We start from the raw sequence: 60,948 nt of genomic DNA on the forward strand, positions 1-60,948 counted from the left end.
CCCTGGAAGCCCCCTTTTAGTCGCCTCCCACGACAGGCAGGGGAAACCGTAACCCTATTCTAGTCCCGGAACTACAGGGACAAAGGTATCCTATGTTCTTTTTAAAACCGCTGACATGTGTACAATTTTTTCATGACAATCGATTATGTAGTTAATGTGAAAGTGTGGTATACAAATAAACTGTCATTCACATTCATAAGATTAGTTAGGATACTATTATGACGACCTTTTTAATTTTTTATGCAGTGGAACACCAATCTCGGCGTCCCACGGCGGGGGCCCGGGGTTCAAATGCTTGTTTTAACAAAATGACGTGCGTTTTAAAATTACATATCACATGCTTTCAGAAAAAGAAAACATTGCAAAGAAACCTACATAACTCAGGGATCCCATAACATAAGTTACAAGACATACTTACAACGCACTTTAATGGAGTAGATGCAGGATTGTTAATTAAAAGTTTAATATGATTCCTTGGAAATTCAATTCTAGTGACCGTAAAGGACAAATAATAATAGGCCAAGTGCAAGTCGAACTTGGCACCGAAATTTTAGTTATTTTTCATTTTTAGTAGTACTGGCTATTATACCAGCTATTGAAGGAAAAATGCATGGTGCAAATTTGGACTGTCAACCTATTAGGGTTTAATAGATAAAACGAAAAACGTCGAAAAAAGCGGTTTCTTATATGTCGACACCCATTCTTTTCATGCCATCCTAATATCATTACAGTTTCGAACTAACTTTGTATGAACGTTTAACACGTAAATGGAAAATTAAATACTTATAAACGTATATTAAGTAAATAATTTATATACATGCATAATTAGTAAAATTTATAAATAGTATTGCACATTTTAATCATACAATGAAAAAAATACGGTATGTCAAAAAAATATTTCAAAAATCTAAAATCAAGGGCGACTGAATAGTACCTACCATCACGAAAATAAGCCTAAATTATATGACCAAATGTTTGCAATTTCTGTGAACGGCGATAATCGCTTCTGTGCGACCGGGACGGCAAATATTTTCGTATGAGTGACAGAGATGGGTAATAAAGGTCATTGTACGAGATTCTGTCTGCTCGGCGCCCGGGTAAAATTAAAAGTTACGAAAAAAAGTTACAACGTAAACAAAAAAGGAAAATATCAAAATATTACGAAGAACAAATTCAGAAAACAAAAATTAAATAAAAATGGAAAAAAAAATTGGTTACATCCGTCGTGGACGCTCTCGGGTGGGATCGAACCACCGACCTCTCAGCTTAAGGACCGAGCGCGCTAACCACTGCGCCACGAGAGCAATGTGAATTAAGGCGAAAAAATCCTACAGTTAACTCTTTAACTTTAACTGTTTATAATGCAAAATGTTGATCATGTATGTTTATTTTAGCTATAAGACCTCAATTTATATGCACTAGCGCACACCTGCGACTTTATCCCCAAAAATTTTAAAGACGAGAGTTTTGATACGTTTGTAGAACTGTTCGGGTTTGACGGTGCCGATACCATCAATATTTTGTATATATTGATGTTTTGACAACCTGCGTCACTGATAAGATCGATATCAACTTATTTTTCTAAAGCTTGGAACCTATCCAACCCTATATTATCATAAAAAACTTAGTCGTATTATCACACGCTAAATTATAAAATTCGTCGCTGGCGTAAATATTTTTTTGTCATAAAATGTGTATTTGAAAACCATAGTAATTAAATTTGGGGATAGATGGTGTAGCATATTTGTAATAAGGGGATCAAAATACGTGTCAAATTCTATTTTATCCTACAAATATTATACAGGCGAAAGTTTGTGAGGATGGATAAATGTGTGTACCTTATTTAAGTTATACTTGTGAAGGGTGTGGTAAGGGAGACAGACTTTTCCGAGGCGTTCCAGCTTAGTCCTCAGGGGTAGCGGCGCATCTGTGGCCGACCTCAGATAGGAATATCTAATTCTATCTGGGGTTGATTACACATGTCCATGGGCGGCAGGAGCCACTTATCATCTGGTGCACTGCATGCTCGTCTGCTACTCCTATATTATAAAAAAAAATATATAGCTTATAGGTACATCAGAATAACTTGAACCTACACTACAATTTATATATATGATTTAGCTCTAATATAATGATAAATATCGAGTAAGTCGCGAAGCTTCTTGTCTTCCGTGAGCTATCTTGACGCAGTATTTCTGAATGCGAAAACACAATATAACGTTACGCACCACGGCACGCGGTGGACGTTGTCCTTTGTACGTTCCAGTTAGCGGTGCTGAAGACTTTCCCCGCCACAGTTTTATGCTCACCAGGGTAAATGCTTAGAGGACTCCGGTTGCATTCCTTTGGAGATCCCGGAGTTCTCAACGCAGCGTCGAGGACGGTCACCGGGAGGGGTTTTAGTGCGGTAAGAATCCCACATAACCCTGCGTTGCTCCCAAGGCACCATTTGGAGGTTCCCCCCTCGTAAATAAAAGAAAACTTCCCCGCCACGTCTATAGGTTGTCTAGAGGTTTGCACCAAAAAAGTCAAAAGCAACACAGTTTTATATAAACGAACATTGATTCATTCATAATTTAAATTATTTTAGTGTTCAGTATTTAGGAATAAATAAAAATCTGATTTCCACATGATCAATATTTCAATTTAGAAATGTTGATTGTGATTAGTAGATATGTCTTGAGTAAGCTAATTAATTTTACATTTGGAAGCCCAGAAGGCGCTCGGCCCCGGCCTCGCGTGCTCTCAGGGTAAATACAGAATATCGTGCTTAACACCGCAGCTTGGGAAGATAGTAACAGTTCCACAATAGTATTATTATATTTTATTATATTATTATATTAAAAAAAAATTAAAGACCATACTGGAATCGGACAAGAAAAATCGTTAATCCCTGACAATTGTGTATTGTCAACTGTTCTTGATAATTGTACAATATCTATATTAATTTGTCCGTCCAGTGGGTAAAAATTGAGTTAAAAGATTGCATTACTTTGCAAGCTCATTGACACATTTGGAACGAAATTGAAATGCGATCGTATTTTATTTATTTATTTATTTATATTAATTCATTTATTTCAGACAACAAAGTCCTACCTACCTTTAAGGCCTTAAGGGCTTAAAGGCCAAAATGGGTGGTCTAATAAGGCCTTTAAGGCCTTAAGGGCTTATTAGACCACCCAATTTTGAGGGACCCTAACCCTAACTAAGAGTGGTGTACTAAGACTTAGGGAGTTAGTGTCCCTATTTAGGGCGATCGGATCATCCCGATCTGCCTAGCTCCCTAACTAGGGTACACGCCCACCCTGGATGCAGGGCCCTTCATATCGGGTTGTGTAATAAGCGTTTTATACCTTACAGACTAAGATACATACTAATATATACTTATAACTAAATCACGTATTTGCGGCAACGTGAGACGCGAGTCTGGTGACTTCCGGGGGTTCACTCCGTCCTCAGAACTTTCGGAACACAACTCCCTTCGGCCACAGGTCCTCCTTCAGGAAGGTCGACAATTGCTCAGTTGGGACGCGTACAACAAATGAACTAAAGTTCACCGCGTTACGCGCCTCCAACTTTTCGACCAACAATCGGTACTTGGTTTTTACCGCCAAATACTCCACTATGTCCGACGGTTTCGTGCTGTAGTGGAGCCGTGAGACATACACGTGCGACACAGGAACGGCAGGACGCAGGAGATGGTTAGATCCCGTCGGTGCTGTGCCACATTGGTTACGACAAGGAGGCATTTTCTTCTTCTCACCACCTTAATAAAGCCATCCTTGTCTGTCACGTGGTTGGACACCGCACTGCGAGGGGGTTCGTTGCGGGAGTTCCCACTTTCCCTCTCTGGCCTCGTTGTCTTCCTGACCGCTTCCCGGGTAGCTGGCGGGTGGCAGCTGCAGCGTAGTCACGTAGTGGACACAACGACGCACGGCGACACCTCGGCGGGGGGAGGTGCGGGGCGGGGGACGCACGTGTCACCACATGCGGGCGCGGCGGTCGGGGTCGTGTCGTTTCGCAGACGCGAAACTTGCTGACGAGGTGTTACATGCCCCAAGACGCGTGTTAACGTTATTAACCTCTAGCGACCTACTCACTGCTACCGTATTGCGTAATGTAGCAATTTCAGCCCGTAGGTCGCTGATGGTGTCTTGCGAGGCTTCTAACTTGAGCACTACTTCTGCCAGGCTTGTCTTTAATGTTGTGATGTCCTTCAATAGCCTGGTTACATCCACATGGTCGAACGTAACGGGCGGCAGCTTGTGGATGTTCTTCACCACGAATGCTGGTATGTCATCAGGATCAGTCACCTTAAGAAGATTGATGATGTCCTGGAGTCCTTTCTCTCCCTTCTCGTCCTTCCTGCGGGAAGGCATACGGTCGCTCATCCCGAGCGACTCAAACAGGAGGATCTTGGCACTGCCGATCTCCTCACGTGTGAAGTTGGTCTTGCATATCTGGATGATACTGACCTCATCCATGGTGTCGATGGCGTGCTGTAGAAACGCCAACACCTCATTGGCTATGAGTAGTTCAGATCTCATAGCCATTTCAGCCGTGCAGTGGTGATGGCCGCGCAAACCGCGAATATAAAATAGAGTATATTCGTAAGCGCTATGTTTGCGTCCGTCACCGAGCGCATACGACACCAGAATGATAATTGCTGGTAATAAATTGTATGGTATAAAGAAACATAATCGTATTTAGGAAATCTTCGTAAGCAAAAGATATTTTACTCCTATTTACCTACATGCACAAGGATCTGTACATAACTCATTTACTTTAAAAACTGTAATCATAATCATATTTAAACTTACGAGTAGGTGTAATTAAACAAATGTGAATTTATTTTGTGACACACTTTAATCACTTTAATTATATGATTCATATGACTAATATTCATTCTTTATGACTTATACAACAAACAAGATCATGTTGATACAACAGAATTCACTATCAATAATTTCCTTCCCCATACCAGTAAGCTAACATACAAGCGACAGCCTGGCAATCGACTAACGACGGTTATTGGCGTCCGGCGACGACAGTCTGCGACGCGGACTGTCGTTTGTTTATTATAACCCTTAACGCCTGACCACAGCCAATAGCGGCGCGGCGAGCGGGGCGACGAGCGGCGCGGTGAGCGTTGAGCGGCGCAAACAAATCGACGGATCCTACGTAAACTGGTGCAAGTGCGTTTTCGCAACTTTACAGTAGAGCGATTTGAATGTTCTAATGCGTGTAACTTTAACATTATTCAACGTACATAGTTAAAATTTTAAAATGGTATAATTTAATCCTTTTGGAAAAAACTGCATTATACGTGAATAATGTTAAAATTACACGCATTAGAACATTCAAATCGCTCTACTGTAAGGTTGTGAAAACGCACTTGCACCAGTTTAAGTATGACCCGTGGAAATGAATGACAACGTATGTAGCTGGCCACAGCCACGAGCGGTGCGGCGGGCGGTGCGGCGAGTGGCGCAGCATGAATGGAGTGGTAAGCGGTGGCGAGAGGCGACGTGGCGAGCGGTTGAAACAAATTTATTAGCGAGTATCGAAGCGGCCACAACTCAGAGCGGCGCGCCCGGCGGCATCGGCGGACGTACGTATGAAGCCTTGATTTACTCCGGAACGACACCGATATCGCCTGCAACTCGTCCACATATCTTCATTTCTATACTTATTCTTTAAACTACCCGCTCTTAGCCTTGTCTCCGCGAGTCCGTGAGCATTCTAAACCTTCAATATTTACGATGACCGAACTCCTCAAGCATCTTACTACGTATAGTCGAAAACCTATTTTTTTCAGGTTCCTTCATCCAATTCCCCGTACGAACTTTCTCAACGTTTACTGCGTAATTGCTCTTCGGCTTCACTTTGGGCTTGCGAGTGAACGTGTCGTATGCCAGCCTGAACGTGAAGAAGAGGAGGAAATCGAACCCGGAGATCAGCGTAAACCCCAGCATCAGGCTGAGAAGACCGCCGAATGCAGCTGTGAAATGAGATATGCAAAAATCAAAAGATAATATAGGAATTTCAAATATCAATATAATCCGTATGCAAGTTCGAGTCGCATATGGCCAAATATTTAATTGAAATGCACCACAAATTTATAAATTAACATAAGCTATTCAATCCAAACACCCTTTTGCATAATAGCGTAGCAATAATACCTTTTTTATAATATAAAATAAGCAGAAAAACATGTATTCCAACCTCATGGTAAGTGGGTAGCCACTAGGTACACGGGTGGACATCTGTAATCAACCCCAGATAAGATTAGTTTCCAACCTGATGTCGGCCACAGATGCGCCGCTACTCCTGAGAACTAAGCTGGAATGCCTCGGTAAAGTATGTCTACCTTACCTGATCATACCCATCAAACCAGAACACAACAGCGCTTATCAATGCTGAAGGAAATATGGCTGATGGTGCGGCCGGCGATCATTCTGAGTTCTACCACGTTACATGCGATATTAAACCATCTATGATTTTAACGACGAATCACTTGACGCCAGTGCGCAAAAACAAAAATGGATAAAGGAATTATCTGATAGACGATAATTAATTTTATAATTCGATAACACCACAATTAAGTTCAAACACATAATATTAACGTGCGTCAATGTATTTATCAAGATTTACTTTCAGTTTTCTTACGTCAATGAAGAATAAAGATCAGCCCAATGAATAGATAGAAAGTAATTTTATCACTTTAGTAACAAAATGGAAAAGATATTTTTATTTCACTATTTACATACATATAAGGTGCACCGGGGTTTTTGCAACTACTGGGCAGCTAATTCAAAAGTATATACCTAACATTTGCATATTCTATAGGGTTCATATTTTCGATTGGTAGGTGATTTGTTCATAAATCAGACCAATGAAATGTTTAAGAAAAACAGGCCAAATTTTGTAATCTGAATCTGAGCAGTAGATTATAATACTGCCAGTGAATTATGACATCCTATTTGAAGGTGCTCGACGTTTGAGGTATTATCACTGCCACACATGCCTTATATCACTTTCTTGTCAAAATGTTAAACGTGCCAATTACCTGCTTGCTAGAGAGTAGTATGGAAGAAACACTTGCACTAGACAAGCCATTCTATTTGTTGTTGATTATAAATGTTCATAAACACAAGGGAAAATGCATAATTTATTTTGTACATTACATCTCTGCGTCTACCGATATCCTGGTTGCTTCTGCCAGCTAATTATAAGAGATATTTCAGCAATAATAATTCTTCTACGGGTTTCTTCTTGTAGTATGAGAAGTTAAAATAACTTGAAATTAATTGCCCCTTAGATTTAAGGAGTAACAATGCATCTGTGATCGGCTTCAAATAGAACTTTTGTTCTATATAAACTGTGTTAAAATGGTCTAAGGTTCAAATCCCAGGCACGCTCTGATTTTTCAAAATTATGAGCGTATTAGAAATAGAATATTACTTGGGGTGAAAGAAAACATCGGGAGTAAAAATTTGGACACCTGAGATTTATAAAAATCTCATATGATATACTTGGCTTGATATACATCTACCAATATACACTTGGCCAGCGCAGAAGACTATGGCCTAATCCTCCTCATTATGAGAGGAGACTCGTGCTCTGTTGTAGGACAGTATTGAGTTAACGACGAAATGGTTTGACTTACAGATCTCCATGAACGGTAGGCGACGTATCATAAAGTAGAATGAACGCACATTTGCCACTTGCATCATATAAAAAATCTGAATTAAAATTCACATCCCCACAATTGAGAAAGGTTTAAATATTGCATTAGGGCATTCTCTAACGCATAGTACCTGTAGTAACGCTAAAAATATTCATATTGTGAATTAAAAGGAATGTACCCAAAATGTTCTGCCAGTTCAAGTAAACGTCTCGCCTATACCTTGTGGAGACTAAGTCGTTGTAAAACACATTCAGAACTGAACGATTCTCCAGGTCGATGTGGTCACTGAAACAATAACGATTGAAGAAATTATTAAGTAAAAACCAGTTTTATACTTTGCTGCCATTGAAACAGAGTGTTTCCTTTTTTCTAAATTAAAACACTTTTATTACACAATATGCTAAAATATAATAGAAAATTAAAACGAAAGATAAACTAAATTTATAAAGTTAAAATGCAATGTATTTATTATAGACCGAGGATTACTAACTAACTTTTAAGTCGGTTAAGAAGTTTTCAAAAGTGTGTAAAATTTACCAACCCCACTTGGCCTGATGGCCACTACTAAGACCACCTATTTTCACCTGATAACAGCAGTAATTAGCGCTACTGTGTGCGCTGTGTGCGCGAGACACTACTTTTCCATTCCAGTTTAGTCCTCAGGGGTAGCGATTCACCTATGTCCGACCTCGGGTTGCAATCTAATCTTATCTAGGATTCATTACAAATATCCATATGCGTGGCTACTGCATATGGATGGATTACGCTCAGGTGGACTACATGGTCGTCTGCTACTCCTACATTGTATAAAAAATTGTATTAGTTAAAAGATCGACTAAGAGCTCGTACACAAAACTGCGATGCGACGCGATGCGAATTCGCAACGCAGAAAATTGCGACACGAATTGCTGCGATGCGATATCGTGCGGCATAGCGTCTCCCAGGGTGACCATACTTTCGACAACCGTCAACCGTACGGAACGTATTTTGAAAATTAGGACGTGACATGGGTCGTAAAAAGAAGTGTGCACTTTTGTTATTGCTTAAGAGATACAGGAAAGACTAACAAAGAAAATTTTGGGTTCATCCATTTATCGAATTCATATATAATTTATATATAATTTATTTTATATTTAGTTTCCCAAAGAACAGGGCGCTCCTCAATCAGTAATAAAAAAAAGTCAACGACGTACTTTGTCATTATTTTACATTAAAGTATACGTCTTCCCCACACGCTGTCCCAGAACGAACTAAAAATGGCGTCAACAAGTGTGACGAAACATCGCAGGAATGTGTCTTGCGAATTAATTCGCAAGTTCTTGCGATGCGTCGAGGGAGCTCGCAGATTTTTACGATGCGACGTCGCATCGCAGTTTTGTGTACGAGCACAATCTTGTGCATTACGATGGAAGGACTTACAAAAATGGCAACCCATCGAGCGGCACATTCCTGGCCAGTTTACCGAGAGCCACCTCTAACGGATAATCGTAGTGCTCGCACTCAGGCAGACATTGAAAGACGTTATCCAACTGTTTCTTATGACTCCCTTCTTCCATGGGTTCTGAAAAATACAATCCAATTAATAATAATAAAGGGCGACGTCCACGAGTGTTTGTGTACACAGGCTGGTGCACCCTGGGCAGTTAGCAATTACGTCTGCTACTGGCGAATGGCTCGACACGCAATCCAATGTGTGAGGCACGGTGCCAGGGATGCGTGGTCATGTGGGCCACCGTCCCCGACTGCCGCAGTCACCAGCCACTTTACCCCTTAACCTTCCTTATGTTCATCACCTGGATCGGTGGAGTCTCTTACTTGGTGACCTAGATTATCACTATAATTGTCGAGTTTTTTTTATAATATAGAACGAACAAACGACCATGCAGTCCACCTGATAGTAAGTGACTACTGCCGTCATCGACCCTATAAGATTTGGGTCCTACCTACGGTCGGCCACAAATGCATTGCTGCCTCAGAGGACTAAGTCAGAAGGCCTCGGTGAGTATGTATCCCTTATCACACCCTTCAAACCAGTAGCGGCGCATCTGAGGCCGACCTCAGGTAGGATATTTAATCTTATCTGCGGTTGATGTCCATCCATCTACTATCAGGTAGACTGCATGCTCGTCTACTTCTCTTATATTATTAAAAAAAAAACTATACAAATTAGGAGACGAGACGAGGTCATAAGAGTAACCACAGACACCGTGAGGTCTGTTGTTGTAACTCCCACCGAAATCGAACCAGTCATTTTCAAGATAACCTCGTAAATTAAAAACAAATTATCGCTTAATTAAGAACTCGAAGAAGGAAATTATTTTTAAGAATTTACGACATGACTGGTTTGTTTATTTTGAAAAATCTTTAAATAATTTAATTTGTATTAAAACATTATACACCTTCGTTTTTAGTTATTTCTTTAATATACGAACATCATCATCAACCATTTCCGAATGTGATGTAGATACTGCAAACGTTATAAAGTGATTCTCTATTTGGAAATAGTTTATTTTAATTTGAGACATACTGTCAGGGTTATAATACAAGTTAAAGATATAATAGTGTTTTTGGTACAACTACATCTAGCGGGTGGTGAATAAACTAGCATAAAAAGAACTTCAGACTGGGTGTGGAATGTGGTTTTAGCTACAAAAATATTTATATAATAAGATAATCAAATGGGCTTATAAATTTTCTCCCCAATAAATATGTTTTTATTGAGTATTAAAAATATTTTGATAACTTGTCTTATATATGTAATAAATGTAGTAACATTATATTGATCCACACCTTGACGGCTCGCAACACGTGTATTGTGTTCCTCTCTAGTTCGCAATGTCATATCTCAAAACTTCACCCCAACCATCAAATGTCAAAAGTTACCTTATGTCAAAGGGATATTTTTGATCAGTCATGATTTTGGTATAGAATTAAGCTGCTAACATTACAATAAAATGAGTAACCAAATAATTATTATTCAATACATAAACATTTTACGCTTAGTTTAAGTGATTTCTCAAATCACATAAATTTCCGCTTTTACTTAACAAAATGCTTTGATAATTATTTATTTACTAAATTAATTACTATTACTATTATTTATTTACTAAATAAATCGATATAAAATAATAAATTCAAAAAAACATACGGATTTCATGTATTCAATAGTCAGTTGTATGTATACGCAGATTAAAGATGTTTCTAAATAGAATGCGGTGCGGTTTTAACAAGTAAGCTATTACAGTAATAAGTGAACAGCTTTTAAAAGCTACGACAGCTTCACACAATTTATTAATGTCTTGACGAAAACCATAGAGAATGTCAGCGAAAAAATCTGAGTGTGATTAAACATTTCAAACTGTTAACATTTATTGTTGGACGTCTAACTATAGCGCATGCGTGAAGACTTTGGCGGGTTATTTAAATATCTACGTAGTCTGTTAAATTTGATGATAGGAGTCCTTCCTTAATGTCAAACCCCAATTATATATAATAAGCATTCAGTAGGATAATATATCTATGATAATAAGTTACCCGCAACGAACCGCGGCACTATTGAAATAGAATTATTTAAGTGGAAACTATATATTTTTTAATTGAAAAGTGTTATTACTCATTAAATGACGAATCTATACATTAAACATTGTTATCCAATAATAATTATGTTTCCATTTAATTCAAATTACCAAAAAAATATATATTTCTTTTGTCTATTAAAATATACCTATAGCATCATGTGCTTGTTCTCTACAATCAAATATATGTCGCAGCAATTGAACACCCTCATCTGTAGTAGAACGGCCTTTAGTAAAGCCAAATTGTCTTGGGTGTAAAAGATTATTTACTTTCAAATGTTGCAACATTTGGTGTAGTACTTGGGATCTTTTCAAGAATTTTACATAGAACAGGCAGTACTGAAATAGGTCTATAATTGTTGGGATCTTTAGTATCACCTGCTTTAAACAATGGAATTATTTTGCTATGTTTCATTAAATCAGGGAAGCAGCCCTGATGGTTTTCGAAAACTGATAAGTGGAGCACCCCACGCTTTTTTCACAATTATACTATTTACTGTTCCTTAATTGTTTCCTAGATTGAAAATTATTTTCTACTTTTTAGATTTTATCATAAAAGCGTGTTTTATAGTTTTTTGAACTATATTTATTTGATACCTAACTTCTGAAATAGAGAATAGAGATTATTAACACAAGCGCTAGGCTTCAGCTGACAACTTATTAAGTAGCACTTTATTATATTTTACTAAACGGTGACTTGTAATTGGTCTATGAAGAAACTTTATGTTCCCTTCCTTAGATATGTTGTATTGGATACAGATAGACTGCCCCTTGTGATCAGTTTATTATAATATAATATTATTTATTATAGATTTTTCAACTATGTTGCAGTTACTGAAAATATTATCGATGCAAGTAGAAGATGATGAAGTCACCCTGGTTGGCTCTAAGAAAGTATATTCTAAGTTATATGATCTAAACAAAGAAAGTAATTTTATTTTCAATGTGTTCAATGTCTAAAATTTACAAAATTACATATTTTTTACATTTGCAAATAATATCCAAAACATTTTCTATTTGTTAACGTATTTGCCCATACAAATTCCAATCAGCGACCCTAGCGGATTGTGTCAGAACTAGGAAATCGTATTGGCCCATACGTAAACAAATACCAAAACAGTCATATTTGTCGGAACGTAAAAACTCCTGGTAAGGGTACAGCTCGACACATGATAACTCAATGACGTTCAACCGAGAGACCCACTATATCCAGGCGTTCTTTTGCTTTTATACCTTTACGAATTATTATAAGTGATCCAACATGGATAGCCGACTTTCGGCTGAACGAACTAGCAATAAAGTGATATATATGGTTTATTTGTGTTTCACCTTGTTTTAACCAATGCTCTGTTAAACATATTAGGTCATAATGATTAGTATCTAAAAACAACTCTTTACTTGAAAAACCCTGGATATTTTGGTGCAATATTTTTAGAGATGAAAAGTTATCAGTCACCAATTGTTTATTCCTAGTTTTATTATTTCTAAGTTTTCCCTTATGGGATCATTTAATTGAAATATGTAAGTAGTTTGTTATTATAACATTCAATTGGAATAATCACATTATTATTTATTGAATTGTCAATATTATTAAATGAATTACCATTTGACATAAATGGTTGTAAATTATATAAATTGACAGAGGTGCACTCTGTTGTCTTATACTTTGGAACCGGAACTACACGGAATAGTTTCCATATATCCGGATATGTACAACTAGCCAAGCATAAATTATATATATACAATACAGGCTCCATAAACACCGAGCGACAATCTCTAACGATGTATGGTGAGATGCCGTCCGATCCCGCAGAGTCTCTTCGGTTTAATATTTTTCAACGTCTGGTCTAGATCTTCAAAAGTTATAGAGCCTATATCTACATTAAACCCTATATCATTAAATGCTGTCATTATTTTTTATTACCAAGTAATAAAAACTTGTTTTTAAATATATTTTTTCTTTTGATTTTATCATCGATGGGCTTGCAACAACTTTCATAATACTCCTTAATTTTATATAAACTTCACCTTTTAAATTCAATACCGCTATGAATTTTACTTTTTTAAATACGATAAGTAAGTCAATGACATTATATACTTCTATGTGGTAAATAGGTTAGGTAAAAACATAAGATGTCAGATGAGTCACACAAAACATGAAATGCCTAAAAAATTATGCAAAAAGCATGGGCGCCGGCAGGAGGTGCTTGGGGGTGCATTTGCATGCCACTGGCCGGAAAGAAAGTACATAGGCGTAGAAAAAGTGTTAATAAATATAGCCGTTGCCAGGAGCAAATAAATACCATTACGACCATTTCGATAGTACGCGCTACGGCCCATACGGCTATCCCTGAAAGTAATCCAGGCGGCGTAAATGGCAAAAAACAAATAAAGCCAATGATATTTTTCAACGCCTACGTAAAAACACACAATTACAAAGCGTTTACAACATACATACGCAACAGACGTCACAGTATACATACGCAATGCGAACACACTTGTAACTTTATCCAGGCAGTCCACGTCATGGAAATTGCAGGTGCGATGATATTCTGTAAAGAAAATCCTAAAGGTAATTATTAAACAAAATTTAAGTAATAAAATTTCAACTACTGTATAAGGTATTATCGCCAATCTTTAATAATCTTTAATAAAGGGGAAGAACGGAACCATATTACTAAGCCTCCCCTGTCTGTCCGTTGACAGACATTTCAAATTCAAACAGGAAATTTCTAATGATGGTTGTTATAACAGCAAATAATAAAAATAAAAAACGACAATGAAACTTTGGTGGTACGGAACCGGAATAGAAGAATATATATAATTAGTATAATTACAAATGATAACTTATAAGGAACTTCTTCATTATCGAGTAATAACTAATACCTGTATCATTTGTCCGATTATAATCTTCGTATGCATTAAATAAATACTTACTATATAATCTAATTAGTACGCGGTAAATAAATTTTATTGGACAATGTAAATAATTTCAATTAGGTTTAATAACATGTCTGAATTTTACAATTAACAAATTATTCTAATGGAATGTAGATGTGGTGTGAATATTAACTGAAAGGTTTAAATACCACCTATTTCTAGCATGAAACAGTACTTTTTTTTTTGTTGACGAGGGGGAAACCTTCAAATGGTACCCGATGCCTTGGGAGCGACGCAGGGTTATGTGGGACTCTTACCGCACTAAAACCCCCCCTGTGGCCGTCCTCAGCGCTGCGTAGAGGGCTCCGGGATCTCCAACGGAACGCAACCGGAGTCCTCTTAGCGCGTTGCCCCGTCGGGCTCCGCCCAGGTGAGAGTGCTGCTCGCCACTCCGTCTGATGCACGACGGTATGCGACCACACATACCGCCGTCCTTCCCAGGGTCGCTGGCCAGGCGGTTCGAGCTCCCACTCTTGGCACCCACGACCCCAGATGAAACAGTACGTACTGCCGTTTCGGTGGAATAAATCACTATATAGATGGCAACTAAGCTTTCGCTATTTTTTATATATTGTAATCCTTCTCCCTACTATTATGTACATCGTTTCAACGTTAAACTTTATTTTTATTATGACTTTCATATTTATATGAAGCTCATTTTGGCTCGAAAAAACATTATACCTAATTGTCAACTCGAAAGAAATAAAAAATCATACTTGATTTCCTGGAAAACAAAACGTTGCCTTTCTAATGACTTAAAACAATAGGTCACAAAAATAAAATTTGTGATGTGTTATATATGTATTCAAATTTAAAGATGATGGAAACTTAGTTGCCAACATAATAAAAATGGAAGATTAATTAGTAGTTCGATATAAATAAGATTAATATTACCTTTCATAGGAAAGAAGAACGGCACACAATCGCACATCTGACGTATTATTTCAATCTTCTGATAAGCCATGCAGTTGTGGAAGGAGTATCGGCGGAAATTACCGAGTTGAATCTGAAAAAAATTGCAAGTATGAATGAAAAAAATAAGGATTCCCTGTGTTCTGAGATATTATAGACCAGATACCTATACCGATAGGGAAGAACCCTTTTAAACATGCGGGCCTTTGAGGATGTTAACAGTCCATATGTACTACAATTAAACAGTCGCGGGCGTGGGTTCCACTCATCAGGCGAAAGAAAATGGCCTTTGCCCATGGACGTCACTATGCTTTCCAAAATCATTGGAATGCATTTTTGATATACCGTATTGGCGCTAGGAATGGTAGATGCCAACCTCTCCCGAAAAATGCAATGATCAGTGTTCCACACACATTGGTGGCGATTACATATTGCCGCCCAGAAAATAAGTCGACAAAAGTCTTCTACGTAATTCTCTCAGACCTAGAACGTACTGCGGACTGGGCTCAAAGGTTACTCTTTTATCCTTCGAATCCATCCATAGTTAATATCTTTTATATAGTAGTAGTGACGACAATTAAAAAACACAAAAACCTTTTTTTTATTTTACGACACGTGACAACGAAATTATGCAACAAAAACAAAAAAATATAAAAAATAATAACTGCCTATAGGGTAAACCAGGCATACGTGCCCCAGTCGATAACGTGCCCTACTCGCAAAAGTTACGGATGCATTTTGAATTTGGCGGTGATATGACCCGAAAAGGTCAGTGATACAAGTATGGCGGCTCTGTAAATAACACCGCGCCAGTTATTATTTGTTTTAAGTGGGAAAAAGCGAATGAAAAGTAAGTATACTAGTCTGAATTTGTTTTGTACCTCTTATAAGATAAAGTAAATGTATTTTCTTCATATTTTTTTCTGTTTTTAAAGTTTTTTTCCTAAAATAACCTCTTTGAACTTTTGTATGCCTACAATTACGTTCCGTTTTAGACAAAAAAAATAATAGATCTTAAGTGGGGCACATTACCCCGATAATTTGGCTAATGTGCCCTGATTAGTTTCGGGTAATGTGCCCCATATGTGTATTCCTTTCATAACATTATTTTTAATTATTACTGATCAATTATTATATTTCAGGAAATGGGAAAGGAAAAGGCAGCAGACCCAAGAAAATGGACGGAAGAAAATATGATAAAAGCAATAGAAGATGTCAAAAGCAAGAAAATGGAAGTGAAAGTCAATTATTAATAATGATAATAATCTGCAGTCGCAGCCGAGTACTTCTACATCATTATTGAATCAGAATGAAAATATTGCACAGGCTTCTGTTTTCCCAGAAAAAGAAACACCACCCAAGACCTTGCAAGTAGTGAGTCCATTACCGTCCATTACATCAGAAATTACAAAACAAAATGTAAGGTTTTCACATTAGAAAGTAATTTAGCTACTCAAAAACTTTTTGAAGAAAAAAAGAAATCGCAATAGAGAAACTTGACCACGGCACCATCAAAACGGAAGAAGAATATTTCAGAAGTAGCGTCATCGTCGGAAAGTGAAAAAGAGTTACAGCTCAGTGAACATAGTGATGAATGTTCTGATGAAAACGATAACACTTGTGTAGAATGTCTCGAGTCTTACTACCATAAGAAGAAGAAAACTGACTGGATTCAGTGTTTACAGTGTTCTGGCTGGTTCCATGAAGATTGCAACATGTGTGGTGGCAAAAATAAAGGAAAAGGGAAAGGAAAAAAGTCTAGGAAATGAGAGACTTTAGTGGGGCACATATGACTGATGTATCCGTGAAATGTGCCCCACCATAGGTTTTTAAATAAATGTTGATATCAGCTGCTTTAATTATATTTAAGATGTTTTTATTGGTTTTTGTTATGCAAATTGATTCAGAGGTTAAGACTATTCACATTAATAAAGATTTTTAAAATGATACTGTTTATTATTTGAATTTTTCGAATGGTGGGGCACAATTGCCCGATTTACCCTAGAGCCTTGAGATAATACATCTTGCGAGCATAACATATAAATATGTTAATCTACACCAGATACGATCAGCGATACGAATGGGGATATCATTTCCTGGTAAAAGATATTCGTACTTATCCGAGGACATATATTAAAATGCCTATAAACAATTTATTTTGCTTCCACCAATATAAATATGAATTTCAATTTACTGATTACGAGATAATCGATATAATCGCAATATTATAAATAATTGATATTAAAAATATATAAAATTCATCTATAGGCACATTTTAGTCTGTAAAGAAATTAAAACACCGTATATCCCGTATATATACCGTATATCGTTCATGAAGGTGGTAGAACCCTTTGTGGTTCCACTCCGGCGGCACCACCGCCACACCTATTTCTGCCTAATAACAGCAGTGTTAGGCGCTGCTGTGTTCTGGTTTGAAGGGTGTGGTAAGGACATACATTTCCGAGGCGTTCCTGCTTAGTACTCAGGAGTAGCGGCGAATCTGTGGCCAACCTCAGGTGAGAATATCTAATCCTATCTGGGGTTGATTACAGATGTCCATGGGCGGCAATAGCGTACCATCAGGTGGACTGTATGCTCGTCTGCTACTCCTATATTATAAAAAAAAATCCCGAGTACCCGTCACGGGGGACCCCGACGCGATATGACCACACAACCTTCTGACCAGGACCGTTATCTAATAAAATATCTCAATTGTGCGATAATTTATGATATGATTAGTCTAAGCTCATATATAGTCAGCCAAGTCATAAGTAGCTGAGTGGTTGAAACACGTCCTCTCAATCGGAAGATCCAAGGTTCAGTTCCCAGACACCTCCCTCTGTTTTTCTAAAGTTATGTGGTTATTAGAAATTTATTATCACTCGCTATAAGGATAAATAAAATATGGCGAAAAAACCTACACTGAAAAGTTCTTTGTGCGAATTATACAAATTGACATTTATAAATATACATAACTGTAAAGTATAGTTTAACTAATATATAATATAGGTACATAACCTACTAGTAAAATATAGGTAGTACCTCGGTAAGGAGCTACAGTGAGAAGACACTTCTACACTTCAGCCCCACACTATGATTCCCCAAGTCGTGTGTGCAATGGACAGACACAAACAGCCAGAACAGTACCCTTAGTATGAGTTTTTTACGTTTGCTCGAAGAAAGTATCGGAACTAGAATTCCGCATTCTAAGTTTAAAAAAGAAACAATAACGCTATCAAAATTAAATTAAAAATGTATAAACAAATGCATTGAGTTTATATTTGTACAATTAAATGTCGTTACAAGTGACTATTCAGTGTTTTAAAACTCTTAATACGAAATTTTAGTTCCGATATAGATTAGATTCCTGTCCACGAGGGCGATGTATGAGCGAATTCGTAAACGTTGAACATTTTCGAGTACACGTAATATCTCTTACTAAGGGTATATTCAAATTCATCATTCCGATGTCAGGGGATGGAATCCAGAAACCTTTGCGCGTCAGACAGTTATGGCCGCTGGCCGAGTGCTTATTTCTACTTCAAATAGCTTTGAGAACTTTTTTAAGGTCTCTCAGGTATGCGGGTTCCCTCACGATATTTTTTCAGCGTTAAAGCAAGTGGTACTAAATGTGTAATATGTACGCACTTAAAGTAAAGTAAAAAATAAGCTGGTTGTGGTGAGCAAGGTAGACGGCAGAAGACCTAGAGGCCGATCACCCAGCCGATGGTCTGACTCCATAAAAGAATAGATGGGACTTCCAGTAACAACTGCTCTCAGACAACCTGAAGACGGGGTAGCATGGAAACAGATCGTCAGATCATCCACAGTGGATTACCAGAACGAGCACGACTTTCAGAAATGAAGAAAACGACGAAGAAGAAAGAACGTAGAAAAAATCAGAGGTTTCTGGTTGGGATTCGAACCTCAGTCCCCTCGATCGAGAGGCCGAGGTTCAACCACAAGGCTACCACTGCCGTCCGCATTATAAGACATTAGTTACCCAAAAAATGTTTACTTCAAACATTTACCTCATTACTATAATAGCATTGACGCTGGTCTGGTCTAAAGGACTTGATCCCGGACGTGGTGTAGGTTCCCTCAGGAGATAGAGCGATCAGAACCTCGGTCGCTGGGTTCACTAACCGCACAGGCGAATCAAGGTCAGGAATATTGTATGCGTTGTCTACGAACACCTAAAAAATACAAATACAATAGTATACAATACAATCTATATTTACAAAAAGACTATATAATCTATACTAATATTATAAAGAGGAAAACTTTGTTTGTTTGATTGTAATGAATAGGCCCAAAAACTACTGGACCGATTTTAAAAATTGTTTCACCATTCGAAAGCTACATTATCCACGAGTAACATAGGCTATATTTTATATGAAATATATTTGATAAATAGATTTTGAGGCGGTACAAAGTTTGCCAGGTCAGCTAGTCAGTAACAAGTAACATTACGTCACAACAAAAAAAATCTACGCTGCAGTGAAGTTATTTCCAATTTGAAAATACATATTCACTATTATTTCCTACGAATTGAGACTACAAAACATACAGAACCTAATTCAGGAACCAAAATCGAGGAGAATCTTCAACTCAGATAACATTACATTTTTCTATTATACCCGTTTATTTTCATCTTGGTATGTTGGTTTTGTTAGGTATCAAAAAAAAAAAGTAAAATCTTGTAAAAATATATTACATACATACAGAAACGATATAGTTCGATCGGAGAGATGCCACAGCCACACCTATTTTTAGCCTGAAACAGTTCTGCGTAGGTTGTTGATTCTTGCTGAATTAGTTTACAAGTTGAACATCTTAATCCTCAGTACTCCTGAGTGCAATGCATCTATGATTGACTTCAAATAAAACGTTTTCTTTATGGTGTTGGTTACAGATGTCCATACCTATGCGACAATGACCACTTACCATCACGAAAACTTTCTTGCATTTCAATTTTGTGAAAAAAATATATATGTTGCAGCCAACTTTTATATGAATGGCCTAAGAAACTGTTAGCCACTACATTTAATATCGTATAAGTCACTACGATCAAATATCATTTAGGTAGCTAGGCTGATAAGTGGCTAATTGGCTGTCACATATGTATATAATAGTACCAAGGATCCTTGAGAAGCTACAGTAGAGCTGTAGTAGTCATCAGGATCGGTATTCAGCAACACGGTAAGTGCGGTCTGGTAGCCACACGACGCCACTCGTCTTGGGTACTCCATGCGAAGAAGCTCGCTGTTTCTAAAAAGAAAATATGTTTTTTCAAAATTGCCTCATCGTCAAGTCATTACAGTCCCACTGCTGGGCACGGGTCTCCTCGCAGAATGAGAAGGATTAGGTCATAATCCACCGCGCTGGACTGGATAAAAACCAAAGAATCGTTCCTGGAATTCGAACTTCGTACCCCTCGATCGAGCGGTAAAGTTTCAACCACTAGACTATCACCGGATAATTAGGAATCAATCAATAAACGAATATGGTCACAAAGAGTAACAGATTTAGGACAATAATCATACGAAAGCATATGTGGACCTATGTATGCAAATAAGAAGTTATAATATTAAGCCATGTTTAATTTAAAAAGTGCATGTATGAATATGTGCATATGCACGATGTGAAACTATCACGAAATCATCGGTACAAAATAATATTACCCGACATATAACGTAACGTATCCTAATGGATCATACGTATCATATCATCAGTATCATAGGTATACGAAAAAAAATACATTAATATTCATTCATTCATTCATTTTCAAAATCTCGAATACCGGTTTGCGACCCCTAATACGCACGAAGTGAAACTATTACGAAATCATCGGTACAAAATAATACGACCGGACATATAATGTAACGTATCCTAATGTATCATACGAAAAAAAATACAGCAAATCTTAGCATTTTATTAACCAACTTAATTTTGGAATTTTTTTATATCAGTTTCTTTAAATCACTTTCATCATTTTCGCAAATGCCTCACGAAGAAGTATAATAAAAATATAAGAATACATTCAAAACATGATTGGAAATGACAAGTAAAGAGAAACAGTGTAGACATAAAGTTATAAATAATACGAGCGTAAACGACACGGGACGCGAAAGTGGCGTTAATGTAGATGAGTGTTAAGAAAATATTTTTCACATGTTAAAATATTTAGGACTATGTGTTCCTTATGTGAAAAAGAAAAACATTTCTCGGGTTATTTTGATGTAAATGCTTTTATATCTATAGTACAACAGTACAAGAAACCCTAAAGTTTTGCCTCAATATAAGAAACGCTAACGCTAGGGTTCTATACGGGGCAATAGTGAGTTATGATTCCTGATGGTCGTTTCGGAAGGGCGTAAGAAAACCTACATGTTTGAGAAATCTCTATAATATTCTTAATAATGTGAGTTCAAATCTACCAAGCTTGGTCTTAACTCGTCATATTTTTGAGAAGATCTGTGTCCTTAAACACACTCAGTTTCAAAATGTATCTTTTTATCCTAAATATGAAAGAATAAGCATATTACGTCTTATCATTCTCGAGAGCGTCCACGCCGTAGTAGTTGAAGGTGCAACAGAGGCTGATGAGAGTGAAGATCTGTTCGAACAGCTGCTCGCAGCGGTAGATCGTGTTCTTCCACATGCAGCGTTGCACCAGGTTGCTGCAAGATGACGCTGGGGATAACTGTGGAAAAGAAGAATGGGAAATTCATTGAAACTTATTTTTTCCCTGTTGAGTACGGATCCCCTAGAGATGCGAAACGTTTATAGCGTTTATACTTCAATCCAAAGATCCAGCCCAATTAATTTCTAATGTAATAATTATATCGGAAAATCGAGGTCTCGCGTGTGTATGATTCACATTGGAAGCTCTCGCCTCAAAACTAACATGTTCACCGGATTAGTTATTGTTATAGTTCTTTAAACTATAACCTCTTTTAATATAATCTGATTTACTCCCTTAATTACCTCCGTATTGTAAAACTAATTTTAACTAGGTACTCCAAACATTTTGGAGTCAAAATTGTGTCGTAAATGTAATAAAGCGTAACTTATATGTAAAAATATAACAGATTAGTATGTGTACGAGAGATACAAAATAAAATGTTTTAGAAACTTAGCGTTTTTCACGATAATTGGTCGTACATATCTGGATGATGCTGACTTCATCCATGGTGTTGATGGCGTGCTATATAAACGCCAACACCTCGTTGGCTATGAGTTGCTCGCGATCGCAGCGCAAATCGCAAATACAAAATAAGTATATTCGTAAGCGCTGCGTTTGCGTCCATCACCGAGCGTATACGACACCCGAATTACTTATAATTAACTTAGTTGTTTAATTATTGCATGTAACATTTAATTTCCACTACAGGCTCCGGAATATTATGTTATATCATGTTACGTTATGTTACATTCGATTTAATCAAAGAAGTGTGCGAGGCTCAAATTTTCCTATAACCGTACTGTTACATTTCGAAAAAGAAGCTTCCCTATACCCCTCTAGCGTCAATAAGCATATGATTCAATAACTGCTGAAAACACGGAATCCTCGCAAAAACTCGAAACGCCATAGTTTTACTAGCTTCCACTTACTTGTTTCAAAAGCGATTCTATTGATATGTTGTTGAGATCGAGGATGTCTTGCAGAATCCGGAGGTCCCTTTTCTGATCCGCATCAGCTAAGGTGGAGGAATGTAATAGAGGCACCCAGCGAAGGGTCTCGAAAACATTATCTGCAGTGACATTCGCCGGTAGAGTCCTGCAAAAAACTTGTTATTTATTGTTTTATTTGATACTATTTGTGTTGTCTTAGTACGTTTCTTTTAGAATTGCAATTAAGCTTGCCCTGATGGTTGTAGGCACCTGATAAAGCTATTGCTTGTCTTGGGTGTTAAGTTAGTCGCCTCATATATAAGTCAGTGGGTGTGATGGTGATACCTCCCTGGTAGAAACATATCTATTGCTTTTAAGAAAATGTTGACTGCCGCTTAAAGACACGTATAACATGTTGAAAGAAAGCAGTACTTTGCACTGAATTCGATGTCTATATAAATTTATGCTATATGAATGTAATTACATGCATACCTTCGAGAATGCATGCAAACGTAAATACGAACCTTAAACTCATAAATTCCCAAAATTCCTAAACTCATATTCATACATATTATTTAAAATCACAGATCTAAAATATACTCGCATAAACCCTTACGAAGCAGTAAATAACATTGTTTTCGTTAAGAAACAAAAATACATTATTCGTGTCATTTCAAGGGAACGATATTTTAGGGAATATGAATTATTTTACTCGAACGGTTTCCCTATCCCCGGTATATGTCGCTCATAATAATAAGTTGTCACAGAGCCATAAATAACCGGGTTTTAATAGGGTTGTAATAGATTTGAAATTTCGAAAACTGCCGAAGATTACTGTATCTAAAACAGGTATACCTAACATTTTTTATAGTAGATAGTAAATTGTATCATCAACAACCCATTATTGTCCCACTGCTGGGCGCGGGTCTCCTCTCATAATGAGAAGGTTTAGGCCATAGTCTACCGCGCTGGCCAAGTGCGTATTCGTAGACTTCACATACCTTTGAGATTTATTTTTTATAATATTTTTTTTTATATATAATATAGGAGTAGCAGACGAGCATACAGTCCACCTGATGATAAGTAGCTACTGCCGCCCATGGACATCTGTAATCAACCCCAGATAGGATAAGATGCAGAAATGCCAGGACCAACCCATACCTCCGAAGCATGGAAACGCACATGACCTCAATGAGAAACTCCGAATATTAGATAACTTACATTAGTTGATCATCTTCGTCCTCAAGAATAATAACCCATCTGTGATTGACTTTAGGCAGATGCCCTGTTCTATGGAATTCGCTACAGATACCCATGCGCGGTAATGACCACTTACCATCAGGTGGACTACAAGCTCTGGTGGAGACCTAGGGGTGGAGAGGTAGAAATGAACCTAAATCTTAACGTGACATTTAATTCAATATACTTACTGACTTTTATGCCTTCATATGTCGGGGTCCCTGGTCACGTACCTACCCTTGTCTGAGTAGAATAAAAGGATACTAACACTGTATCGGCCAATGCTCGGGCAGCCCTCCGCGACACAACATTTAAGTCGCATATCGTGACAGCTGGGAATGGAACATCCCATATGGCTCCTTGAGTGCTTTCTATGACCTGAAACAAAATAAGGATATAAATATACAGATAAGATATAAAGATAAGGGGCTTTTAATAAGTTTACGTAAAATCTTAGCAAGAAGTGATAATGGTTACGCAACCTCCCAATAGAGGGGTCCGTGGCTCGAAACCCAGGCAGGTACAACTCATTAATTAAAATTATGTGCGTATTAAAAACTCATCATAACTCGCTACAACGGTGAAGGAACACTTCGCGAGGAAACCTGCACATCTTCGGTCAAAAGTTACGCAATAATTTTCTTTATATTCTTTTTTGGCTCCAACAACGCTGTGTCACTCTATCGTAAAGTATGTATAAATAAATTTATTACCATCAACAATAAGGACGGGGAAAGAGGAAAATTGGATTTTCTTTTTGAAGCCGTCTTCCTTTTAGAGTTATTTGGTTCATGGCTTATGATTTTTGTAATACATTTTATAACCGGGCAAATACTTGGGAATTACTTAGTAAATTAGTACATTACAATATAAGTACTAACTGTCACGAGGCATTCCGATTTGGTCCTAAGAGCTAACAATGGCCTCTAGACGACGTTTTTTATATAATATATAGGAGTAGCAGACGGGCATGCAGTCCACCTGATGGTAAGTGGCTACTGCCGCCCAAGGACAGGATTAGATATTCCTGAGGTCGGCCACAGATGTGCCGCTAACCCTGAGGACTAAGCTGGAACGCCTCGGAAATGTATGTCTCCCTTACCACACCCTTCAAACAAGAACACAGCATCGTTTAACGCCACTGTTATGAGGCAGAAATAGGTCTTAGACTTAGTTCTTAAGGACTTCGACTAATTTGGGGCATGTATCTAGGTAGGTACGAATAGCATGGGACTTCATTAACCAATTATCACCCAGTAATCACGCTACTTTCAGTATGGATGATAGACTTCGCTGTTTTTCGGGAGTTAGATTGATTAAGAATATCGCCAAAGGGTGGACAGGGTTGAGCAGCTCCCACTCCAGGTAGATTAATACTCGTCTTATACTGATTTTTACCGTTTGGCATTAAAAGGGGAAGATATCTTATAGACATAAAAATACACCGTTCCATACACCAGCTGGCCTCCCTGCATTGACCGGCTGGCGACGCCCTTGGCAGCAATAAGTAACCAGTGAGCAGAAAATGGAAACTAAAGACGAAACCCACTTTCCAGTCGCAAAAACGTGATGGAGTAAGAAAATGGCAAAATGCGAAGATACTCGTATCATACCACTACATAAACACTAGTTAATGGAAACTTATTTGAAAAAAGACCTGCAAAGGTACCCCTTTTAGGTACAAATTGTTCTAATCACATAACGCCCGTCATTATTAATCAATCTATCTAATGTTATGCCTACTCAAAATCGACATTTGACAATTACTTCATACGCCTGTAAATAATCAAACTTATTCGACAATTTCTTCATACTAGACATTGTCAAATTTTGATTTTGGTAGGTATAAACAGAAGAGATTGATTAATAATAACAAGCGATACTAGAAAGTTATTAATACGGGATATCTAATTAGGTTCATCGGATGCATGTACAGTCAGCTTCAATAGTAGATGAACAGAATAAGGTTTCATAAATACCTAGGTATACACCCAAGCTTTTATAAATAGTTGAACACCCCTAGCAACAAAATTAGATGAACACCAACGCTTTAAAAATTGCTGAACACTGAATGTGCAAAAATAGCTAACGTCTAATATGATACGTCATTATTCAGCTACTTTTGAAAATTTACGACGTTCATCCTAATTAAGGTGCCAGTATTCAGCTACTTATGGACACTAGGGTGTATAGGTCTTTTTGAAACCTTAATATGTTCATCTACTTTCGGAGCTGACTGTACTTAAGGGATCACACGTACGGAGGGCATCGGAATTTCGTTAAAAGCGCCAACCACGAGCGTTCCACACAAGTTCGTTAGTGTCGAGATTGTAATACAATTACACTTGCCAGGGAGATGATTTTATGCCTCTAGATAGAATTATCGTCCTTGAAAATTACCAAGTGATATTTGGCAATTTTCAATCTTCAAATTTTTAAATGTCTTCATATTACATTGAATTTAAATGTAGCTTTATAGTTACTATGGTGTCGAAGATTTGCACTAAGCACCTACATTTTAAAGGCTGTGAATGCCAACTTATTAGTCTTAGACTTAGACCGTCTTAGTCCTTAGGCTTACGACCAGGTTCAAATGTTTCTTCTCGTTCTACCTGTATATGGAGCTATGTCTAAGGTGTCAACGGGTAGCATTGACTACTTATTATGAGGTGAACTGCTTGGTCGGTGGCAAGTTTTAACAACATCCTGATCCCACCTTACTACTCAAGCTTATCTGTTTATAGACTTGATAAAGAAATAGAGAACAACAACGTTTTTCAAGCATATTTCCTTTCTCGATTAAAGCAAGTGATAATTAATTTTTATAACTCACATAACTTCGACACTACAGATTGGATTTATAGCCCGGTCAAGTTAGACATAAAAATAGTGGTCAAATAGCAAAAAATCCGGGAAGCCAAATTTTTGTAGAGACCTTGGGTTTACCATTACAAATAAAGTGTCAAAAGTCTCCATCGGTCCGAAGTGTGCGTCGGCAGGTATTCGAGGTCAAATGTCAAAATTTTAGGTTCTTTGAATTTTCGAAAAAGTACCTAGGACCAAGTTGTAGCTCTTAAAATTCTCTACAAAATAGTCCTTATATTTTTTTTCTCTAGAACCTATCATTATTCAGATATTGCGCTTGTAAGAATTACGATTACACGATATGCACATATTTCCACACCACCTGTGAAATAGGATACTCAGCGCGTTTTTTTTAACGTGGTTTCCCTGGGAGGACCATTCCACGAACCTTTATGATGTTATTTCCAGCAACAATACTTATTTAGGATGTAGTAATAGTATGAAGAATATTAATATTGGTTATTGAGTTCAACTGTCGTTCTAATTTCTTTGTTACTCTAATATATTTTTTTATAATATTGGAGTAGCAGACAAGCATGCAGTCCACCTTATGGTAAGTGGCTACTGCCGCCCATGGATATGTATAATTAACCCCAGATAGGATTAGATATTCCTACCTAAAGTCGGTCACAAATGCGCCGCTACCCCTGAGGACTAACTAAGTTGGAACGTCTCGGAAAAGTATGTCTCCCTTACCACACCCTTCAAACCAGAACACAGCAGCGCTTAACACTGCTGTTATGAGGCAGAAATAGGTGTGGCGGTGGTGCCGCCGGAGTCGAACCACCAAGAGTTCTATCATATTCAAAAAATTTGATTCATACTCCACTTAAATAATCATGTTTTCTTCGATTTATTCTTCGTCGTCTTCTCCCTCCTCTTGCTGAATGTCTAGAAATTGTTCATACGAAGATGAATTAGTTGTCTCTGTCATCAAAATCACATGAATCTTCCTCTCTTATATTTATTTGACCATTTGAGCAACCTTGGTAATTGGTACACGCCGAAGAACTGAAGAATTGTTTCTTCACCTCAAGCAATAATCGAATTACGAAGGGAATTCGGCTTCTTACTATTTATGGAGCTCCAAAAATTATTGCGTAGATACATAGATATATCTATGCGTAGATAAGTACAGACATTTAACATTTGTGAAATAAAACAAAAAGCAAGTATAACTATCTTTTCCTTCTCCAACATCGGCATCTGTTATTCAACACTTGTATCAGGTCAGACATGGCAAGGCAATCAACTGATCCCTGAAGACTGGGGTTCAAAATTAATGAATAATACTTTGGAAACGAGACAAACTTTACTGACCCCCATTCGAGAAAAACTTGTTAACACTATTTTTTGCTATTGCTAAAAAGATCGTAGTACCAAATGTGGCTGTAGAAAAGTAGGGTTACAGTGTTTTCAGCGTGTACCAATTGCCAAGGTCTATCTTGCTCAAATGTTTAATTAAATACAAGAGAGGTATATGATCTGATGAAGAGACAACTGATTCGTCTCCATTTAAACAATTTCTAAACATTCAGCAAGAGGATGAAAAAGATGAAGAAAGAAAAAGAAATAGAAGAAAACGTGATTGTTGAAGTTGAATATGAAGAGTATAAATCAGATTAAAGTAACAAAAAATTAGAACGACAGTTGAACTCAATAACCAATATCAATAATCTTCATACTATTAAATGAGTATTGTCCCTGAAAATAGCATCTTAAAGGTTCTTGGGATAGTCCCCCCAGGGAAACCATGTTAAAAAAACCCCGCTAAGTACGCTATTTCACAGGTGGGGTGGATATCATGTAAAACGTAATTCTTACAAGCGCAATATCTGAATAATTATTGGTTTTAGAGAAAAAAATATAAGCACCATTTTATAGAGAATTTTAAGAGCTACAACTTTGGCCTGAGGCACTTTCGATAGAACTTACCGTTTTTGAGAAAAATCCAAAAAACCTAAAATTTTGACGTTTGACCCCGAGTAAATGCCGACGCACACGTCGGATCGATGGGGTCTTTTGACACTTTATTTGTAATGGTAAACCCAAGGTCTCTACGAAAATTCAGCTTTCCCGGAATTTTTGCTATTTCAATGTCTAACTTGATCGGACTATTAGAACTCCTCTAGTTTTAAACTTCTCCTACCAAAAGTCACGAAAATTCCAATTGATTATTACGGTTCATTAACTTTAGAATAAAATTAAACTTACTTAATATCAGATTATGTACCTACCTAAGCCTATACTTATAAATGCATAGGTATTCCATTAATGAATCATAACCAGTTAATAATTAATTGACACGATGGCGCACGATGGAAGTCGATTATTAATTGCATTACTTGCTGTCTAACTTTTCTAAGTTACATCTTCGAGCTTGCGGCACTTAAACAGACACTTACCGTCACTATGGGGTTCCTTGCGTACCACCGATACGCGGTGACCACGAAGTACGCAGCAAATATTATGCTCACCACCACAGCGACCGCCCAGCAACTCCTAAGAAAAGAGTCGGCATGACTTTCAATATTAAAATCATTTTTATTTGGGATATGATTGTTAAACTCATTAATACGTACTCACCAATCACCATAGGGATAGGCTATACAGGGCATCTATACAGATGAAGGACAAATTAAACTCCTAGTATATTATTCATGAGTCAATACTCATCCTTGTATGATTCTTACTGTATCATATCATCCTTGTATCACGAGCATTGGCTCGTCAAGGTATACAAGATCAAACTTGATTGCGTAGATTTTCAACGCCGTGGTTGCGATTGAAGCACATAAAACGAATTCACAAACCCAGGATGGATGAATGTGTTTTTTATTTAATCCGAGTTGTAACTGAGTAGTAGATATAGTCTGTGGCTTGTGTATAATCTATGGTGGCTTGTCAGTTTTAATTGGGAATTACACATGGTGTCAGGTGAAAAAACTGGTAAAAAATTAAAAATGGACAATCAAGTGCCTAAATTACAAACGGGCGGCGATATTGCCGAGAATTGGGCCCTATTTATTCAGCAATTTCAAATTTATTTAATTGCTAACGAGTTGGAAAATAAAACGGAAAAAGTAAAAGTGGCCATGCTCCTAAACGCTGCAGGTCCAGAAGCGCTGCGAATATACAATTCATTTAAATTAAACGACTCGGGGAAGCAGGTTACAACGACAGAAAGGACTTTCCAGAATGTCGTCGAACTTTTTGAAATAGTACATTACAATACGAGGACGAAAAATTTTTTTCTGACAAGTGTGAGTTTGCAGGCCGAGCCGCAGGCGAGGACTGCAATCACACGAGTCAGAAAAACATTTTTCGTCCGCGTGTTGTATAAAATTTTATATTACGGGGTCGGAAATGGGGGTTTTGCGCACGCGAAGCGTGCGTAAAACGTCAATTTACGCACGCCGTGATATAAAATATTTTGCGCCGCAGAAAAATATTGTATTCAGTCGTTACCAGTTCTTCAAAAGGGTGCAAGAAGATGGTGAATGTTTTGACTCATTTCAAACAAGCATTAAACTCTTAGCCTGTAAATGCGAGTTTGGAGAACAATTGAATTCGTTAATACGGGATCGCATTGTCATTGGAGTGAAAGACGTAGTGTTGCAGGAGAAATTGCTTGCCCTGGGGGATTTAAGTTTAGAAAAAGCAATACAGATTGGCAGAGCATTTGAACAAAATAAGAAAGAAAAAGAAATTATGCAAAGTGATAGCGTGAGTAATAGTCTTTTTCTTGTAAAAAATGACAAAGAAAAGAGACTTAAGAAAAGCAAATTTGAGTGTTATAAATGTGGCAAATTCCATGGTATTAATGAATGCCAAGCTTATGGAAAGACTTGTTATAAATGTGGAAAGCTCAATCATTTTAAAAACATGTGTGCTAAAAATAATGCAAGGAAATGGAAAGAAGACAGTAGAAATGTTCAGGAGGTAGAAACTAGCATGATGAGTGATAATGTAGATAGCTTGCGAATAGAACAGATCCAAATGAAAAATAAAAGAGAAGATTGGATACATGAGGTGTATATTGAAGAAATTGGGAATATTAAATTTAAACTTGATTCAGGAGCAGATATTAATGTGCTGCCCTATCATCTTTATCAGAAATTAAACCCAAGAAAAATAAGATTGAAGAAAAATAAACAGAAGGTTACTACTTATGGAGGTTTTGTCAGCGTACCAGTCGGAGTAATTAGTATTAAATGCAAACCAATGGGAAGAAATGATACAATAATAGAATTTACAGTTGTAAAAGGTGACACAACACCAATTCTGGGTAGGGACACTTGTGTTCAGTTGTCTCTAATTAAAAGAGTTTACCAAGTTTCTAATAACTTAACAGAGGGTGGTAAGTTTTTAGAACAATATAAAGATGCTTTTACAGGTTTAGGCAAATTACCGTTTGAATATAAAATAAGATTGTCAGAAAAAGCAGTTCCTATTGTAAAACCAGTACGTAGGGTCCCTGAAATTTTAAAGCCTAGATTGAAAGAGACATTAAATAACTTAGAAGCTCAGGAAATTATATCTAAAGTAACAGAACCTACAGAGTGGGTTAATGATTTAATTATTGTTGAAAAACCAAATGGATCTTTACGTTTATGTTTATGTCCTTTAGAATTAAACAAGTATGTTATGAGAGAACATTTTAATATTCCTACAATAGAAGATTTAACTGCAAATCTCTCTGGCATGAAATATTTTACAGTTATTGATATGAAAGACGGGTTTCATCAAATAGTATTGGAGGATAGCTCTACTTTTTTGTGTACATTTAATACACCATTTGGTAGGTATAAATTTAATAGGTTACCTTTTGGCCTTTGTTCCAGCCCGGAAATATTCCAAAGAGAAAACACTAAAATATTTGGAGATATTAAAGGAGTCCAAGTTTACTATGATGACATAATTATAGCTACAAAAACCAAAGAGGAACATGATGTAGTTCTTAAAATGGTTATGGAACGTGCACTTAAATATGGTGTTAAGTTTAATCCTACTAAACTTCAATATAAAATTCCTAAAGTATGTTATTTAGGGTTTGTTTTTTCAGAATTAGGGATTCAAGCAGATAAAAAACAAGTTGATTCAATATTAAATGTGGATAAACCAGAAAACAAGAAATCTTTACAAAAGTTTCTAGGTATGATTACTTTCTTGCACAAATTTATTCCTAATCTATCTAATGTGGCTGCGCCACTGAGAAAGTTGCTTAAGAAAGATACTAAATGGAGCTGGAATATAGAACAACAAAATGCATTTAATCTATTAAAAAAATTAGTAAGTGAAGCTCCAACACTCAGTTATTTTGATTTAAATAAAGAAATTATTGTTCAAACTGATGCTAGTAAAGACGGCTTAGGAGGGTGTTTAATGCAGGAAGGTAGACCTATTGCTTTTGTCTCAAGAAGTTTGACATCTGCTGAACAAAATTATAGTATGGTAGAAAAAGAACTGTTAGGGGTCTGTTTTGCTATTTCTAAATTTCATCAGTTTATTTATGGGCATAAATTTAAAGTACAGACAGATCATAAGCCATTAGTGCACATTATTATTAAAGAAATTCATAAATCAACTAATAGGATTCAACGTATGTTACTTAAATTACTGAAATATACATTTACAATTGAATATGTTCCAGGGAAATTTATGTTTATATCAGATTATTTGTCAAGAAATTATTTGAAAGATAAAATATATGATGATCCAGACATGTCGGATATTGTTCATACTATTACATTAGAAGAGTACTTGCCAATAAGTAAAGTTAAACTAAGAATGTTTCAAGATGAAACCACAAAAGATGCTATGTTATCAAAAGTTCTTAACTTTGTTAGTAAAGGTTGGAAAAATTATTGTAAAACAGATCATGAACTGCATCAGTTTTATAAAATAAAAGACCAGTTGTTAATAAAAGATAATATAATATTTTATAATGACAAAGTAGTTGTACCCAGGAGTATGTATACTGACATGCTTAAACAAATTCATGGTAATGCTCATTTAGGAATTGATAAATGTAAAAAACGTGCGAGAAATTTACTATATTGGCCTAAAATGTCAACAATGATTGAGATGTATGTTAAATCATGTAAACTTTGTGAAAAATATCAATCCAGTAACCGTAAGGAAACTATTATACAACATAAAATACCTGAATTGCCTTATATGAAACTAGGAATGGATATTGCTGAGTATGGTGGAAAATCTTACTTAATTGTAGTAGATTATTTTTCAAAATGGTTTGACATAATTGCTATTGAGAACAAGTCAGTTGAGATAATAATAACAAAGTTAAAACAATTATTTTCTGTTCATGGAATTCCTAGTCAAATAATATGCGATAATAGTCCGTTTAATTGTGTTTTATTGGTTAAATTTTGTAAAGAGAGAAATATTGATTTAATTCATTCATCTCCATATTATCCCAAGTCTAATGGATTAGCAGAAAAAGCGGTGGGAATAGCAAAGCATATGATAAAAAAATGTGATTCAGAACAGGAATTGTATGAAGCCTTGCTTGAATATAGAGTATCACCAGTTGCGGGAACTGATTATTCACCATCAGAAATGTTGATGGGACGTTTATTAAGATCAAAATTACCTGCAGTAAAAAAGCAGCTACAGCCTAAAGTAATTATTTGTGATGCGTTTAAACAGCAAATGAATAGGAATAATAAAGTAAAAAAGTATTATAATGTAAATGCTTCTTTTAAAAGAGACTTTAAAAAAGGGGATAAGATTGTTGTAAGAAATCCAATTAATAAAACTTGGGAGCCAGGTGTGATTATAGATAAAACTGACAATCCTAGGTCATACAGAGTTGTCAGTAGTAAAGGTAAAATTTTAATTAGAAATTCTCTGCATATAAAACATTCTAAGTCTGATTCACATTGTGTAGATTTTAGTTCTATTCCAGATGTGTCTGATGTTATAAGAGAAACTGTAGAAATAAATAGAAATATTGTAAGACCAGAAGAATGTAATGATGATAATGTTACTGAAGAATTGCCAGATGCTCGATCACCATTGCAACATTCATTTTCATCGTTACATAATTCTAAGTCACCAGGTTTCAAAAATGAAAATAACATTAGTACTTCCAAATATGGAAGAGTCATAAGAAAACCGTCATACTTAGTTGATTATTGTGATTAAATTTATTCATGTTAAAGAGGGAGATGAGTAGTAGATATAGTCTGTGGCTTGTGTATAATCTATGGTGGCTTGTCAGTTTTAATTGGGAATTACACAGTAACCACGGCGAGGAAACCGACCGAGGTTACAACTCGGATCTCTGAGTAGTTATACACTGGTCTTGTAACTGTTACGCCGCAGGGCTTATAGCTTTTCAGTATTCCAATAATAGCAATAATTACAAGAATATACACAAACCTCTCAACGACATTGAGTTCTTCCATCACGATGTATTTGAAGCCGTGCAAATCAGTTCGTTTGCAAAACTGAACAAACTTAGCCTTCCAGCAGCCAAGCCTGGAGTCATCTTTCTTCTCTAAACTAGCCTTGGTTCTGCCCAACTGCTTGTCTTGTTTGAAGTGGACCATAGTAGAAAACGATAGCTTGAAGGACAGAAAAAGTATTTTTTAGATGTAAATCGTATCTATATACGAGCAGGTACTTCGTATGCCTAGTTATAAGTATTTTCAAGATACCGACAATTATAATTAAGAGCTGATACTGGGTTTAGAAAGCCATTTATTATATCTAAGATATTACTGTGCTAGCCAGTAAACTAGTACGAATGAAGTTTTTTTTTAAACTAGGAAGTCTTAAAGAATCTAAGAAGAAAATGGGGTTAGGAAGTAAAAAGCTCGAATACTAATTTGGTATACCTTCTTCGACGAATAAAAATTGTGAATAACACGTTCAGGACTGAGAACGAAAATAAAAAATAGGTATGGCAAGCGTCAATAGCGGCAGCAATTACGAACTGATCGAGCAGATAACTCGTTAAATGAAGGGTACACGAAGCATAAAATCACGATACTATTAAATATTCATGGCCCATTTATGTTTCATAAAGATTTGATATAGTGAAGAGAATTAGCTTATTGTTGAATATTTTACATATCCAATTAGGTAGGTGATATTTTATAAGCAGAACTTGTATATCAGAAAACAGTTCGAATTTTCATCGGTGGCGTCACTAAATGGTGGCAGGACTGGCAAAATACCATCGGCCCACTGCTTGACGGAGCTCGTAGCCCGAGAGGCTGCGAACTCAAAAGTGACCAAAAATGTGTATAAATAAGCGAAAAAAAAGGTCGCCAGAACAAAAGAATCACTAAAGTATGTAATCGTGAGCGAAAAATTCTTAGGGCCTCGTGCAATAAATTTGCCACGAGTCTCCACGGGTCTATGGTATAGTTACGCCACTGACGCTACACCTTGGTTATATTATTATACGAGTGTGGTTCAGTGTTATAAATGAAGTCACAACTTTTTCAAAGGTGTTTTTTTTTTATTTTTCAATATGATTCCCCTTTAGAAAGATACACTTCTCCCAACGTTCGTGCCATATTTTTAACCCCTTGGAGAAATTGAATTTCTGGAACTCTCCAAAATACGCCTCTATCTCGGCGATTACTTCCTCCTGACCTACTTTTCTTCCCGAAAATCATTTCTTCATGTTGGGAACAAGAAAAAGTCGGGGGGAGCCAAATCGGATGTATACGGGGGGTTCGACAGCAATTCATAATGCATATCAGCAAAAGCCATGTCGTGGACTTATTCCATGATTTACTCGGTCACCACATCTGAGTCCTGATCGGTCCTAATAAAAAACAGATGTTCGCACACGTTTAAATTGAACCAATACCTACAATGTATATTGTTTAAAATTTTGGAGAAAAAATGTTGGGTACATTATTGATTAAAAGTCTCTTCCTTCAACTTATCGCGATGTATTCCAGAAATCTAGCATCATAATGCATTATATATCTACATTTGTTTTGTACCTTGCTACCAAGTGGAACAAACAGTTCACGGTGTACTATAACTAATGATGTTATCGGCAGCTTGACATTTTTTATTAATATATGAGTATTCATATGAATCGCTTTTGATTGTAATGAGTAAGTAAAATACCAGCGTTTATTCCGTTAGTTTTTTTCAGAATTATAATTATAATAATATGTAGATAATCAAGCATTGCATGTAATTTAATGAGTGGCTAAAAATTATAAAATATTATATTTGATCAATATAATGTACTGAAATAATTTACCAATCAAATGCAACTGTGAAGACAGATTTCCACGAATACATTGTTCATACAGAAATAAATATCATTAAATATTATCTAGATAAATGTATTTGTACCCAAGATACTGTATTTAGATATAGGTCTGTGGAAAACTTATATCACGGCGTTCACTCCGACGTAGAATTTCACGGCGCCGTATTGTGAATTTGTGTTTTATTCCTTAATCCTCAGGGCTAGCTAAGCTGCATCCTCTGGTAGGACTGTTATATTATGTGGGGTGAATGGTTGAATACAGATGTTCATGGGCAGCAGGAGTGTGAAAAATAACTTAAAATGTAAATAATATAACAAATTATACGTGGCACTTTTTATTTAAGAATTATTATTAAATTCGTACAATTATGCTTTTTACACTAATATTCATATGATTTTTAAAATATTATCAAGCTCTTAAAATCTACATAAAAATAATAAATCTCTTGTAACGAACCTATGGTCATTAACACTTAAAATTGACAGTCTATTTTATTGAAAATATATAATTCTAATAATAATATACAAAAAATGAAGTATTTTTCTTCTTAAATGTAATTACTGAATTACATTACATAAAAATATCTGACTACCACCTCAGAATTCTTTTTTTAATTAACTAATTAAAATCTAATTATATATAACAAGAAATGTAACAATTAACCTAAATATAATATTTCATAATCATATACACAATTTTATTACAATACGCACATTGTTTTCTATAATATTGTTCTACGAGTAATGCAACCAAAATTTTAAACCAAAATACTTTTAGAAATATCGGCTACTAATAAATAATTATAAAGTTAAGGTTTTTGTTTCACGGAGATCACCTTTTATTTATAGCAAAACCCAATTTAAATGATGCACAAAATATAAAATTACTGCGAATAATGTTATTCTGTATTATGTTTACTCATTATTTGAACACTAAGAAGTGACTCATATACTATATAGATACATAATTTGATAATTTATCGATTGTGTATTAATTTTAATTCTTCATACCATGTTTATCACATTAATATGCACAAAAAGATAGTCTGATTAGCCCAAAAGTTGGAATGTACTGGCACGTTATATTATCAATACGTAAAAATGTTTATAAAATATTATTGTATACAAATTCGTAGCATAACACTTTTGAAAAAAATACGGTAATAATGTTAAAAAGTACTTAATACCATCATACTACCCACAGATAACAGTTTTTTATTTTATGTATATCCGAATATCGGTTTCGGATTGTCAATGAAATTAGATATAGCTATTATTATTTTACAATATAAAATTCATCACACATTGAGAACTAGCGGACTATGGGGGTAGGACAGGGGCCTCTGGTCCCAGGGAGCCTCCAAATGTCTTTAAGTTCATTTATGGACACTTTTAAAAACTTGCAAAATTATACCAACTTCTGAAGAGCCTAGTCCGCAACTGCATTCAAGGGTTACATAGTATTAAAATGGCCAAATTTTCATTTATTTTTTATTTTTAGTATTTATTATCATAGCAGCCTTAGAAGTAAATGCATTGTGAAATTTGATCTGGCTAACTATTACGGGGCAATAGATAAAGCGAAAAACACCGGAAAATAACGGTTTCTTGTATGGCGATCCATCTATTTTAGAGTTTATATTATTTTAAGTATTTATTTTTATAGCGGCCACCGTTATACACACTCCGTAATAAAGTGTCTATCTGTGACAGACGGACAGACAGCGGAGGCTTAGTAATAGGGTTCCTTTTTATCCTTTGGGTCCAGAACCCTACAATTACTTACTGGTAGGTAAATCACATTGACCCTTATTAAAAATTTTTCGTTATTTTTATTTAGAACATATCAATAATTACTAAAATTATTAAACTGTTACTAAGTCAAATAAATTCCCTTTAGTTAAATTTTCTCCAAAACCTACTTAAAATACAATATAATTATTTGATATGAAAAATATGTGATTTTAATAAAATAATGCAATATTTATACAAAATACGGTAAAAGCACCCATCGTTAATCGACAATAGTCACAATATTAGTATTTCGAAGAAATACCTTAGCTATTTGTATTAAGTTTAACCATTTGGTACAAAGACAGTAAAAGCACCCATCGTTAATCGAGAATAATCACAATATTAGTAATTCAAAGAAATACCTTAGCTATTTGTATAATGTTTAAACGTTTGCCACATGATTTCTAGCGCTCACAGGATCCTATTAGCACTTAGCGTTTATCATTAACGAATGTAATATAACATACGTTATATTATTGTGAAGTTTATTAATTAAATACGAAATTTATACAAAATAAGGCCACTGTAGAATGTTATCATGATACAAATACGGTAAAAGCAACCATCATTAATCGACAATAGTCACAATATCAGTATTTCAAAGAAATACTCTAGCTATTTGTATAATGCTTAAACATTTACTCATAATTTCTAACGTACTCCAGGATCCTATTAGCACTTAGCGTTTACCATTAAAGAACTTAAAAAATACATACATATTGTAAAGCATAATATTAAAAATGTATTTTTTACAAAATAAGGCCACTGTGTAATGCTATCTTTATACAAATACGGTAAAAGCACCCATCGTTAATCGACAATAGTCACAATATTAGTATATAAAATATTTGCAATGAATTCTAGCACGCGCCAGGATCCTATTAGCACGTATCGTTTACCATTAACATACTTCTTATAACTTAAATGCGTTATATTATTGTCACGTTTAATATTAACAAATAATATTCGATACAACAATATAACGTTTTGTCATAATAGTCATTAATAAAAACGCTTTAATTTTTACTTTAGACAAACGTCGAGTAAAATGACATTATATCACGATCATAGCAAAATGTGGCAAGACTTTCCCGAATAGACGATTGAACTCAAGTGAACACCGCACCAAAAAAAAAAAAAGATACGTTACTAGCAGGCAAAATTAGAAACGTACAAAAGACCACAATTGTAGTTTCTTAACTCAGTCGTTTTTGCGCGGCGAAGTGATTGATACGTATTGTACGGTAAACGCTAAATGTTTTCTTTTATTTATTTATTTATTTATTTATTTATTTATACTTTATTGACCGAAACAAAGTTGTGGTACAACAAGCGGACTTAATGGCTCATTTTCATTGGTCGATAAACAGCATGCGGGGAGTCCCCGAATACGGTATAACAACTAGTGAAAGTGCCTCAATATGTAGTCGATATACAGAATGCAGGTGTTCCCCGCAAGCGGCCTTAACAACCAATGAAATTCGTCGGTTGGTGTAAAGCAAGCATAGTGCGGGCTGCGGTGGTTTAGTTCTTTTCTTTTTCTTTAGTGATGCTAATAATTTCTTCTTAAGTATGTCAGAAATATATAAAATTGCTCCACACAACATTAATTGGTGCAGGTACGTCTATTCAGCACCACAATTTCATGTGCGGTGAGGAATATCAAACATCCCGCATGCGGGCGTCATCGACTATTGAATACGGTTACCGCATGCGGAACATATGGCATGCTTAAACAGAAATCTCCCGTACCCCGAACGCGGGCTCTAACGACCAATGAAAATGAGCCATAATGCATTGCAGCATTTACCAGTCAACCTTGAGGATGTGCAGAAATAAATTGAAGGCGGTTCAATAACATAGAAGGATATAAATAAATGTCAATAAGATGAAAAAAAGAAATATAATAACAATAAATGTGAAAGGGGAAAGAAAAAACAAAAAAGAGGAACAGAAACTAAGTGTGTAATAATAAGAATAAGAGTAAAAGCCAGAAAATAGTAATAAAGATACTAGTGTCTAATTATTAATTTCTTTGAAATAGTGAGCACAAACTTTTTTCTTAAAAGAATATTTGCAACATATTTTTCTAAGACTGTCAGGAAGAGTATTCCAAAGCCGAGCCGACTGAACCGTGAAAGAATTGGAGAGAAACCCAGAGCGGTGAAGAGGAACAGAGAGGGCACGAGAGTCCGAGGAACGAAGCTCCCGCTCATGAAAATCACACAGGTATTGAAATTTACAATTCAGGTACTCTGGAACAACGGGATCAAAAATAATATAGAAAATAGAAATTTTATCGGCCTAAATATAATTTTATACAAAAGTACAAATTATGGGAAAAATTAACAAGTTTCAAGGAATCACATATCATAAGAAGTACGGAGAAATTATTATATTTTGTTTATTTTTCGTGTTTGGTCCGCCATGAACTGACAAGCAAGAGACAAAGTATTCCTTTCACAATATTTACGCATGAATAAAACTTGAACCGCAATGTCAAAAAGTAGTTGTCTTTTTATCTTATTGTTCTTATAGCTCTGTCCCTTATAGAATATCTGTCTATGTAGTAAAATGTAAGTAAATTAAAAAACGTGCATGTGTGCTGTCAATATAGTTTCGATCACTTTTTTGAGTTGTTTAGTGGGCACGTAACGTATCTATAGTATGTATAAATCACCGAGTTTCTGTCGTCAAGCGAGCTACGTAGCTTGCAAATCAGTAAATAATATATTTATACTGCTCTTATTAACTCGATAACCTCAAGACACTATGCTCACAACTCTTTAAATCATGGTTGAAAGTTTATCTTCATCTTTTTAGTAGAAGACATAATAACAATTGCAAAGGGTTAAAGAGTTTTGCCGTTAATTTCATGTGGCTCTGCGATAGCAGCCGCATGCACAATTGCACATGTCACAGACATGACAGCATGTCAAACAGAATAGGGCACTTAGAGCTTTCTAACAGGAGCTTATGGATGTTAATCAAAGTAGACACATATGCGTATGTCTGAATTTTTTTAAGTATTTGAACCCTTTGTGGTATTTCTGCCTAATAGCCGCAATGTGCACTGAAGTTCGATGATGGCAGATCCTTTTATGGCGGCACTAACGCAAAACTTAGTTATTCCCAATAACTGCAGTGTTAAGAGCAGCTGTTCTGGGAAGCCTAAGGTGAAAAACGCGACTAGGGCCGACATCAGGTCATCAGCCCATATGATGGTAAGAGACTTCTGCCGTCCATGAACATCTGTTATCAACCCCAGACGAGATTAGATTCCTACCTGAGGTCAACCACAGATGCGTCGCTACCCCCGAGGCCTAACCTGACATACCTCGAAAATCAAAAAAGTAAGTTTCCCTTACCACAATCTTCAAAGCGTTGCTGTGTTCTGAACACAGCAGCGCTTAATACTGCTGTTATTAGGCAGAAATAGGCAATGGTGCAGTCGGAGTCGGATCATAAAAGATTCTACCAGTTTCATTGTATACGACCATAATACTATCAAACATTCAATTAATCCAAATAAAATACTCAAAGTACATCATCGTCCGCAGCATTTCAATACAACCTTTACATTTAATGCGTGTAATGGAAAACAGTATAACTTAATTCAATATAGATTGTAATCCAAAATATCGATATTTCTATTTACCTCTCGCTCATTATACATAATGTAAAAGCCAGAAAGTAGGAAAGGATTTTTGGATATGCTCTGCATTGAAAGGAGTTTTAACTCAAATATTGCTGAAAAAGCTATATGTGTTACTGGTAACACTATATTATTAGAGACGTAAGATATGAAGAAATTTTTAAGGTTCTAGCATAATTAACACCATATTTTGGTAATATTACCTCTATATGTAAATATATAGTTACATACACCTAATTTATATGTTAAATAATATTAAGCCTTTATTTAATATCTACAATCAAAACGAAAAAAATGTTATAAAAATACAGTATTTGTTCAATTATACATCGTCGTAGGGTTTAAATATTAAAAATACCTTTACAATGTAATCTTATACAAGAGTACCAAAAATGTGTAAATTCCTTGAGTGTATTAATTTATTTGTTGCAATAAATACAAAATGCGTTCGAATTTAATTTTTTATCAGACTGTTGTCCTTCAACCGACTTCAATAAAGACATCAATTTCCCATTAGGTTGTTTTAAAAAATGCAGAATAACTAGCGTCATTCATCATTCAGTCGCAACCATATGCCGTTTCACATAATAGTGCCTTCTCTATCGCACGCGAAAGTGCGAGCGAGAGCGTATTACATAATTTCATAGTTTCGACCTTTCTGACTACATGATAAATTCACTGACTTCTACGATTGAAAAATATGGCTTATTAATGCACCTGTAAATGTACCTGTACATGGCACCAGGGGGAAATTTCTATATCTGTTGATTAAATCTAATTTTGGAAACTTCTCAATTTTTTGTATGACTTATGTTGCACGATACTGAACATGAAACGGAGAAATATAGTTTCGTTTTATCCCGACGATATTGCGACCTAGCAATTTCAAAAACAAGCACTGAGATAAAAATACCCCTACAAATACGATTACAAAAATAAGACTACTATTATAATATATACTTGCCCAAAAATATGATAAAACTACACGATTGTATTATGTATGGATAATTTAATGTTTTTTGGCCATCTGTGAGTCTGGATTAACCCTGGTAATGTCGTGGTATTCGGTTATAATTATTGAAGTAAAGCATAAGTTAGCAAATAATACAGAGCTAACTAACACAAATACTTAGTAAATAATATTTTTAAGCATTTTTTTAAGCAACGAAACAAATTTACAAATTTGCATACCCATTTTGATAATACTCGTGAATAATTACATAAAACAAACTAAAAGGGACAAAAGCGATAATAAAAGTATTCATTAAAGCCTTGCACTTAAAAAAGCATAAAATAATACAAATAATTTGTCGTTATTCGTCGTAGTTAAAATCGAGTATTTAATTATATTGTAATAAAACATGAATACAAGTGTAAAACACACTTAAATATATAGCTGTAGCTTTTCTCGGCTACAGATATAGAAATAAAGTCTTACATCTAAGAAATATTATAAAGAAAAAAATCACATACCGACACGAGGCAGTGTACGTGTTGTACAAATATTATGTAACATGCCACGATGACACACACGCATGCGTATTCCCATTGAATTTATTGACACAAACCCTTGCATGTGAAGTGCAGTTTGTTCAATACGAAGTTCGCGTCAACATAAATTAACCTCTACAAACGACTAAAATCGAAGTATTCTCCAAGTTCATAGTGAATGAAGCGATTTTAAAAACATAATCGATAATAGCGCATATGAAGCTGCAATAAACGAAAGCGAAAGTTCTTCATGAAAAAATCATAAAGGTAATAGAATAATAACTAGAAAGTTATTTTACATTAAGAAGACGAAAAACAACAATGAGGAATATCACAGTATTCAATGTATTGTCACAAAGTGGTATACAGAGCATTAAAGAGTAAAGATAAAAGCTAAAATCGAAGCTAACATTTTGATAACGAAGAAACATTTTTAAATGAAAGAGGAAACGAAAGAATTTAATATGATATCCTGGAATTACGTTTGAATTATTGGTTGGAATAATCCGAACGGAGGTCCATAAATTTTGAGATGATAAATTATCTCTAGATTGTTGCAGTGAACACAGTCCGTGATTACCAGCAAATAAATGCAATCAAACTACAAACAAACAAAAGAGCTATCAAATGCTTTAAATAATGCTTTGCAATTGCTTTGAAATACCATTGGAGTTGTAACGCATCGTGCGTTCCAACGTGTTAGTTTCGGTCAAAACTCGATAAGACAAGAAGTATGATATAACTAAAATCTATTATTGAACTTATTCATGAATCTATATATTACTATAATCTATATATTCACCTATATATTACTATAATTTTGTAGTTAAGAGCAGAGATCAAAGCTGAATGCACAGAAACTTATAGAGTAGAAAAGGCAGCTCAGCGAGCTGGAATAGCTTGAAATGTCCTTTCGGGGTAAACTCCGTAATATATAAATCCTATAATGAAGGTAATATCACTTTTGGAGTAGACAAGTTTTCGAATGAAGACTGAGTATCACTTTTTGGATCTACGCGCTATGGAGGCAGTTTGTGGTAACACGACATTTAAGAAAGGACTAAAGGCCTGGCAACACAGAAGGCGTATTCTAGCGCCACACTAGGGCGTCAGCGCCGGAAATAAATCCTGAAGCTGCTGAGTTGTGTTGTACTGAGTTATCAGTAAGCGCACGCACGTACTCGTATCCGCCCATCATTTTTCCCTTATAATGACGCTTGTACGCAAATTTGAAAAAATATATAACGCTCGACGACAAGAACACCTTTTTTTGAGGGCGAAACCTTTAATAGGTACCCAGTGCTGTGGAAGCGACACAGGGTTATGTGGGATTATTACCGCACTAAAAACCCCCTTGTGGCCGTCCTCAGCGCTGCGGAGAGGTCTCCGGGATCTCCAAAGGAACGCAACCGGAGTCCTCTCAGTGCACTGCCACGTTGGGCTCCGGCCAGGTGAGATTGAATCACCACACCGTCTGGTGTATACGACATACCGCCGTCCTTCCCGGGGTCGCTAGCCGGGGGTTCGAGCTCCCACTCTTGCCGCCCGCAACCCCGAAAGCCCCTTTTAGTCCTTTTAGGGTATACTGTAGCCCTATTCTGGTCCCGGAACTACAGGGACAACGACAAGAACGCCTAGACCCGCGACAGCCATACGCGTTTTATGTGATCGCTTAGTACCAACTCAAAACAACACAAACGCGTTTTTAGCGCTAACGCCTACCGCGGCGCTAAAAACGCGTTCTGTTTGATCAGGCCTTAAGTCCGTCGATAGAAAACAACGCTGATATGATAATTCACATAACACACTGTAACAAATATGTAAGTAGCCCAAAGGTTATTTATCTAGAAATTTGATTTTGGAATGTACACGTTTTTTTTAATCTGTTAATTATTAGTGCAACTTTAAGATGTGCACGAGATCAATAAAACATCAGATAATGCTGGGGTAATATTATAAATTATAATATGTGCACTACTTTAACACAGTTTAAATGTATACCAGGCGTGAATATGTTAATTAATCGATATACATACACAAATATAAGTACAGACATTTATATATTTAAAAAATTAAGCATTGAGATTAACGTAATAAAAAAAAAGATTAAACACCTTTCAAGGCGTTTGATCGAGTGCACCCACGACCAAAGGGCTGGCGCTTACCTCGGGCAAAGAATTAGCTTAGCTATTCAGCGAGGTAATGTCGCCAGCGTTTTGGGGACTCTTCCAAGAGACAACAATTTGGATGAAGCTTATTATATTTAACTATTTTATTATAAGTATTTTTATAGCCTGTTTCATATATTATTTTGTACTTTTTTTTATTACGTTAATAATGTAAATAATTAAATGTAACTTGTAAAAATGAAATGAAATAAAAAGCATTAAGATTGTTTCATTTATAGGTTGAATAAATAGGTAAGTTAACCGGTCTTAACTCTTTATTATCGCATACACGCGACTTGTAATTTTTTTAATAACTCTCACCAAAGAGCATAGATTAGTAAAGATACTTCGCCGCCTTGAAATTGAATGAAGCCACAAACGGCTTATTAGTAAGTTCTTTTTTTTAATTCTTGACAAATAAAAACATTTTTAGAGAAAATTAAGAATTCTAACGAATACTGCGTAATTTACATAATAAATAAATAATTGTTTCAAATATTTTAGGGACATTTTAGCACGGAGACGTGGCAAAACTTTTTTACGCAACTACTTCAATTCTCAAAACTGGGTACATTTTCTTGTTAGGAGTGAGTAATCTTTAGTTATCTGTGCCAAAGAGCTGCAATGAGAAGCGTGCATTTTCAAGTTGTTAACTTATTCACGCCTGGTACGTAAATTGCTTTTTGAGTTATTATATTATGTATTGATTTATTCGCACGTTGAGAACAATAAGCTTTTGAATGTTCCACATATGTCTTTTTTACTATTTGCATTTCACTTATTATTGTAATTTGACCTTAATAATATAATTACATTTAAATACAACATATTTTGACTAAATGTCCACTTGATATAACAAAATTCCAAAAAGAAAAGTAAATTCGAATAAAAAATGTCAACTATACCTATCTCGTTTTAAATTTATTATTAATATAATTGAATATAATATATATCGCAATCAATTTTATACTGTAATGATAAGCTATTATCGTAAATTTTATATTGGAATATTGGTATGGCCAGTTCATCTCATACTACCCCATTGCCGTAAAACAGGTCACTTCAGAATCTAAACTGCCAAATGCAGATACAGAATTTACACTTTACACTTTACTCACACTATTATTCTTCGCCGTTTATACAAATAGCAATTAAATTCTTACCGCTGGCAATGAATGTAGTATATATTTATGATATTAATTATCGGCACAGCGTCTGCACTGAATAAGCATAATATATCCCCGAAAATGAGGATCTACCTTGATTTACTCACCGCGGGAAAAGTGCCATACACTTTAATTTCTGAATTAGTATTGAATTGAGCTTACTATGCCCTTCTGTCTTTCGGCAGCAGCTGACTTATATCCGTGGTGTTGCTAACGAAATGGGGCCATTCCTTAATGATATTGTACACTCGGTCCCCTGGGCTCAACGTGGACATGAGTTGCCGGTGAGCCAGGAGCTTGTAGTCCTTCGCGAGTTTCTTCAATTCCACACCAAGTTTGATTAGTTTCTGGCACGCCTCCACCTGTTGTTTGGTGGGTGCCTCGCTGTTGAAGGTGCCTATGAACGCGATGCCTATGCTGTACTTATTGTAGTATTTGGTGTGAGCGCCCTCGTAGTCCCAGCCCCTGCCGTAGTAGACGGAGCCGTCGCCGCCGACCAGGAAGTTGTAGCCGATGTCGTCCCAGCCCCGGGACTCGATGTGGAACGTCTGGATATTGCGCACGTGGAGCACGCACTCGCTCTGAAATTTACATATTATACCACGTTAATGTAATATAATTTTACATCATCGTCCACGTTTTTTTTTTATAATATAGGAGTAGCAGACGAGCATGCAATCCACCTGATGGTATGTCGCTACTACCGCCCATGGACATCTGTAATCAACCCCAGATAGGATTAGATATTCCTACCTGAGGTCGGCCACAGATGCGCCGCTACCCCTGAGGACTAAGCTGGAACGCCTCGGAAAAGTATGTCTCCCTTACCACACCCTTCAAAACGAAACACAGCAGCGCCTAAAACTGCTGTTATTAGGCAGAAATAGGTGTGGCGGTGGTGCCGCCGGAGTCGAACCACAAAGGGTTCTACCACCTTCTACCGTCTTCGGCGTCAACCCATTAATGTCCCATTGCTGAACTCTGGTCTCCCCTCATGGAGATTTAGGCCATCATCCAGCGCACTGCCCAAGTGCAAATCGTAGCATCACACATCTTTGAGATTTATTTTTTTAAAGAACTCTTTCCTTATGATTCCTTTGCCGTTATGGTAAGTGATAAGTAATTTGTAATTTTATGCATGCCATATCAAATAAATAACCCTATGTTAAGCCGAATAACATGTTATGGAGTCATATGGGTGATCGGCAGTCGCTTCCAAACTTCGAAGATGGCGAAAATATCGGGCCGAGCTGTGGGACCTAACAGTTATAGTAGCCAATGTAATTTGACTGAATTAAAGTAAAAATGCCTTGAACTTGAAAACAATGAAAAATTTTAGGTTCAAATAGTTATTGAGATGCCACTTCACACTGTTAGCAGCTGTATCGAAATTTAATAATGTTTCTTATCAATTGTAATGCCCTCTATCTAAATAGAGCAAAAGAATGGCAACTAAAATAACATTTTTTCTTAGCATTTTTGAGTGAAACATTATTATAAATTAAATAAATATCAAAAACAGTAAAAAATTTAATAGCAAATTATAGGGACAAATCCGTCGTCAGTCTGATTAAAAACCCTCCTTAATTATCTAGGTCGACTTTTCCTGTAACCCTGTATGCACCTAGAGTCATGCCTGTAGTCATACCTTGTTGCGGCGAACAAAAATGATTGTAAAGGATTTATTAGTATGAATTAAGTACCAAGTGAGTAATACGGTACTTTATATTAAATACAATCTAGCCTAATTTAAGGACTAATGAGTAATTCTACTCTAACGTAAACTGCTAAATAATCATATAATGAAGGTGGCGTCCTCTGACACTGCACTTCTTGGATTCATCACAAAAGGGAGTAGACACATTGTTCTTGTGTTCTATAATGTTTACTTATCACTATAATAAAGGTGATACTATAATATAGTGTATAATTTGATTATTTTTTCTAGCTTAATTATAATTAGTATTCCTATTGTTTCGAATATTGTAATTAATTATTATTTAATAAATATATAAATAAGGTGACTAATACATGTATCCGGAAGATAAACTTACACGGCCATGTCACAATTAGGAAAACGAAACGTAACTTCCGGGACCGTTGACTTATCGGTACAGGGTTTTCCCGTGGTTGTCATATGAACAAGAATATATATGACACTTCGGAACTAAAAGAGCGTAATAGACGTATAGGCCTTAACGCATTTTTACACTTTAATAGTTATTAAATAAATTATAGTTTAAAAAACTTAAATCCACGCTTTTGTGGTAAAACAATTAAGGTATAAATATGATACTTAAAAAAAAACTAGACCACGCCAAAATCGCACAAAGACGATCGATAATCCTGACGATCCTGAGGGATAGGAGAATGAGATAAAATTCTTACAATCATGTTTTGTCACCGGTTCTTGATAATTGTTAAAAAATTTGTATCCATTTGACAGTTCAAGGAAGGTAAAGATCGAGTTCAAAGATAGGTACTTACATACATAGATACCAAGCTAATAAAAGCGTGATAAAATGTCATTGCATACGAAGAATAAAACTTCATAAAACGCTTTCTACACTCACAACCCCACACTAGGATTCCCTGTGTCGTGGGGCCAAGGACACACACATAAACAAATACACAAACACCCAGACCCAGAAACAGAAATCTAAATTCATAATTTAGATATCAGTCTGGCCGGGGATCGAACCCGGGATTCTTTGCACCTCAGGCCGGTATGGTGACCGCTTCGCCACGCGGCTCCTCAATTGTTATTTACGCCCTTCAAGCCCATAAGTATCTACATATCAAGATAATTTTGTTAATTTCATCTCCTTGTAAGCAATAACTTGCCGAGATTGGTTTTTATCCTTACAATATCTATTATCGACATCAAACCATTTGTGTTCCGTTTCTGAGCACGAGTCTCCTCTCAGATTAACGGAGGTTTTAGGCCATAGTAAGTAAGGCCATAGGCAACGCGCTGACCAAGTGCGTGAGGTAGACTTCACACACCTTTGAGAATATCTTACTTTTTTAGGGTTCCTCACGATGATTTCCTTCACCGTTATAGCAAATAATAATTAATTTCTAATACGTTTATATTTGAAAAACCAGAGGTGTGTGCCTTGGATTCGAACCTCGGTACCCTCCGACCTAGGCCGGGTTTCAAACGCAAGACTATCACTATCACAGTTTCACACACTTGTATTGCCGACGTCAGTTAAGCCATCTAATTCGGTTAGCAGTTGTAAAACCCTCTGGATGATTAAAACATCTACAGGTTGACCACTTAACCCATACAGTATCAAGTTGTTATTGAAAAATCATACTCAAAAATAACATTAAAGGGATAACCCTTTACCAACGCTCATTATCAAAAAAATCTTTTATGAACTAATCAAGTTATTATGAGGAAAATCATAGCCGGAAACTGACCGTGAAAAGGGTTATACGAATATTTATAGTCGTTTAAATCTTGTATAAACTAACCTGCGTAAAACAGCTACCGGTGGCAGTGTGAGTGATGATCACCCAGGGCGCCGGTAGAATCAGTTTGTTCAGCTCGTGCTCCACTGGCTGCGCCACCCAGTCAAGTCTCGACACTATCCTCAAGTGGCCGGGCGCTATTATCAACGGGTCTGATGACAAACAACACGTGGGTTAAATACACAAACCAAGATCTCGCATTTTTTATATAATATAGGAGTAGCAGACGAGCATGCAGTCCACCTGATAGTAAGTGGCCACTGCCGCTCATGGACATCTTTAATAAACCTCAGATAGGATTAGTTAGTCCTATCTGAGGTCGGTCACAGATGCGCCGCTAGCCCTGAGGACTAAGCTGGAACGCCTCGGAAAGGTATGTCTCCCTTACCACACTTCAAACCAGCAGCGCCTACCGCTGCTGTTATGAGGCAGAAATAGGTGTGGTGTTGGTGCCGCCAGAGTCGAACCACCTTCAATATATATGATCATCATATATGATCTGTCGGGAATTATCTCATTTAAACGCCTAACAATCTTAAGAGCAATTACGAGTAATACATGCATTTAGTATGTCTTATCTTATCAGTGATAACTGAAAGTACTCTTTCTTTTGTAGTTAAGAAAGAAAACTTACTCTTGTATTAATTACTTATGATATTCTTTTCTACTTTCACCTCACGACACATGCCTACGGTTACTATATACAAATTCCCAGGTGTGATTACAGCCAGTCTGGGCTGTAATCACATCGTGTAACTTACGGGTTAACAATTTCAGGCTAAATCCAATCTTTGTGGTTTTTTAGAAAAATCAAGTGCAAGACTGCATGTGAATGTGCTTTAATTATTAAGCTACCCGCCCCACTTTATATACCATTTTAGGCACCATAATTATACCTTCTGTCAATATGGAATAACACGCCTAATAATATTGCCAAGGCACCATTGCATCTCTTGTAGGTAGATCTATCAGATCTATCCAGATGTAACCATAAAGTGTAGGTAACCAAAGAGTCTAACCAAAAACTTAAAAAAGGAAGCCACATGAAGTCAAAAACAAATGCATTAGAATTCCTAAAGACTGATTTTAACTGCCTCGCGATAAGTGGTTGGAATCTGTTGGCCACCATCCAAACATGTATTTCTGTTCGATAACAATAGTGTTAATCGCTGCTGGGCTCTGGTATAAACGGTGTGGGAAGGAAAATACACTTATACGAGGTATTCCAACTTACTCCTCAGGTAGTTAAGTATCCTTGGCGGCCGTGGTCCACCCCAACACTCTAATCTAAAATGTAAACGGGTTTATCTACTAGAAAATGCAAACAGTCACGCTACTACTTGACTGTGAGTGGTAACTGCGCGCACACATGATCTCTTATTATTATAACATACTAGCTGACCCGGCAAACGTTGTGTTGCCGTATAAATAAAAAAATGTTACGGGTGAACATCCCTTATTACTTAGAGGTATGAAAAATAGATAGTAACCGATTTACAGACCTACTGAATATGCTTATAAAATTTGGTGTAAATCGGTAAAGCCGTTTCGGGGGAGTACGGTAACTAACATTGTGACACGAGAATCTTTATATATATATTTCTTATTTGCGTGTGTATGTCACTGAACTCCTCCTAAACGACTGGACTGATTTTGATGAAAGTTGTTGTGTGTGTTCAAGAGGACTTGAGAATGGTTTAGATTCACAATTTAGTCCGTGGGAAAATATTTTTTTTAATTAATTTTTAATTCGTAAGTAGTTATAGAATCGGAAACTATGCATTTGATCAAGTGATGATCTTTAGCAAATGGCAGATGGCACCACTAGTTTTATATATAAGATTATACAGTAATGCATCGACTTACGCTACCCCGATTTACGCGAATTCGGAGTTGAACGTCACGCAACTGACGATATGATTGTAGGCTTACTTCCTCCACACTATTGCTCAATTAATATTAGATAATGTTCGCATTTACCGCGCGGAGTCAACGGATTGTTACATGCGAAATCATATCATACGCGAGTTCGACTTACGCGGTTATCGCTCAGCGCAAGTTCGGGCTATTACTGTAATCGTGTTTTTATATCATACGAGTAGTAGACGAGCATGCAGTCCACCTGATGGTACGTGGCTACTGTCACCCTTGGACATCTGTAATCAATCCCAGATAAGATTAGTTTCCTACCTGAGGTCGGCCACAGATTCGCCACTAACCCTTAGGACTAAGTTGGAAAGTCTCAGTAGGGTATATAGCAGTGCTTAACACTGCTGTTACTAGGCAAAAATAGGTGTGGCGGTGGTGCCGCCGGAGTCGAACCACAAAGGGTTCTACCACCTTTACTGCCTCACCACGGCCCTAAAATATCGCTTTAGGTCTACAGAATCCCACCACTTCATGTTGTAGTATTTTATTAATTAAAACAGAGTTAAGTAGTTAGTCAAATCATCGATCCACCTTCTTACATTACTTGTAGACTTTTCATATTCGAATATGAGGTTGTAAGTTTTGACGTTCATCAGAAAATTTATCTTATTTCAAACTTAGGCTAATATTTCGCACAACATGCCATGCTACATGATGTAATGTTAAATGAAAGAATTTAGTAATGATAACTTGCGTGGTGCGATAACTCGAGCCAGGCTTCACTGTGGTTATACACAAAATATTTATCGCATGCTCAATTTTTAACACTCATACATTATTTATTTCATGAATTTAAATACCATTCATGTTGAAAGTTATATAAATTACTGTTTTAATGCTGAAGCATGTATTGAAATACTTCTGAGACAATGAAAATAAGGCGTAGGAGAGGTGGGTACTGTGAATAGTTAATAATTTTCTCTGAGTGTTTTTCAGAAAAAACACATTAAATTTGCTTCGATCTTTGGTAGCTACGACCAATGCAATTAACAGATCATCAGCATTTCATATGGCTTCCAAAATGATACACGTAGGCAACACGTCTCACATTTCTATAGATATATAGGAATTTAAAAAATGTTATTTAATTTAAAATTTAATTTATGGATGTAGTGTGCGTTTAAAATAATCACCTAGTTTACAAGTGAAGTCTTTATGTTTTAGTCGTGTTACTAGAACAAATCAAGGGATACCAAAGACATATTACATTATATTTTACGTAAAGCTGTGTTTGTTATATTTTGCTTTTCATTTTTGTATACACATATCTTTTGTGAATCATTTTACTTTTGGATGTACATTTCGTGAATTGTAAATGCACATTTCTCATTAGTGTACAATTTTCATTAAATTCATGCAGATTGTATACCCAATAGAAATAAATGAGAATAGTTGATAATAAAATAATAATTTTACTACTCATATTATGTTAAAACTACCAAATTGGTAAATGTGTCATCACGCCAAGGGAACCCCCACAGATATGGCATCAGGTGACGGGAGCCCCCGCGTTACAGACAATTTATTGACGAACCCTAATTACTTATATACAATATGAAACTTAAAGTGCAATTATATGTCAGAATCATACCTTCCTTTTTGCATATCGAGCAATTCTTAATCAAACAATTCTCATGAAATGTCCTCTTATCAGAAGTCTGTGCTTTACCAGACACCTCCCTTGTTAGTAACCCGCAAGATATCAACAGCAATGTTAATGGCAACAGGATGATCGTTATTATAATAACTTGATAGTTCTCATAACAGTATCCCACCACCGTTGAGTTCGCTGGAATAAATATAATAAAAATACTTTAAACATAAATGGTGATTGTGTGAAATTTTGATGACTAGTTACATTGTAGCCGATAAGTAAGTACATATTCCACAAATAACCACATAACCACTTATGATTCAGTTAATATATGGTAGGACACTTATTGAACGACTTCGTGAAATAACATTAAATATATGAGATACATATTTTTAGCAATGATATTTATTTGAAAAGACATCATAAGTCATCATCAACCCATTAACGTCCCACTGCTGGGCACGGGTCTCCTCTCAGAATGAGAAGGTTTAGGCCATAGTCCACCGCGCTGGCCAAGTGAGTATTGGTAGACTTGGAGATTTTTTTTTATAAATCTCTCAGGTATGCAGGTTTCCTCACAATGTTTTCCTTCGCCTTTTAGCAAGTACTTTGCTTTAGCTTTGAAAAGTACTTTAAATAAATTTTACTATATTTATTTATATATAGGTTCAAACTTGTAACTATAACCCTTTATATTTATAGCACAGAAACTGTTGTGGTTTATATGTTATTCTTATAAATTCACATATAATTTGGTCTAAGTCTCGCAGTATTTGTACACAAATAAAATAGTTTACTTATCGGCTAACAATTAGAGTGAGCACAATACAATGACATCAGCCTCAGAGTTAATGACTGATACATGCAATAAGGGTGTAACAATAAAGTGTATGATAATAACAAAAAACTGTGTTTCACTTGATTATTATAATAAAATTGCCATGTTGCAAGAAATATTAATAATTAATTATGTATTTTACACCATGAGCATACATAGAGTTAGGGCTCCTATTCCACCTTAGTAAGGGCTACAAAGATAAATTCTTTAAGCATATTTCGAAGACTAGACATATTTATAGTAATACTGCACAAATTGCCCCTTGGCCCTCTTCTTAACAAACTTATAGCTATGCCTATGTGTTCCTATCATGTAAAAGTTTCAACTTGAAACAAGAATTGATGATGGTCGACTTTATTGAATTTAATGTCCCTACATAGACATCTAATTACATGACAACAATACTTTTTTTACTATATCTATACAAAATACTATTACACCCCTATTACAGTCCACATACATTCAGTGCAAAATATATTGTTATCAATACTTACTGGATGGATCACTATTGGTACTAAAGTCAGGCGGTGATGAGTTGCTTTGGTGGTCAGTTCTATTCTGTAGCACGAGGATTATTGCTATTAAACCACCTATCACAGTTACACATATTGCTGACAGCGTTACCTTATGCCATACTAGAAACTGATGTTTTTCTATCGCTGTAAATGGTAAAACAAATAACATAATTAATTTTACAATGAAAATTGATAAATATACTATATCGTAGGCTATCTACACTCACAGCCCCATGGGTGCTATATACACACAGATACAAACACCCAGACCCAGAAACAGAAACCTAAATTCATCATTTAGATTTCTGTCTGAACGGGGATCGAACCTGAGATGTCATCTTTATTGGCAGAAGTTTTTTATTCACCTTTCTCTCTCATTGAACTTGAATTTTAATATGAATAGAAATAATAGTATAGCAACCATAGTATTGTATGTTTTATAATAATCAACAAACAGCAAATAGTAGCCACAATAGAAAATGGCACAGAACAATTTATCAATAATTAAATGTGTAATAGAAGACAACTCTTCCAATACAAATATATTATCAATAAGCCTTTAGATTCCACTTGATGGCATACACAACATGCCACATGGTTTTTAATGAGTCATGTGGGCTGAATTGATATCATAAGATATCTAAGGAATAATTATGGCAAGTACTTCACTTTGTATACTTTATTCTCTGACCTTCTATAGACCCTTTGTTTTGATTAAGGCTTATTCAATTTTCTGCAAATAAAAAGCATGTGCAACAGTAAATAAATATAGTTCAAAAACTAAAAAACACGCTTTTATGATAAAATCAACTAAAAAGTAGAGAATAATTTTCAATCTAGGAATCAATTAAGGAACAGTAAATTGTATAATTGTAAAAAAGCGTGGAGTGCTCCACTTATCAATTTTCGAAAAACACCTCACACTTTTTCCACAATTATACAATTTACTGTTCCTTAATTGATTCCTAGATTGAAAATTATTTTCTACTTTTTAGTTGATTTTATCATAAAAGCGTGATTTTTAGTTTTTGAACTATATTTATTTTATTAATTTTTAGTATTTGTTGTTATAGCGACCATCATTATGCATCGTCTGTAAAAAAATCAAGTGTCTATCTATTACGGTTTAAGAGATAAAGCCCTGTAAAAAATAAAAATAAAGTTTCGTTTTATCCTTTGAGTACAGAATCCTAAAAATCATTCTACAAGATGGCATTATAGATATGTTTCAGTACATTTGAGTTATAGGGAAATAACATTATTATTTTCCAAAGCTAAAAATCAATCTAGTAACTTTGCCTGAACGCTCCATAAGGCGCTTTCTCTCGCCTAGAAAATCGTTAATCCTAAGGATATTGATAAGGACAATGGTATAAAATTATTAAAATCGTGTATTGTCATCGGTTCTTGATAATTCTTCAAAATTTTGAATTAAACTGAATGTTCAAAGTGGATAGAAATCGGGCTCAAAGATTCCGTTACTGTTACGTACATACATACAAACGTACAACCCAAGCTAATAAAAGTGTGTTAAAAATAAAAAAAATTGTATACTTGTTCCTGACTTTAAATGAATATAATTCGTTGAACTCATTTTAATTTCCTTTTAGTATCCTGTGGCTTAACACTTCTTAATAAATGTAAATAAGAATTAATAAAGAATTGTCTGATAGCCTCCCAGCTTGAATGTGCATAATATAATGCTTACTATCACAAACCACAAATTATTTCACAAGGAATTCAAAGTTATTAATAGAATAGCAACAACATCTGGTATTAATTAATATTATATTTATATGGATTGTGTACAGGCAAGTGTCTGTGAGCTGGAATGATCACTTAACATATTCATATAATACATCCTTATTCTACTTGTGTCTTATATACCAATGCATTGTATGGTATGTCAAATGCCTGAGTGTAAAGTAATGAAAGGTTTTTGGAGTTGTTTAATGTGCACTTAGATTATGATTGTCAATGGCCTATGAACATCCACTATAAGGTGATACACAAAAAAAGTAGAAGTATGATAAGTCACATTAAACAATCACAAGCTGGCACAACTTGAAATTTATATAGTCTGTTATATCCATACTAACACATTAATCTCATAATGTCATTTATAACTGAAATTTCAAGAAAACAAGCCAATTATTACCAGTTTCCAGTTGCAGTTGTAACACATCATTAAAGTTAAGAATTATTGAATAGTTGAGACATTAAATGTAGAGCATTTAAACCAAAAATAACCTACATATTAGTGGTCCATACTTCCATAGCATTAACTAACCGAGATGGAGCAATGACCCTCTAAGTATCAGCCTCCTATACTATAATTTATAGTTAAGCCTATCCTGTGTTATCTAATAATATATTACTCCAGCCAATCATTTACCTGGAGCTCCTTTATGACTTCATTTTTCCAGCGATACCTGAGATGGCCTGATACCTTACTTAAAGGAAAGACAAATTGCAATTGACATTTATAGAATAAAATTTAATGAGGAAGTCTTGAACTGTTTTCCTTGTAAGAGGATTGACCACAAGATATGTATACATATACGTTTTTATATAGGTAGGCTACTATGTCGTTAATTAAAAACAATGTCAATCCTATTTTTTACCTTTAAATGGATGATGGATGGATGGAGATTTCTCATATTTGCTAGGTATAAAATTTTAATCAAATCTCTTCGTTTATACTTTACTAAAGTTGAATGTTTTAAAGATTTTCAATAGGGGCCGTTCAAATATTACGTAACGCAATTTTTGAAGATTTTTGACCCCCCTCCCCCCCTTGTAACGCACCGTAACGTTTTTCTATACCCCCCCCTCCCCCTCTCTAAACGTTACGTAACACTCAAGTGTCAATTTTTACCCTAAACTCGCTAAAAACTTATGTTATAGTTTTTATCCTTGGGCGTGTTCAGCCGAACTAGGTGTCCTGAGTATTCTAAGTTAGTTTAAGTATAGTCAAAGCATATATACTGCTATACTGTACTATACTTAGTCTAACTCAGAATACTCGGGACTTAGTTCGGCTGAACCCACTCATTCAAGGGATTCCCCGTAAAACGTAAATGAAAAGGGTTGCCAATTTAGGGGTTTTAATTCTCTATTTTTTTATTAAAAAATGGTACGTAACGTGTATTAAGAAAGACCACCTCCCGCCCCTGTAATGCATCGTAACGTTTTACAAGACCCCCCTCCCCCCCAAATTGCGTTACGTCATACTTGAACGCCCCCATAAACAAAGAAAACACTGTTCTTTTTGTCCTTTCCTATGATGAACAATCAACTTTAAATCATTCTCCCATAAATTATACTCATTGTGGTAAGTTTTGCCTTTAAACTGTCAATATATTGTAAGCAAATATACTAAAAAATGTGCCATAATTCCATATAAAGTACAAAGAAAATTTTCGCAAACCCTATATTATCTCACAAGGGCAGTACTACTGGTCAACATAACTAGACACCTGGTCTTAATTAGGTCATCACAATACACTAGTACAATTTGGAAAGATAACAATAAAATTTAAATAACTATTTTCACAAAACTTTTGGATAAAAAAAATTCAGACCTATTTTATTCATTTGCATACTTACTATTGCTATATGCAAAACAAAGTTTACAAATTATTAAATGTAACTCAAAAACTTTCTAATATTTTTTTGATTTGCTTCATTAATTTAATAATAATTTCCTACCTTGTTTATTGCATTTTAAAGAATATTATCTACTTTGCTCATTGTACAACAATTGCTTTTTTTTCTAAATTTAACAAATTAGATATTACAAATAATATTATTATTATATGATATAAATAAGGATGATATCTGTGCCAGAATAACAAAGCCAGTGAGCATGGGATTGTGTACCAGCCAGGTGTCTAATATTGTTGACCAAGTCGTACTTATTAGGTAGAAGTTACTGTGAAGAGGTATTTCTACATCATGACTCAACTCCCTAAAATAATGATAGAACATTGGGTAGGTGCTTCCGAAAGTTACCTACTTATTTAGATTTACCAATATAGCCAGAAATTAAATTAAGCCACCCCAAATAATTTTGTTCAATACTTTTTAATTCTTCAGTAACTAAGCCAGATGGCGCGACCTAATTATTTTGTTCACAACTTCTGCTATGATAAACATTTCACGTTTGTAATAACTCACGTGCTTCTGTCGTTTTGCCGCGAAAAGGGCCGGGGGTGCTCCCTTGCTCCTCGTCCGTCCGCGTGTACGATTCATTTTCGACTCCAGATTTACTCTGGATTATCTGTTTTATCGTTACAGGTCCATTGAAATACGTATTATTCCCGAATTGAACGTTTTCTGAGTTCGTCACAGCAACACTACCATACACTGGCACCACGGACGCCCGCACCAGGCTCGGAGGTATGCTCGCCACGGTGCTGATAGTCCTTGAAACTTTTTGTTTATCACATGTCTCGTCATCGTCACAGTCGCTCGCATCTCCGCTAACTTGCAAATCCCCCAGATCACCTTTGACTCTCAAACTCAAATTGGGACTATCAGTTAAAGATTCCACTTTCATAGCCATTTTATAAAGCCATCATCACCTTTTTAATGGTGAAACAAACTTATATCATCATTTCTAAAACTTGATAACAACTCAGTCAAATTGACAATTTTGTAAGTTCAGTTTTTTTAATAATAATGTCAACAGTGTCAACTTTACGCTGTCTCATTTTTTTTTTAATTTCGGTAATGGCAAAGACTCCAATTTCTCTCATACTCATACTTCATAGTGCTAAAGAATAAACTGTATATCCGGTTACATGCCTTAAAAAATTAAATAATACAATTTAATGTCTAATTCGATGAATATTTTAGTAGTATAACTATTTACGATTATATAGGCTATGAAATATTACAATGTAAGTACAATACTACATCCTTTATCAAACATTTTACAAATATTATTTTTATAAAACGTCGGACATTGTAGAAAAACCTACTATGCTGTATAATTTACTATACTCTTTGTATGTAAGCTATTGAATCTGGTTCAACTTTCATTTTTAGCGTGACAACTAATTACAGGTTTGCCATTTTAATATGTATAAATCCCCTGATTTCTGTATTAAAGCCATAAACATTGTGAAAACGAATAAGTATAAACTGTTGTTTTTCGAACTTATTTTCGACTGGATCATATAAATAGGTGTAGTCCATGTGTAGTGTCTGTATCATGACTAATAACTAAAGTGCAGCACAGCTGTAAACACTGTCTCGTGCTCACGGTGTGGCGGGGCGCGCGGCGTCAGTATCGCGAGAGCCATGGGCGAGAGCGGACGGCCGCCTGCGCACATAGTGAGTGGTCGAGCCCCTGCATCTCGAGAATAGCAGTACATATACTACACCTTGATTTTCTTTTCTATGGTGTAGTCATATTTTTATCATTTATAGTAACAATTATGTTTTATTTGGTCACACTATTTGTTATGTTATTTTTCTGGTTTCGTTTCAAATATAATGAATAGATGAAATGAATAAAATAGTGCTAAATTAAATTCGTTACAAAAATAGGTACACATAATTTATTACTTGTTACCAAAATATCGTTACTCATTAGGTTAGTAACGTTTTTTGTTTTTCAATCTACATAATGATCTATTCATTAAAGGCGAATATAATCATAAAATATATAAACTACGTATTTTTAAATGCAACGTTGTGTATATTTCGTAAATAAATAAAATAAAATAAAGTTAATAAAGTAAAGTTTTCTTTGATTGACATATTCGACGCAAAGTTTGCGCATCTTGCATTTTGTAAAGTAGTAAGAACATAGCACACAAGTAACGAAGTATAATTGAAAATAACATTTTGGTCATGATTAACTAATACGTACATACGATTTATTATTTTATTTCGTAAACATTCGAATAAATATTATTTCTAATTTACATTATTAATCAACTGTTAAAGAGAAAAGGGGTCTAAAAAGTTGTGTAAGGCATAATTGGGTACTTGACACTAATAACAATAAAATATGAAATATGATCGATATGATAGCTTATAAGTAAACATAAATTATGCAATATTTAGTTTAATTTTTAATACACTATAAGTATTTTTATTTCTAAAAAGAAATTTTCAAATTTTTATCTGTGGGCTGTAAATTCCAAAACGGGGACGGTGCTGCTTGAAATGTCATGTGACGTCACCACACGCATAAT

The 60,948-nt window shown here is 35.6% G+C and overlaps 2 protein-coding genes, 1 long non-coding RNA gene and 1 other non-coding gene across 5 annotated transcripts; 1 reads left to right on the forward strand and 3 right to left on the reverse strand.

The window, feature by feature from the left end:
• Positions 1–1,230: 1,230 nt before the first annotated feature.
• TRNAK-CUU (transfer RNA lysine (anticodon CUU)) lies at positions 1,231–1,304 on the reverse strand. Its single transcript has one exon. It is a non-coding gene; the product is annotated as a tRNA-Lys (tRNA).
• A 4,070-nt stretch (positions 1,305–5,374) lies between these two features.
• LOC140743272 (sodium channel protein Nach) lies at positions 5,375–34,513 on the reverse strand. The gene is made up of 13 exons (XM_073074433.1): positions 34,246–34,513; positions 29,244–29,340; positions 24,242–24,351; positions 22,735–22,900; positions 21,666–21,823; positions 20,256–20,382; positions 19,149–19,313; positions 15,100–15,211; positions 13,738–13,817; positions 11,116–11,155; positions 9,110–9,221; positions 7,869–7,975; positions 5,375–6,001 (listed from the first exon to the last, which is right to left on the reverse strand). Exons 1-13 carry the CDS (start codon positions 34,413–34,415, stop codon positions 5,751–5,753), a joined length of 1,695 nt encoding a protein of 564 aa, XP_072930534.1. The 5' UTR covers positions 34,416–34,513; the 3' UTR covers positions 5,375–5,750.
• On the forward strand, positions 30,270–33,209 carry LOC140743274 (uncharacterized). Its single transcript, XR_012102427.1, has 2 exons — positions 30,270–31,198; positions 31,683–33,209. It is a non-coding gene; the product is annotated as an uncharacterized LOC140743274 (long non-coding RNA).
• An 11,563-nt stretch (positions 34,514–46,076) lies between the features above and the next one.
• Positions 46,077–59,393, reverse strand: LOC140743273 (peptidoglycan-recognition protein LC). 2 transcript variants are annotated; one of them, XM_073074434.1, is made up of 5 exons: positions 58,919–59,393; positions 54,719–54,883; positions 53,384–53,581; positions 49,867–50,015; positions 46,077–46,964 (listed from the first exon to the last, which is right to left on the reverse strand). In XM_073074434.1, exons 1-5 carry the CDS (start codon positions 59,304–59,306, stop codon positions 46,545–46,547), a joined length of 1,320 nt encoding a protein of 439 aa, XP_072930535.1. In that variant the 5' UTR covers positions 59,307–59,393; the 3' UTR covers positions 46,077–46,544. The 2 variants fall into 2 exon arrangements, with proteins under 2 accessions (XP_072930535.1, XP_072930536.1); XM_073074435.1 differs by lacking the exon at positions 53,384–53,581.
• Between the last annotated feature and the right edge of the window lie 1,555 nt (positions 59,394–60,948).

The sequence above is a fragment of the Epargyreus clarus genome, unplaced genomic scaffold (assembly GCF_041222505.1).
Source record: "Epargyreus clarus isolate Ecla_fem2 unplaced genomic scaffold, WU_Ecla_fem_2.2 ptg000007l, whole genome shotgun sequence".
Taxonomy (NCBI): Eukaryota; Metazoa; Arthropoda; class Insecta; order Lepidoptera; family Hesperiidae; genus Epargyreus; species Epargyreus clarus.

Bases quoted from the DNA above. Each gene is read 5' to 3' on its own strand.
- LOC140743273 (XM_073074434.1), bottom strand. From the start codon at position 59,306: ATGGCTATGAAAGTGGAATCTTTAACTGATAGTCCCAATTTGAGTTTG. The intron at 53,582-54,718 runs GTAAGTATTGAT...TATTTATTCCAG, and splicing joins TACCAATAGTGATCCATCCA to CGAACTCAACGGTGGTGGGA. The intron at 46,965-49,866 runs GTTAGTTTATAC...TGTAAATTTCAG, and splicing joins CCGGTAGCTGTTTTACGCAG to AGCGAGTGCGTGCTCCACGT.
- LOC140743272 (XM_073074433.1), bottom strand. From the start codon at position 34,415: ATGGTCCACTTCAAACAAGACAAGCAGTTGGGCAGAACCAAGGCTAGT. The intron at 19,314-20,255 runs GTACTATTATAT...TGTATTTTTTAG, and splicing joins TAGCTTCTCAAGGATCCTTG to GTGTTCGTAGACAACGCATA. The intron at 11,156-13,737 runs GTGACGTCTGTT...TTTGACATTAAG, and splicing joins TCGCATTGCGTATGTATACT to GAAGGACTCCTATCATCAAA.